At 50.3% G+C, this 54169-nt stretch overlaps 2 protein-coding genes and 1 non-coding gene across 3 annotated transcripts; 1 reads left to right on the top strand and 2 right to left on the bottom strand.

Annotated features, from left to right (window-relative positions):
- Positions 1-8139: 8139 nt before the first annotated feature.
- LOC102449434 (regulator of cell cycle RGCC-like) lies at positions 8140-19015 on the bottom strand. Its single transcript, XM_006118103.4, has 5 exons — positions 18858-19015; positions 13339-13494; positions 12489-12569; positions 11465-11527; positions 8140-9629 (listed from the first exon to the last, which is right to left on the bottom strand). Exons 1-5 carry the CDS (start codon positions 18883-18885, stop codon positions 9622-9624), a joined length of 336 nt encoding a protein of 111 aa, XP_006118165.1. The 5' UTR covers positions 18886-19015; the 3' UTR covers positions 8140-9621.
- Positions 19016-25663: 6648 nt separating this feature from the next.
- Positions 25664-25735, bottom strand: TRNAE-UUC (transfer RNA glutamic acid (anticodon UUC)). The gene has a single exon. It is a non-coding gene; the product is annotated as a tRNA-Glu (tRNA).
- Positions 25736-27402: 1667 nt separating this feature from the next.
- On the top strand, positions 27403-47733 carry LOC102449038 (ras-related GTP-binding protein A). The gene is made up of 10 exons (XM_075896672.1): positions 27403-27535; positions 28488-28521; positions 32491-32590; positions 34693-34759; positions 35510-35732; positions 37982-38077; positions 40366-40488; positions 43409-43500; positions 45016-45131; positions 47191-47733. Exons 2-10 carry the CDS (start codon positions 28495-28497, stop codon positions 47286-47288), a joined length of 942 nt encoding a protein of 313 aa, XP_075752787.1. The 5' UTR covers positions 27403-27535; positions 28488-28494; the 3' UTR covers positions 47289-47733.
- Positions 47734-54169: the final 6436 nt, after the last annotated feature.

Below are 54169 nucleotides of genomic sequence, written 5' to 3'. Positions count from 1 at the left end.
GGCTTTGTGGAGTTTTAGACAAAGTCTGAATGGTTCTGTTCTCTCTGCAGAGCTCTTGGGTTCTGGCTGAGTGCGTCCCACACGCTGTCCCATGCCCTACAGTGAAGAGCATGGTTGAGGGGGGAAACCACATGGCTTCCAAGGAGCAGCAAACACCCAGCCTGTCCAATGCAGCTGTCAGGTGTAGGCAGTCAGGGCTGGTACACTGCCCGGTGTCCATCACAGTGATGTGATGTGAGAGGGATGCTCTTCTAAGACCCATTTATCGGCCACTTTGGGCTTCCCCACGCCCCATCCTGAATATGTAAAACCACGTTTTCTCTGCCCCGTGACACGGAACGGAAGCTCCATCCTTAGGAGCACCCTGCTCCTCCCTCGCTCTTCACTCGCTGCAGGGGAAGAGTTCTCCCAGGGGCAGAACGTGTGGCACAAAAGGTGTGGCACATCCCGGAGAGCCACGCCCCTGCTCGGTAGCCGAAAGCTAAGCACGTGCTTCACGTCTGGCAGGATCAGGGCCTACGTTGTAGGCAAAGCCCCTGTCCAAACCCCACTGAAGATAAGAAATGAGAGGGCTGGGGCCAGGCCCTGGGTGCGACGGAATCGGTAGCACACAGGACGTCACATGCGCTGCTGGTCCCTTGCATTGGACTGGCAGCGCAGGTCTTCCCCCTTCTGTCGGAGAGGCTAGCGGAAGGGAGAGCTGCCTCCCCGGCTTGTTACATTACGTTAGCTGAAGGTTGAGCGGTTTCCTTTGAAATTCCAAGAATTTTTGTCCACACTTGAAAAACATCAACCCTCTGATTGGGACAAAGGTGGGGAAAGAGTTTTGCTTAAAAACGTGGCTCATTTGAGCTTCTTTTGTTGTTGGTTTTTGTGGAGATTTTACAGGAAATTGTTGCAAGGTGAGAAATTTCAACCAGTTCCGAAGGAAAGTCCGGTCGACTCGAGGGATGTGAACGGGTAACCGGTTGCTTACCAGGTAACGATTAACCAGTACCCAGGAGCAGCCCGTTGCCTGCAGCCTGCTGCGGGCAGAGGGCTGGCAGAGCCCCGCCTGCCCTCCTTGGCTAGAACCGTCTTCCCACCTGGCCCCGCTTTAATCAGTTACCCAGTTAGGCAGTTTAACCAGTTAACTAATTAAACAGGATTTTACATCCCTATTCAACACCTGCTGAGTGAGATTTGCTGCCGTGAAGGCTGCTTGCACTGAAGAGCAAACACCTGTTTGTAGCCATCATCAGCTGGACAAACGCCCCCGGGTGGATTCAGGGTTGGCTCGTCAATTTCAGGGGGAAAACGTCAATTTCCATACACCTTGCACCTGGCCCAGCCAGCACTGCTAGGGGAGCGAGATCCCCGGCTTTGGGGCTCAGAATGGGGACTGGATACTCCAGGCTTTGTCCCTGCAGAGCATGCTGAGTTTGCTGAGTTTGCTCAGTTTGTGTGTTTGCCAGGGTGGCTTTCGGCGCTGCCAGTCGCCCTGCGCAAACCCAGCTGCCCCTCCCAGAAACTGCCCCGACACACAGTCACAAACACATCTTGGCTGTGTGGGGGAGCCCCTTGGGGGCGCGCCTATATTTACAGAGGCAGTTGCTTGGCAACCCCTCGAGTCACGTTGCACAGGCTGGGGAGCAGGTGTCTTCTGGGAAGCCTGATGTCATGCATGGTTCTGATGCGAGGAAGTGGCTAACCTCACCCTTTCAGCTCAGCATGCCTTGCAAGGCCAGCCCGGCAGGGAGAAGTTGGGTTTCCAGCCACTGCTGGAGACAGGGTTTTCAATGTTTTCCTGCCTGCTGCTAGCTGCAGTCCCAGCCCTAAAGAGGGGGCCGGCCAGGGTGGTGGGTGGAAGATGCAGAGACAGTGTTGAAGGCGATGCTGCTCCATGGATCACTCACAGAAATGGCGGCACCCACTAGGTGACATTTAGTCCATCTCACCCCGCCCCCATGCAGGATGGTTCCCACTCACAGTCTCAAGTGCTCCATCCAGCCCTGCATATTATTTAGCCCAAGAGACGAGTCTTTCACCACGCCCGGGTTCCCACAATGCACTTGGCTCTGCCAGTTGCGCGGCACGCCGCTGGCAGATTTCCGAGCAGTTCTTAGCATGGTGGACAAGCATCTCCGGGCCACATGGTCTTTCAGCTGCAATGATCTTTGACGTGGATCTAGGCCAAGCTTTCAGGAGCAGACAGAGACCTGGGGTGCCAGAGCTGGGATCCGGTAAAGGGGTGTGTTCTCCAGAAACAGCCGAGCACCCGCTCGCTGAAAGGGCGTCCCCTTGAAGGAGCCACCCAGAAACTCGCCCCTTTTGGAAAGTCGTGGCCAGAATGGGCTTGTCTCTCCTGTACACCCAGGTCCTCCACACCACTTTGGTCTTCCCACGGCTCATGGGCTAGGTACAGCGCTGGGTCCACGTGAAAGGCAGGGCTGGAAATACTCTACATGCTTCTACAGCACTTTTTGTCAGTCGATCTCAAAGCACGTTACGAAAGAAGCCAGCATCATTCGACCCATGTGAGAGGGGAAACTGAGGCACGGCGCTGGAGTGGCGTGCCTAAAATCAATCCATGGCAAATCAGGGAAGAGACGCCTGAATCCTGGGCCAGAATTCTCACCACTATGCTGCACTTCCTTCAGGGAACTGTAGAACTGATCCTTCAAGATCCGTGATCTGACTTTGTGGGAGTTTGGTGCCACAGGTCAGCCAGGAAAAAGCTGTTGTTTCTCCAGAGACAGCGCATTTGCAATCAGAAGAGGAACTGGGTAGTCTCAAGAGTGTCCTTCCCTCGCCAGGAGACTATAAAGCTCCTGTTCCCATCCCAGCTAAGCACTGTCAATTCCTTTAAAGACACTTCAGATCCTTTTTTTTTCTAGATGTGTGGTTGGCTACTGGGGTTTTATAAACCTCACTCCAGCTCAAACCATTGCACTTCTTGCCTGCACAGCCTTAAATCTATCCTCTCCCTGCTCTTTGCACAATGCACGATTTTATAGCCTGTAATTACATTCAGCCTTCCCTGCTACAATGGTTTCTCTTGCATATTTCTCAGGTCAATGCAGGAAGATACAGATGAAAACTATACGCAAAAGATATGTTTTGGCCATATCCCTTAAGAGGAAAGCACAGTATTATTGCCTACATATATTACTTTCCTGTAGAGAGCATTGGTTTGCGGTAGAAATTGTACTCTACTAGTGTTCCCTGCAAGCTGGGTGTTTGTGCAGATGCTCATGCGAAATTCAAATGCTGCCCAGCTGATTAGCAGAATGTCCACAGCTCCGTTTTTGTTTCTGCTGGTGGTGCACATTGCCCCATGCCTTGGTGCACATAAACATTTTATTCCGCACATGGATGGAAAAGCTTAGAGGGAACATGGATTATAATCCCACATGCTTTTTCCCTGGGATCCCTGCACCATTCAGTAAAGACATCCCAAAGGTAAATCAAAACTGTACATGAAGGAGTCTGTTGTCCGGGAGGGCCCTGCCTCATTTTGTGCAGAGGTTGGCAGGGGCGCGGTGGATGAGGCAGGGGCCCGGTGGATGAGGCAGGGGCCTGCCAAGAGAGAGAAAATGGTCTCATAGTTAAGGCAGTTGAATACTTCCCCTGGAGAAATGGATTGTACCCCGCCTCTGCCAATCGTATAAACCGAACATCTTCTCAGGGGTGTCACTGAATGTGAATCGATCACTTTCTGGGTGTCCTGCCGGGGGCCGATTTACTGAAATACTGAGAACGACAGCTACAGCCAAAGCCCCGTGATACGATGTTAAGAACGCAGAAGAAACAGGCCTGAGGCCTCCCAAACTGAGCACCCAAAACTAGTGGACACAATTGATAATTTTGGCTGTAAAGTCTGTTGCAGCTCCCCCTGTGTAAAATGGGGCTAACCCCTCACACACCGCAGAGGCGCTGGGAAGAGAGATTCATTTATGTTCATGAGGAACTAAACCGGTACAGTCAGCGCCTCGTAGAAAAGCCCAGCGCAGGGGTTGTGTGCAGCAAATAAGCCAATTCCATGCACTGAACACCAAGGATAAAAGAAAACAATTCAAGAACTTCTCACTCAGGGAGCAGGGCCCACCCTGTGCTCAGGAAAAAAAGAGAGGTGTAGAGTGTTGCAAATCCATAGCTTATTTTTGTGGATATGATGCAGATACAAGTGTTGTAGCTGTATAACTGCTACCAGGCAAATTTGAACTTGGGACCTCTGAAGCTTAGTGGAGGAGCCTGAACAGCCGTGTTCCGCACACCGGCGTGCCATGAGGCAGTCAGAGAATAATAGAATTCAAAATAGCCACCCTTAAAGGGGCAGGAGACTTTTTTTTTTTTTTTTTTTTTTTGCTCAATAACTTTCCCCGGCTCTTTTTTTCCCCCTCAATAATTTTCCCCCTGACCCTTTTTTTTTTCCCTCAACAAAAAAATCTTTGGTGCTCCCCATAAAAAAAAAATTGTTTTGTATTCTTAAAAAGTTTAGGAAACACTGCTCTACGGCTTGAGCTATAAAACCAGCTGGTTCATATCTTCGGCTGCAGAGCTGCCTTGTTCTTTATCTCTTAGGGTATGTCTAGACTACATGGCGTAAGGCATTAGGGATCAGTCGGCAAAGGCTTCCGCAGCCGACAGATCCGCATCTCGACTGCTGCGCTGTGCCTGATCAGCTGATCGTCGGCACAGTGCGGCGGCCATGTTTATTTTAATGACACGAGGATTATTTAAATTCCCGCTTCATTGACTATGGAGCCATGTCGTCTAGACACACCTTACTGTAAGTGGTCTAAATGCCACTCCATGGGTGTGTCTAGACTACATGCCTCCTTCGACGGAGGCATGTAGATTAGCCAGATCGGAAGAGGGAAATGAAGCCGCGATTAAAATAATCGCGGCTTCATTTAAATTTAAATGGCTGCCCCGATCTGCCGATCAGCTGTTTGTCGGCAGATCGGGGGAGTCTGGACGCGATGCCCCGACAAAGAAGCCTTTCTTCATCGACACAGGTAAGCCTCGTGAAACCAGGTTTACCTGTGCCGATGAAGAAAGGCTTCTTTGTCGGGGCATCGCGTCCAGACTCCCCCGATCTGCCGACAAACAGCTGATCGGCAGATCGGGGCAGCCATTTAAATTTAAATGAAGCCGCGATTATTTTAATCGCGGCTTCATTTCCCTCTTCCGATCTGGCTAATCTACATGCCTCCGTCGAAGGAGGCATGTAGTCTAGACACACCCTATGGGACAGTGAACCACACCAGGCGTGTGGGTTACATCTGCACAGAGCTCTACAGAGGTGATCTGGAAAAATCATTGAATGCATATGCCCATGAGGGATGAAGACTGCACTAGCAACCCGCACCTAACCTGGCCTAACTTCAGAGCACTGGACTTTGCAACCTGGAGGTTCTTTCTCTGCAGTTTTTGGGGCTGGAAATGGATCAGTGGGCGCACGTGACAAACATCTTAATTAGAGGCTTTAAAGAATATCGATGCGATTGCTGAACCACTCTCGGCAAACAAACTCTGAAAACGTCCTCGCTCTTCTGCCCCAAGGGCATCTCTTCACCCAAATGGTGCAGCGTTTCCCTTTAGCAGTAAGAAAGCACAGGACACAGGCCAGGGTCTTGCGACACGCAGCCAGACGGGGAGAGAAACAGGCTGAGGGGAAAAGGACGTGGATATTTATTTTCTTAGCGAGAGGGGGCGGTTCTGCTTGGTCAAGCGACTGTGTCAGACTCGCTGCTCCCCAGATCTGCTTCCACCACACAGCCCACAACTAGCTCCTGACTCATAAGGGAGGTCCACTGTTAACAGCTTCGCTTCCGGGAAAGTCCTCAAGAAGCCGCACTTGAGCGGACAGCCACAAAGCTGGGATCCAGGTTCAACCTCCCACCCAGCTCCAGCTCCAGCTGCTGTAAACCAGTGCTGCCCCCCCGGAAGCCCTGGCAGCAAGTACTGCCAATTTACACCAGCCCAGGAGGCGGGTTGGGCTCAGCCTCCTTTTGAACAAGGACAAAGGTGGCAAGAAGCGAAGGAAGGAGACTCAACCCCCCTCCTCAAAGGCAGGAGGGTTAAACCTGGAGAGCAGGGTGGGGATGAAGAGGAGAAGAGCTAGAAAAAAAAACTAAACCGGAGAATTAAAATCAGGGATGAGCAGCCAGATGCCTGTTGTCCCCCATCCAGGGGACAGCGCCAGCACTCGGCCGCGTTGCTTCCACGCCAGATCCCTGCTCGGCTCCTTCCCAAGCCCCCAGGTGCCAAGTCATTGCTGCAAAACATCCACTCCGGTCCCTACGGCCTGGGGCCAGCGCTCTGCTTGGCTCAGCGGCCAGTTCTGAACACAGCGTCTGCTTAAACCGCCCTGAAACCGGACACACGAGCCAGACAGCTGCAGCCCAAGCCGCTCCTGCTCCCGCTGAAACTCAGCTGGTCCAAGCTGCACACCGCGCTCTCCCCCCGCCCAGCTCAGTTGTGAGATCGGAGCCACCCACGCCAAGGCATCAGCTGCAGGAGGCCTGGCGTAAGCCGGTCAGCCCCCAGGATATGGGATTCACATCTCTCCTCCCGTGCAGCAGCAGGCACGCAAGAGCGTCTCTCAGGCGCATCGGTGCAAACTAGAGAAGTGATTACAGTAATTCCTCATTTACCACTATAGATGCATTTCTGAAAATGTTCGTGCTAAGTGAAAATGTGCTATGTGGGGTCACTTTTCCCATTAAAAATAAAGGAAAAGGTGGGGGTTGCATTTCAGGTGGGGGTGGCAAAGTCAATTTTGTGTTGGCGCTGGGTTGTCAACGTCAGCATTAGAGATCTAGCAACACAAGTCGCTGCAGTTTGTTAAAACACAAAGATAAACATGTGAGTGAGCAGAGGAGCACTGTGACCACGTATATTCAGCCGCTCATGCGTATTACCGCTGTTTTCACTAACTTACACCGCTGCGAGTAGTCTGCCACTTGATTATTTTCGTGTTATTTCGGGGATGGTCCTGTTAGTCAAAAACATTCCCTAAAAATAAAATTGTGCTATTGCAAAAGCATGTTAAGTGGGCACGTGTTAAACGGGTAATTACTGTAGTCCTTTTATTCAGCACTGGGCAGGCCACATCTGGAGTACTGTGTCTAGTTCTAGGCTCCATTACAGGAAGGCCATGAATGCATTGGAGAGGGTCCAGTGGAGGGCAACAGAAGTGATGTGGTGACCGGAGCACATGACCTAGGAGGGGAGGCAGAGGGTTTTGGGTCTGTTTAGTCTGCAGAAGTGAAGAGCGAGGGGGGATTTGAGAGCAGCCTGCAACTTCCTGAAGGGGGGTTCCAAAGAGGATGGAGAGAGGCTGTTCTCAGTGGAGGCAGAACGAGGAGCAAGTCTCAAGTTGCAGTGGGGGAGATCTAGGTTGGATATTAGGGAAAACTATTTCCTTAGGCAGGTGGGGAAGCGCTGGGCTGGGTTCCCTAGAGAGGGGGTGGAGCCTCCATCCCTAGAGGTGTAAGGCCTGGTGTGACAAAGCCCTGGCTGGGCTGATTTCGTTGGGGTTGCTCCTGCTTTGAGCGGCGGGCTGGAAGAGCCCTCGAGTGCAGCCCTAGGATTCGAGGGACTCTTCAGACAAGGCTTCTGCTCACAGGCAGTGGTTTGCCAGAGCCTGGCCAGGAACAATCGCCAGCAAGTGACGTCAGGTTGGGGTGGCCCCAGGACATGGTTTGAACCTCCCTCTCCCATGTGCACACCCTGGATAGAAACCAGAACAGTGTGAGGTCATTCGATTTTCTGGGGGTGGGGGGGGGGTGGAAGTGTATGTGTGGAAGCCCTGGCTGGAACAGCCCCATTTGGGCTTCCAGCACTGCCCTGAGCCCCACCCCACTCTGATCCAGCCTACAGATCTGGGAGAACATCGAAAAACAAAAATTCAGCTGCAATTACGCCACAGCCCTCTCCACTATCGTGAGGAATCCAAGGATTGGAGGAGGCCCTCCCTGCTTATGAACCACACCCACCGAAGGCCTTTCCAGGCCTCCTTGCTGCTCGGCTACCTCAGTCTGCAGGCTGTGATATTTCACTGGGTGACCCACATAAAACAGCTCTGAGACTCCAGGAACAGGAAAGACCCAGGGGCAGCGTTCACAGAGCAAATCCACGCTGAGCAAAGACTCCGCAGAACCCTTTTATTCATAAAATCCAGGCACGTCTGTATAAAACTTTAGAATCCTCCTTATCTTACAATATTTACAACTGGATATAAGCATCCAGGGCAGACGCACGGAGAGTCTGCTCTGAAGCCATCTGCTGGGGACTGCTGAGAACGTGAGAACCCTTGTCTGTTTATGTACGCCAGTGGTTTTCCAATCCCCCCCACATTCGCAGACCCCAAAAAACCTCCAATAGTGGGGTGATGTCTGCTGGAAGCTTAGGAGTAGCCCATGGACCTACAGGTCCATGAATCCCCAGTTGAAAAAACCAACTGACAATAACGAATCTTTAGCTGGTGGTACTTTGGCATACTCCAGAGAAGTCAATGGAGATATTCAGCTGCCAGATGCTGATGTATCTGGCTTGGAGCCATTAAGGGCATTGATTTATTCCACACCCTCCCTTGGTCAATATGGATCAATACGAAAGCAGGCATCCTCAGCGGCAAAGCTGTGGCCCAAAGCAGCTCTGGAGGTTTCCCCAGTCCCATTCCACCTTCTCATGAAGTTCGAGAGTTGACATGGGCCTCTCCACTCTAAAGCTAGTCGGCAGCAATTACCCGCAAGCCTGGCCCATCTTAAAACCGTTATGGAAGGAGCCCGGAGCAGGAGCGGACACGGAGGCAGCTTTGAAGTGGAGATGCCACAGTTGCTGTGGGTGGGATTTACCAGCGGAGCTACCCAAGCAGCGCCCGGCCGTGTTGAAGTAGAGCCAAGCCACTGTCCACAGGCCCAGGAACGACTGGGAATTCCTCAGGGAAAGGCCCTGCCGGAGCTGTGAGATGAGGAGGACTCGGCCGGCTTTCCTCCTCCTCACAGGTAGGCCTCTGCTCTCCATGGTGGCCTACCTGGAATTCTGCTTGGAGCCAAGAGGTGTCCCCAGAACCAGGGATGTAAAATCCCGTTCAATCAATTAACCCGGCGGCAGGAAGGGAGCTGCGCCAGCCCCTGCCGATTACCTGTAACTGGTAAGAGTGATGCTTACGGGTTAACCATGCACATCCCTGTTCAGAAGCCTAAGCCCCGCCCGCCCCTCCCATTCCAGCCCCTCCCCTCTGAGATTGGGAGACTCAGTCTCTGGGTAAGATGAGGGGGTGCTCTGGATGACAGCTGGAGAAGTTTTGCCTTTGTGGGTCGTAGTCCCCCACATGCAGAAGGCCAGCGCCTAAGTGAACCGGAGCGCTCGGATGCATCAGTATTTGCAGATTGTTCAACTCCAGACTCCAAGCGCCTGAGAACCCTGGCTGGTCTCCTGCCTCCTTTGAGCGTCCCTCTTCAGTTACTTTGCAGACGGGAGGTGCTGGTCTAATCCTTGCCGCATGGGGGGTGGATTTGAGCCCCTGTTCTTCCGAAGAGCAGAGCGTGAAAGGGTGGGGTGGGAGAATGAGCAACATCTCAGATCTGCCAGGACCTCTTCTCAGAGCACCAGCCCAGAGACACGGTCTCACATCTCTGCAGGGCAAAGAAGAAACGTGTTGTTAGGGGACCTGCCCAGCACACGTGCGAACAGCCAGACTTGGGCATCACACACACACACACACACACACACACACACACACACACACACACACACACACACGTTTGGACTCTAATTGTGCCTCAGTTTCCACACACACACACACACACACACACACACACACATGTTTGGACTCTAATTGTGCCTCAGTTTCCCCAAGTGAGAGGGGGGGGAATAGCAGCCACCCTCGCAGGGGTGCCAAGAGTGAGCCTTTGCAAAGTGAGGGGATATGCCTGGAGGGGGGGGGCAGCCTTTTCTTCTTGCTGCTGCTCTCCCCAAAGAGAGGCTGCGTGTGGCAACTCTGGACGTGTTCCCCAGAAGCGGGTCTGAGGCTGTGGTCAGTCTACCTGCACGTGCAGGGCTGGAAAGGGCAAGAGTTTCCCCTGGATGAAACTGAAGCTCGAAATCCCCTCCCACCTGCATATGTAGCCTCCACCCACCCCCGGGTGTTCTTAGCAGGAGCAACACGGCAGGCAGGGAGGCTCAGGGAAAAAATCTTTCCTAGGCATGGCAAGAGGCCAGGGCTGGTAGCAGCCCCACCCCAGTTGCTCTCCTGAGCACCGGCTACCGCCAGCCAGGCCTGCTTGCCGGACACTCGCTGGTTTGGCGTCTATTGCGTCAGCTGCTTGAGTGAGGGGAAATGGAGCTGGGCCCGCTCTGGGGGATTTCCTGCCAGCAAAGCCGGAGCCCAATGGAATCAGGAAGTGCTGTCACTTCCCCTGCCTTCTCCTCCAAAGCTGTAGAGTTCGTCACCTGTGAGCCCCCCCAGCCTTTCGCCCACGTGTCAGGCCCCCAGCAGCGGCGGGTATCCGAGGCAGGGGGAGGTGTTGCCTTCCCAAACTGCCAGGTGCGACCCCGCCCACAAGCTGCCCCCGGGCTACAGCCACACTGAGGCTGGGGCCACATGCCGCCCACCCGCCCTGTGCTTGGGGAGGGGGCTGGAGGCCTGTCCGTGCAGTGGGAGGGGTAGCTTGCAGGGGGGGAGGGAGGGGGGAAGAGGGGGCAGGGAGAGGGAGCAGAAGCCCCGCCCCTGCGGGTGGAGGCTTGAGGCAGGGCCTTGGGTGAAAGAGGCAAGGTTGGGGGTTACCTCCCCCAGTCCTAGGTTTACCCATTGCCTATGCCCCCCCAGCCACCTCCCTCTAGGCAGGGAGGCACCATCATTCCCACACACCAGAGGGGAACACATGTGGGGTGGGGGGGACATTCACACAAAGCCCCCAGCAACGTGGTGGAAGAGACTAGACAAGAACCCGGGGATATCCTGCCTCCAATGGGGCCCGGATTTCACCCGGGATCTCCAGATTCCACTGGCGTGTCCAACAAGCCCGGGGGAGTTAGATGCCCAGGCTTGATCCATAGGAGCTAAATAGTGCCCTATGGGATTCGGGCACCTAAGCAGCCATTACAAATCCCACCCGGAGACAGTATATTATATTGCCAGCCAGGGCTGCCTTGGGCCAGACTAACCCAGGATACACGGACACCTGGACACTGCACTCGGGCCCAGGCTGGACAGCCCTGCCTGTGGGTTCCCAGGCTGTCCGGTCCAGTTCCTGACCTAGGAGGAGTGGGGCATGGCTCTCAGAGGACAGGCAGGGCTCCTGCACGGGATGGCGGTGAGGAGCAAGGGGAGAGGCAGGGTCAGACCCGGTCATGCCTAGGGACGATTGTCAGCTGCTGCAGTTCAGGGAGCCGCGCTTGTGGCCCCCGGGAGAGGCTCTGGCTTGCCGTGGTCCCAGAAACGTGGCAGAGACCACGGCTCCATACGTACCCTCCAGCACTTTATCCAGATCGGCAATGAAATCCTCCAGCTCCTGCGTGTCCCCGAGCTTAGCTACAGACACAAAGAGCCGTGGTCAGAGGCTCGGCCTGCCACACCCGGCCCAGAGCAGGCTACAAGAGGGCTTCGCCCTCGGCGTCTGCCCATGGCTGCTCCAGCCGTGCACCATCGGACTTGTCTTCGGCTGGGTCTGCACTGGGGTGGGACTCCCCTGCTGGCGGACACGTACTGGCGCTGCCTCTATGCAGCCACGACAGGGTAGGCCCGGTAGCCGGGGCCGCTGCTGCAGAGGTAGCTGAGCCGTGCCTGGTCCATACCCACCGTTTTAAGGTGGGTTAAGTGTGTCCCAGAGCCAGGACTCACACCCCTGGCTCGCAGGGCAGCCAGAGCCTTCCTGAGAAAGCTCCGACATGGAGACCAACAATGGCTCTGCCCGGCATTAGGGCCCGCGGCCTCGGGAATGTCTCCACGCCGGGGTGTTGGGCATGACAGGAAGGGGCGCGTACGGTCAGCTCATCCCCTCAGCCCTGCCGGAGCAGCCACACAAGCACTTGGGAAGCGCCAAGTCCTGCCCTGCTCTGAGGCCAGCATCTGGGCAAGGGGGCGTTTCTTGGTCCTGGCTAGGGATGGAAGAGCCAGAGGAGCAAGGGTTCCCACGGCCTTCCCCACAGGACCGCAACAAACACTTAAGCCACAGTCCCTTCCCCGTGGGGCAGACGTGCATGGGGACCCCCCCCCCCCCAATCTCAGAATCCTTGTCTCAGTTCTATAGGGGACACTGGCAGTCACCCCAGAACCACCATCAGCCTTTATCCCCATGAGTTCAGACACTGCCCCAACCACCCGGCTGCTGAGGTTTAGGGGGTACAAGGGGACTGTGGCCTGACGTTAAGCCAAGGAAAATTCAGGCTGGCGATTAGGAAAACTGACAGCTGGAAGGCCAGGGGTCTGTCAGGCGGATCCCCCACAGTACCCCTTGGGGAGGGCTTTTGGATGGCGCTCGGCCAGGTCTCACCTTTGGCGCAAGCGGCGCCGGCTGACACGTTGAGATCTTCCTCGCTGGAGTTTAAACTGCTCCGGGGAGACGTGCTGGTACCTGCGGAGAGGCCAGGATCCGTCACGGCACCGAGGCACCAACTAGCCCCAGGTGCATTATAAAGGTGCCCGGGGGGACAGGGACTGACATGGTGCATCTACCAGGGCTCTCTCATTGGGCTGCAGGGTCCCGCTAGCTGGGCATGCTGGGAGGCCCAGCTGGGAGAAGGAGCCAGGGACCCACTAGCTGAGCATGCTGGAAGGCCCAGCTGGGAGAGGGAGCCAGGGTCCCACTAGCTGGGCATGCTGGAAGGCCCAGCTGGGAGAGGGGGCCAGGGTCCCACTAGCTGGGCATGCTGGGAGGCCCAGCTGGGAGAAGGAGCCAGGGTCCCACTAGCTGAGCATGCTGGAAGGCCCGGCTGGGAGAAGGAGCCAGGGTCCCACTAGCTGGGCATGCTGGGAGGCCCAGCTGGGAGAGGGAGCCAGGGACCCACTAGCTGAGCACATTGGAAGGCCCAGCTGGGAGAAGGAGCCAGGGACCCACTAGCTGAGCACGCTGGAAGGCCCAGCTGGGAGAGGGAGTCATGTACCTGCCCAAGGGAGGCCAAATTCAGGCTAACGGGCTGCCCCACATTCTGGGAGTGGGGGTGGAATGCAGGATCCTGGAAGATCAGGGAGCTGATCACAGGCGCACGGGCCAGAGAAAGCTCAGAGACCAAGAGCCAAGCTCTCCTCATTCCTTCCAATGGGGCTCCCCTAGGGACGCAACACCACTCCCCCGGGAACAGCAGGGCTCGTTTTGTTCTGCAGACACAACCCCCTCGACTCACTTTCTATCTCCTCAATGCCGCTGTCGTAGACGCTGGGGAGCATCCTTCTCTTCAGCTCCTCCAGGTGCTGCTCATACTGACAGACCTCGCCCTTGTCGAAGTCCTCGATCACCTCGTCAAACTCCCTCAGGAGGTCGCTGAGGTCGTCCGCCAGCCCTGAAGAGGCAACAGACAGCCCAGGAGTCAATCGGAGGCGACAGACATGGTCTGACACACAGAACCCTGGAGTGCTTCTCCGTGGGGTGGGGTGTGAGAACACCCAAATCAGACGGGAAGAGGGGAAAAAGAGCAAAGAGGGTTGCTGGGAAACCACATGATGTGGGGAGAAGACAAACAACAGGGAAGTTGTCCTGGGAGACAGGGCCAGCAGTGGCCAGATTTTGGGGGAGAACCGGAAATTCAAAGCACTGAGGGGAGCAGACGGACAAGAAGCCCAAGGTCAGGGATGTTACTCCACTGTAGAGTGATCAGAGTCAGGTGCTAGGTCTGAGTCAGGGGGGTAGGACTAGAAAAGCAACTTTGAAGGCATCAGTAGAATAGAAGAGTGTTCCTGCAGGACGGCCACGCTTAGCTGCGTCCGTAATGGAACACAGGAGCCGCTGCATTTATCCACCCCTGGTATCTCCCTCCTCACCCCCTACGTACACCCCAGCAGCCAACGCATTGTGTTCTCCCCATCGTGGGCTAGTGGGTCAGATACTCATCCACTCCTTGCTCTCAGGGATCCCGGTGATTGGCTGGTCAGGACACGTTGGCCAGTCCATCACTATGCAGCCACTCGCTTGAAGGCGTGTGCCCTGAGGACACAAGGGCTCCGCCTACAGAACGATTCGTATGGTGCGGATGCCCGGGTGCAGCACAGAGGGTCTGGCCCAGAGACCGGGCCCAGCTCTGAGCTCGCATGTGGCTTTCCCCCAGCAGTTTCAGTAGTGACTCCCCGTGGACGCCAAGGCGAGATGGGAACGGGTCCATGCCAGTTCATCGGATTCCTTTGAATGGTGCAGGGGGCAGGGCTGGTGGAATCAAGGGATGTAACTCTGTGGAGGAAGCGTTGCTAGGACTTTGCAAGGGCCCTGTATTTATTCCCCAGGAGCCAAGTGAGTTTCCAGGACCAAGTCTCACACGCCCCCCCCGACCAAGGAATAGAACTACGCTTGGCAGAGTCTCCGCTAGCATTGGACGCTACGTGGCGGGACGGTAGCGCTGCCCGTTCTGGAGGGGGAAACAGCGGGGCAGAGCAGCCGCGGGGCAGAGCAGATGTGCTGCAGGGTGGTCTGAGCAGACCCCCGGCCACCAGTTTCGGCAACAGGCCAGCCCATGCTTCCCCAGCCCCTCGGATCGTCAGCCTCGCGCCACCCGCCTGCAGGGGCACCAGGTCTCTGGCGAAGGGGGGGCTGTGGGAGAGCCAGCAGTGCTGCTCCTTAGCTGGCTAGGAGGCTGCTGCAAGGTACTTCCCCCCGAGGAGCGAGCAGGTTGCTTCTGCAGCACCACCAGCAAGAAGGGGCCCAAAGAACCTGGGAGCACGTCACCGCTGCCACCATGGGCTTCAATGGAAGCAGACGCTTCGGTGCTTGGCGGTTTGCAGCCGCGCTGTGATTGAGGATGTGACTGGCTGTGCCAATGGGCCAGAGTCCTCCCGGGGGTAACTCCACCGCCTTCAGGAGAGCTCCCGCAGGGAGCCACCTAGCCCTTCCCCCACCCCACGCAGCTGCCTGGGGAAACTTCCACCCCGAGGTGGCTGGGGAATAAAAGCAGCAACTTCACAGATTCGCGGAAAGTGCAGCTCCCCCGCAGAAAGGCAAGCGAGGCCCCCTTCAGCGCACTGACAAGCCACCACTCCCCACCAAGTCAGGGCCAGGTTCTGCTCTCCTGGAGGGTGGGGTCGGTCTCGCCAGCTGTCTAGGCATGGAGACAGGCCCACCCCATAGCACCTGGCTGGCTCACAAACAGAGCTGCTGGAAACCTGGGTAGCTTATCGCCCGATGGATCTGTTCTCACAACACCGCCCAGGACAGCATGGACACACCCAAGTTACAGAAGGAGAAACAAGGCCCAGAGAGACCATGTGACATCTCAGAGGCCCCACGAGAGGCTGGTGGGACAGAGGCTGGAACACAACTGTGGTCTCCAAAATCCCAATTCAGTGCCTTGATCAAAGCCACCTTTTCTCTAGAATTAGCCTCTTCTGGAGGGAAAGGATGAGGCTAATCCTAGAGAAGAGTGTAGTGTTCTTTGGACCACACCCGCACCACTCTGAAAATCAGATCTTAAGCTTCAAAGAGTTGGCAAGATAAACATTAGCGCTGTGATCTCCAAAAGACCATTGAAAGCTCTGTCTGTTTACCTTGCGTCCTCCACAGCACACAATAGAACGTGTTTATGGGGCCCAAAGGCTATGACGCAAGCCGACTGGAGCAAGGAAAAGCTTGTCAGAGTCGGGAGAAGACAATGTCTGGAACGTGCTGTCCTGTGGGACTTGGAGACCCCCTGCAATACTCTGGGGATTCAAGCAAGGTCAAGATGGAAAGCCATCTGCTCCTTTAAAGGCAGCCGCCTTGCTGCCAGTTTCAAGTTCAATAATCGCACCAAGCGCCTATTGTTTGCACTCATTTCCTCTGAGGTTTTCATGAGAAGAGAGTAAAAAAAAAAAAATCATAAAAATGATTGTTCTGAAGAGAGACCTGACACGGGCTTTGGGATCCACCAACTAAGCACGGTTTTCATCAGTGCTGGTTTATTTCCACATTTCTTACTCTGATTTAACTTAGCTGGGGTCTGGCCCTGACTTTGTGAATTCAGGGGTGTTTGTGTAGAGTAGCACTTTCAGAGGACAGTGCTCACCCACAAATAACAGCTCTCAGAAACAATGCACAGTCCTGTGGTACCCTAGAGACTGACACATATGGGGTGATGAGCTTTCATGGGTCAAACCCACTTCATCATCCGATGAAAGCTCATGAGCGAATACATGTCTCTAAAGTACTACTTGTTATTTTTAACATTGCAGTCTTAACCTGGCTCCCCCGGTGTAGCTTTCAGAAAGATCTAAGAATTCTCGTTTCCTCCCATTGCGTTTGCTGCTCACAATTAAAGCCACATGCAAACACAAGTGCAGACAAGATAATCAACAGAATGTCACAAGGCTAGACTTCTGTGTGGGTGTGAACAGGCACGTGCGGGGGTGCGTGCATGAGTAACAGATCATGGTTACTCTCCCTGTCCCATTTTAAGAATGAGTGTAACGGCCCACAGGTTATCTGCAGATGGCAGGAAACATACATAATGCGGCTTCTCTAGACCAGCAACTGTTTTTAGTTACAGCGCATAGCTAGTGGAGGTAGAACTGTGCTGCAAAAGCATGTTCCGAGTGAGGGATCCTGGCTCCGAGAGCCCCTGGTAAATAGCTTGCCTTGCGGTTCGTACCACAGCTTGGAGGGGGAAAACATTAGAACATTTCTCTAATCTTCAGTCAAGCAGGCTCCCTTTCTCCCTTCCATAGTACAACATGGATTGACTCTTCTGGGCAGAAATGCTATGCAGATATGCTTTGTGGGCAGAAAGCTGCACAAGAGAAGTTGCTGCTTGGGATAGTTGATGGTTAGTAAACCGTACACAGGAGTGAGAGCCCAGGGCGGGGTTTTCCCCACAGCCTTGCAAGGAGACAGGGTTAAAACTGGAGGCTGCTCGTGAAAGAGGAGCTATGGGTTTGTGGTTCAATGCTGCAGCTGCTTCTTTTACACAATTTAAGTATGGAAACTGACCGGCCCCAAATGGTCAGCTCCCCACAGTATACCACTGAGTGAAAAAAAAAAAGCGAGGTGGGTTGAGGGATGGGGGGGGGGGGGGGGGTTAGCCAAACCTGGCTGTGCACGGATACGGCTCCCTGCATGCATGGGCAGAAATCACCAAGAGCAACTACCCATCCTTTAGCATTCCCCAGAAGAAGTAGAAAGTCAGTGCAATGAATTCCAGATCAGGCTACAAAATTCTAGACCAAAACAGTAAAAATAGTTTCACACAGACACTGGCTCTTAAGAAACATGAAGCGACAGGGAGCAGGATCCAGAAAACAACTCACCCTAACTTCATGGAACAGCGTAATGGGTTGGATAAAGCTCTCTGGGCTTTGGAGTTGTTGATTTTATTTATTTATTCCAATGCCACAAGGAGAAATGTTACTTGAAGTCAGTTATTTAACAGTGAATCTTTAATTATGAAGAGTTGCTGGTATTTTTAAACATCATGAAAGCAGGATGCAATTCTCAACATTTTGGAATGGGTGGTTCCAGATCAGTTTTACAAATCAGGGAGATTTTTATTATTGATTAAGCTTTTTTTTGGGGGGGGGGGGGGTAAGGAGCCGTTCACACCGGTATAGTTTCTAGAAAAGCGCTCTCTCTTCAAGACAAACCAGTAGATTAGGACTTTTGGGAACATGTCTATTTCTTTTCTTTCAAAAATTGGGCTAAGTACAGGTTCGTTTGTTTTCTGGGGCTGCAAGACACAGGAAGGACACTCCTGCCAGACCATAAAGATCAGAGGGATGTTTTTAGTTGCTGCTATGATGATTTATGTTAATTATAGAGGAGAGTCTATTTGTGTCACTTTATTTTTAAAATATGTCAAGGATTACTTGAGGCATTCCTTTTTCATTGACGGGGTACCCAAGCAAAGGAAAGACACATGCAATATGTATATCTAAGATAAGCACCTTTCCCTCTAATATTAGGAGATGAAAGAGCTGGTTTAAAAACAAAGCAGCAGCTTTCCAGCTTTTTCCTCTGATCAGGTTTTAGGCGAAGAGCAAATAAACACTACAGACTGGATTTGTATTAAGAGAGGATAGAAATAATTATGATATTAATTGTTTTCTTAAACATTTTTGGTTATTTTGCACCATTTAGGATGATAATAGAAATGTAGCCGTGTTAGTCTGGTGTAGCTGAAGCAAAATACAGGACTATGTAGCACTTTAAAGACTAACAAGATGGTTTATTAGATGATGATGAGCTTTTGTGGGCCAGACCCACTCCACGAAAGCTCATCATCTAATAAACCATCTTGTTAGTCTTTAAAGTGCTACATAGTCCTGTATTTTGCATTTAGGATGATGCACTATTGAGATTTAAAAAAAAAAAAACTCTATGGCAACAAATTATACTGAATAGAGAAAAGTTTTGCAAGCGAGGGTGAGGAAAGGTCTTTTAAAAATACAGACACACTGAATAATTATTTCTCCCCCTTAAGAAAATCAGAGGTAAGGATACAGCTAATTCGTACTATAGCATTCAAACCCATGCACAAACCTCTTCGAGTTGAGCCCTTTTAAAGAGTTGGGATCTCTAAGGGGACATGCCAGGTTACACATACAAAAGCGCTAAGAGGTTTGTCACAAAACAGCCAGAACAGGTCAGTAGAAGTTTTCAAATGTATTAATGAATAGAAACCTATTAGCATTTCTGTGATCTGTAATAACAGTAGAAAGGGAGGAAGTCAATACAGAAGGAGGAAGCACCAACCTGCATTGTTCGCGTTCTCTGAGGCCATGATGATCGGCTGAAAAAAGGCTCGTCTCTTCTGGAGGTGCAAACAGACACTCACAATATGAAACCGACCAAATTAGTTCTAAGAGCGCTCTTGACAGGCGCGCCAAGTTTTATGCGTTCGGCCACGCCCCCTCCTTCGCTCTAGGCCAATCAGAGAGGCCGCTCACGGGGGCCCGCCTAGCAGCCTGTCAAGAAGCTGCAGCCGAAAGGGGGTTTCCTGTGAATGGGATGGAACGTTCGTACCGGAAAGAATGTTGTGTGTCCGGCTGAAAATAGACACACGCCGCCTCGAGCGATTGCTCGGGGACCTGCAGACGGGGCCAGCGCAGGCCACAAGGGGGCTTCTAGGCCGGAGGCTCATGAGTATTTAACTTGGGTGTTTCTGGAGGAATTTGTGGAAGAAAGTAGAATCCTGGAGGGTGGGGTGCGTGACAGAAAGGGTGACAAACTCGATAGTACAGGCGGTGAGGGTGTTTGCGGAGAGGAAGGGTATCGCACTGGGAGAATAAACCCCTAACAGAGGGGAGCAATGACTAAATCCCTGCATGCAGGGGTGGGGAACCTTTTTACAGTCAGGGGCCCCTCACCCACAGAAAAATCGCAAATAAAAAGTAAAACCCAAACCAAACCAGTCCCCAGTTCCCAAGTGAGAAGCAAAAAAAGCCTGGGGCAAGGGGGCTTTACAGTATTACACAAGGGAAAGCACCCCAATGTGTTACAGAATCTAGGGGCAGCCCCATAACTGCACATCCTGGTAGCTGTTGAGAGCCCTTGTACACGGGGTGAAAAGTTCGGGGGCAGAAATGATTGAGCACTATTCAGAGAGAGTATGGGGGGGGGGACTCCACCAAGTAGCTAAAATCAGCCTTTTCTAGTTCCTTCCTCAGTCCCAGGACTGCCATAAACAGTATCAGACACAAACCAAAAAGCAGAACACCCTACTAAAGATCTGAGTTTAGCGCACGCGCTTTGTTAGGTGTCATGTTTCCCGTAAATCTTATTTTTACCAGTAAATCCCAAATTAGTTGGGCTGAGAACACTGGCTTCTTTCTGTGATTGTGGCTTGAGGGTGTTAATCTACAATTAAGATGCAGACGGGAGTATTTAGGATAAATTCATAATCTGATTACATGAGCTGTGACTACCCCTAGCACAGTGCTACGTATTTCCTCTAATTAAACCAAACTCAAAAATTCAGGACAAGGATGGGGGTGGTGCAAAGAAAAACAAAACACCCAGTTCCTAACTGGACACGTGTCATGAATGTTACTGAGGATGAAAGGCCTGGCTTGGTCTGGCAAAAAGGCGCCTGTGTTTTAAACCTGTGTCTCTCACATTTGGGGTGCCTCGATTTTAAGGGTCCCCAGTCTCAACACCACAAATGAGTCTGTGCCCAGCACTGTGAAAATCTGCCCTTTTAAAGGCTCTCCAATTGGGCACCCAAAACTCACTAGCTACTTTTGAAAATATGGGCCCCGGTTTGTATTTAGCAAAGACCAGAAAGTCTGAAACCTGCACACAATGGGTTCATAGAATCATAGGACTGGAAGGGACCTCGAGAGGTCATCGAGTCCAGCCCCCCGCCCTCAAGGCAGGACCAAGCTCCGTCTACACCATCCCTGACAGATGTCTATCTAACCTGTTCTTAAATATCTCCAGAGAGGGAGATTCCACCACCTCCCTTGGCAATTTATTCCAATATTTGACCACCCTGACAGTTAGGAATTTTTTCCTAATGTCCAATCTAAACCTCCCCTGCTGCACTTTAAGCCCATTACTCCTTGTCCTGTCCTCAGAAACCAAGAGGAACAAATTTTCTCCTTCCTCCTTGTGACACCCTTTTAGATATTTGAAAACCGCTATCATGTCCCCCCTTAATCTTCTACATGGGGTTGGTCTACATGCGGGGAGCTACTGGGAAATAAGAAAGGGTGTGAATACAAAGAGCAAAAACTTCCCCACCCTAGCCAGTCCAGGCTACTTCCCTGTGTAGACAAACCCTTAGCATAAATTATGGGAAGTGTCCTTAAATCAACTCCGCTCGTCAATCTTGTGCCACTCAGAGTTCTATGCATGTGCACGTGATTGCCACACAGATCTGCATTCCGGATCGAGGTCTCAACCTACGGGTGCTGAGTGTGAGACCTCCGCACCTCCGGTTCTCGGCACGGAGTCCTCCCAAGAACACACCTGCTACAAAGATGGGAGTCTGTATCCGCCACCGAACTGGGAGTGCTGTCTTTTTCGTCTTTTAAAAAGCAAAAAACCTAATTCAGCGAACCCGCCTTTGTGCAGCAGAGTTAAAACCACACACAAAGAAGGGGCCTCCATTGCTTCAGCTTGGTGCTGACATAATTCCATTGCTCCTTCACTGTGGTGCCCTGGGCAGTGTTCCTGGCTGTGATGCTTTGAGCTCAAATCTCGCTGTGTTTAGTGTTTTGCTTCAGGAGTCATGAGATGGCAGCAGGATCTCAGCTGCTTCCATTTGAAAAGCCCTGGCTGGGGAGAAAAGCTTGAAAAATGTGACCCAAAAGTAACTCCACAGACTCAGGAGGCAAAGAAAAATACAAACAAAAAAAGTGTTGGTTTTTTTTAACTTGTGATTTTTTAAGCCAGTTTCATGTTTTGGGGTTGGGGACAGGTGGACTCTTCCTTTTCGTAATGTTCGGGGTTGGCCACCGTGCTTTGGGTGGGGGGAGGCAGTAATGGAGGCCAACACGATGCCAGGCCAAGAGCAGCAGAATGCAAGCTCCCGCCATGCAGCTGTTTCACATGCTACTTTCTATTCCGGCTGGTTACTTTGCTGCTGCTGAATGCACAGAGCATGTGCATTGCGGGCGAGCACCTGGTGCTGTTACCTTGGGGCTTTTGCCATTGCTGGCTACGTGTAATTTTGCTGGGCAGCCTCACAGCTGACGTGACACATCTCTTTGGCTCCGCTCTGGAGAGACCAGTCCCTGCTGACCTCACCAGATGAGCAGGAGTGAGTCCTAAGATGAGTCAGGAGAGCTGTTGCAGCAATTCATTCCTGTCTGGGTTGTGTGGAGGTCCTAGGGGGATTGTGGGACATTAACACTACACCCTGCTGGGCAGCTGCAGCAGAGAGGCCAAGGACAGATCCGACCATGGAGACAGAGCTGCTATCTCAGACCACCCGGCCCTGCCCGCCTTCACATTGCTGCTGGGGCATACTGAGGTGGGGGAAGCGTGTCTGTCTTCTGACACTGTATGGGGTGTCAGCTGCAGCAGGGTCTACCATGCGCTGGGCCCCTGCCCGCCACCCTTACAGGGGATGAGGCAAACGAACAGACAAAGGAGGGGGGATTGAGATATGACACACCGCAGAGGTTCGGGGGATACCTGACACAGGTGCCTGCAACCAGGTGAATGGCAGGCAGACTAGCAGAGAGGCCCGCAGAGTGGTATGAGAAGTGACCGGCAGAGGGGTCTGGGGCCAGCTGAGACACACGAGCGGTGACCGCCCCCTGCCCCCCACCATGTTTAACTTTCCTGATATAGAGAAAACATTACAACATAATAAGTGGAGAGAGGGATGCCATCCGGACAAGGGGTCAGCATGAGGGTTCGGGGTGGGGGATGGCAAAGCCTGGGATAGAAGGGGCCTTGGGACAGACAAAGCATTCTGCCGTGGGGCTCTCATCTGTGTGTGCTTTCAACAGGGATCAGAGGCTCCCTTGGCGTTGGCAACCTGCTCCCTCATTCCCCAGGACAGAGCTGGGGAATCCTTTTTGAGTCAGAGGCCGCTGACCCACATAAAAATCAGTCGGGGGCTGCACATGAGTGAGAAGCAAAACAACAACAACAACCCCTCACTGATGTAACCCTCGAATGAGAAGGGGAAAGACCCTCCCCCTGTCCCCTCGCATCCCAGAGCCTAGGGGGCCCCAAGCTAGTAGATTTTGTGTGCTCCAGTCCCACGGGCGGGGGGAGGGGGACAGCAGTGGACTGGAGTGCCAGCAAAGTCTCCCCAATACTGCAGGGGGGAGTCTTAGGGGCTGGATCCAAGCAAGCCGTGGGCCACATCTGTCTCCCAGGCCTTGGGTTCCCCACCCCTACCCCAGCACATGTCCCCTCTCACTGCATATTTGGTGCATGAAATTCTGACTGCAGGGCTCCTTTTTCTGAAGACACAGGAAAGTGAATCCTTTGCAAACCTATGGGTTGTAATGCTGGATCCCAAAGTGATTTCCATGCTGGATCCGTGGGGATCACTCACTTAGTTCTTCAATACAGAGACTGCCCGGGTGAAAGCAGCAGCCTCTCGGTGCCAGCAGCACTAGGCAGCAGTTGTCAGAAGGGGAAAATGCCGAATTACGTCTCTGATTCAAGTGGCCGGGAGACGTCCGCACAGCGTGTAGTTCCCCATGGCAGAACTGGGATTCACGGTTAAAGGCGTCCGGCGCTCTGTAACGATCCCGAAGTCAGAGCCTTGGTTTTCTATCGGAAAGCCAGATGGGAGGGGTCACTCCCGTGTCAGCTTGGACCTGCCCCCTGGAACACTAGCAGCTCAGCTGTTATTTTGAAGGGAAACGGCCTTCTAGGCAAGCCAGCGCATTAGCACTCACAGAAGCAAGGCCTACGTACACAGATTGCTTCATTAAACCCTTTGGCTCCCCCCGGACTGAGTATCGCTGGATGCTCCAGATGTTCGCAGCTCTTGCCTGTGCCAGCTGCAAAGACAGCACGTGCTGGGTGTGGGAAAGCCCTACCTGCCACATGGCCTGCCAGCATCCCGCCCTGAGCCAGGAGACTTGCACACAAGGTGTCACCATCGCTTTCCTTTGAAACCAGCCCTTCCCTCCCGCCCTCCTGAACTGCCCAGCCCGCTCCCTGGGCAACTCTGATGCCCTGCGGCAGGTGGAGGGTATGATGCCACTTTGTGACAGTTTTCTCTGGGGCTGTTCTCCACCAAGCCACTCCTGTCTCATCCAGCTTTGCCTGCCGTACCCACATGTCACCCCTCTGGGTTAGGATATTAAAACACCACAGCAGAGCCCCTGGGCAAAATTCTCTGCTGCCTTCAGTGGAGACAGCTCCATCCATCCCAGCTGAACTGAGCTGTTACCCCCGCAGAGAATTTGGCTCCCTCTGTTTAGGAGAGAGCTGTTGGGTCCACGCCAAACTCACACTTGCAGATGAGTTGATGTAGTTAACTATCGCCTGGATGGGCCAAGACAAATGGAAAGGAGGGGGAGGGAGAGGGAGGTGTCTGTGCTGTTTGATTTTTCACATCGCTGGGTGTGGGCTGGAGTGTGGGTGGGAGGGTATTTTTAGTCTTGTGACAAAAGGGTTAATTCATTGCTGCTACGTGTACGTGTGACAGGGTACGTGAGAGGCACCATCTCTCAGAGCAGACCCTGCACTTTATGGTGCTTCACTAGCCAACGTCGGTTCAAGTCCCCATGCCTCTGAGAAGAAAGAGGGGTTAATCCAGAGTCCTGAGCTCACTCTGTCTCTCTAAGAAGGATACAAGGTCTAAGGCAGGACTTGCCTGGATCTGGCCCCTGAGGCTTGAGCCTCCATCCTAGCATTGGGAAGCCCCACGCCCGTCCCCCCTGCAACTCCCCTTACAGGGCTTGAAACACCAGCACTATCTCCCCACAGTGGGGAAAGGAGTCCTAAGCCTTGTGGGCGGGAGTCAGGCAAGCTAGAGCCGCATCTAACCCACAGGCTCTGCCTGGTGGGGGGAGGAAGCGGTTCTGTGCACTGCTACTCCCACTCCCCCCAACTGGCTGGTGTAGGAAAGTGCTGCCTGGAGGCTTTTCTACTAACCTGGCCCCCTAGGTCCTGGGGCATGAGGGGGACGTGGGGGAGGGTCTTTCTGCTTCTCAGTTGGGGGCCGCGTCAGTGAGGGTTTGGGTTTTGTTTTTTGCTTCTCACTTGCGGCCCCTGACTGATCTTTCTGTGGGTCAGTGGCCTCTGACCCAAAAAGGTTCCCCACCCTGATCTAAGGCCACATGGGATCTAAGGCCATATGCCTGACCCATGATCTCAGCTCTCACTCGGCATGTAGCTCCGTTCTGTATTAGGAGATTTTGGGGAACTTGGGATTGGAAACAGGGAAGCTATTGTAAATGCTGAACAAAGAACGCCCCTTAAGAAGCAGAAGCAAAATGCAGGACAATTAGCACAGGCTGGGAGGCAGACTATGGAATCAGTTCTAGGTGCTCAAAGCACATCCAGCATCTCCTTGGGTCAGCTGTCTATGGACATTGCAAAGAGTGCCCAGCAAAGCCCCCTCCAGGAGGACTGTGTACACTGGGGCAGGAAGAGTCCTACACCCCTCATCCCCCCCAGGGACTTAGGGGACCACACTGATCTCCCTTCCCTGCTCCAGATCAGGACTATCCAGCCTGAGTTTTACACCAGGGCCCAAAAGGGCAAAAGCTCCCCAAATCCACCAGCACTGGATTCCTGCAATCCAGCCCGGGGAGATAAACCCACCTGCTCTCCCAGCCCCGCGGGTGCTAAGAGGGCAGCAGCGCAGAGATCTGGCTCCCCCTGCAGCTGCCTCTCACCAGCTTGCAAAGTCCCCAAGTGGGCAGTTCCTAGTCCAGCTGTTACTCACAGCTGTGCGACGCATCAGCGCCACCTAGCGGCCGCCTGCCGCCAACGTCTCCACCGGGCGCCTTGCCCATGTGGCGCAGATTTGGGGTTCGTCCTTTAAAAAGCGGGGTGTGGGTTTGGGGCGGGGCGGGGCGGGTTAGTGTATCCGGTTAAAGATCGCTTTGGAACCTTTAAAGTGGAAAAATTGAAACTTCCCATACCGGGAGTCGAACCCGGGCCGCCTGGGTGAAAACCAGGAATCCTAACCGCTAGACCATATGGGAGGCGTTAGAATACGTCTTCTGTCTAGCCTTCTTATAGCTGTAATCGTCAGTTTCTTTTGCTTCTGTTAATTTCTTTTTTCTTTATATTTGGCTGTAGCAAACAGGCCTAGCATACGATTTTAGAACGCCCTTATGTACATGGAGACGATGAGCACTAGAACCAATCATATCACCCCAAGTAAAATTGTCCTCTGTGTCTACAGGGAGACAAAAAGTAATCAGATGGAGAAAAACAGATGCCTCTTAAATACTAATGTGCTACGTCTTTGGTGGTGATGCAGTGAGTTGTGACATGTGGAAAAGCATTTAAAAAACATTAACCCTAAATCCAGTGTGCAAACACAAATCAGGTCTAACCACATTGATGTCACCTAATGAACACCATCTAGACATGCCCATGTGGGATTATAACATGCATGGCTTTATAGAGATCTGCACTCACCCCAGCCAGTAGGTTACATTGTATTATCTGAGGAACTGCATGAAAGGATCAATGTGCTCCCAGGATGAGTGTGAACTAAACTTGGATCTCAATTTTGCAGTCTCAATCACCGGAGGAATCAACATCTTAAAGCCAACCACCCCCAAATGGTGCTGATGTTTGGAAATGTTTGATTAATGTGCTGATACAAATCCTTTATCCAGACAAAATCTTGGGAAATTTTAAATCTAAATTGTGCAGTTAAGGCCCATCTCTAATATGTATACTTGGGGCCTGATCCTGCAGTGCTCCCCCCTTCCCACAATGATCCCACACTTGAGGCCTGATGTCCCATGTATATGCAAATTCTACACGCTGAGCCTAATTCTGCACTTTGTCCATGCACCAGTCATACACGTGGGACCTGCTTCTATGCCCTATCTAGGTGTTAGTCCTAAACATGGAACTGGATGCTGCATCACACATGACGCCGCCATATGTGCACCAATCACACCCCTGGAAACTGATACAGTACCGTGTACATGGACCAATCACACCCACAGGGCCCAACGCTGCACTCCATGCGCTGCTCCATGCATGCTCCAATCATACCTGTGGAGCATGCACAGTCTTGTGCCCCATCAGCTGCACCCCATACATGCCAATCAGTACATGATGCACCACCCCATATATGCAACGATCATACACACAGGACACACTGTGCACGCCACACCCCTGATATGCCCCCCATTAGCCACATGGGGCCCCATAGGAAGATGGGGCTCGGTTCTGTCACCACAAGTCACCCAGTCCATGCGGACAGGACCCCAGTCTGCACCCTCCGCACCCCCACTCTCCGCTGTCGTACACGTGAGCCCCGTCCTGCAAGGCGCTGGACACGCCTGGCACCCCCCTGGCATCAGCGCGCGCGCGCCGGGCTCTGGCACGGCAACTTTGCCGCACTTACGGGCAATTTGCCCCCACGCAAGATGGCCGCCCTGGCGTCACCCACCCTCCGCCCGGCGGCAGTGCTCGCCCGTCTTCCGCCTTCAGTCACCTGACGGGCGGGGGAGGAGAGGGCCGGGCGGTTGTTCACGTGACCGGCGGAGCCAGCCCAGTCCCCAGTCTCGTGAGCCAGGGGCGCCGGGGGTGTCCCGGGAGCCGCGTCCGAGGCAGGGGAGACGCCGCCGGGCGCCGGGCTCAGGCAAGGCCGAGGCCTCGGGCCTAGCGGGGGGGTTGGCTCCGTCTGCGCGCCGGGACCCGCACCCCGCCCCCCGCCCGGGAGAGACCCCGCTGGGCAGGGAGCCGGCCCGGGGCGCAGAGCAGGGACCCCGCCCCGCCCGGGGTTGGCCCAGGAGGCGCCGCGCTCAGAGCCAGAGGTGAGGGGATGGGCTGGGGGGGGGGAGCAGAGTGGAGGGGCCGGGCTGGGGGGGGAGCGGGGTGTGGGGGGCCGGGGTGGGCGGGGGGAGCAGGGTGTGGGGGGGCCGGGGTGGGCGGGGGGAGCAGAGTGGAGGGGCCGGGCTGGGGGGGGGAGCAGGGTGTGGGGGGCTGGGGGGAGGAGCGCGGTGGAGGGGACAGGGACTATGAGGGGGTCTTTGTGGTGGGGGTAGTGGGATCTCACTGGGGTATCAGTCCCTGGGCTTAGGGGCATGGGGGTGCAGCAGGACCACTGCGGGGGAGTTAGCATGGCCAGGGGTGGGGGGCAGGGGCAGGGAGGGGGAGATGCTGTGTTTGGGGAGGTTTGTGTAGGGCTACAGATAAGCTTGCCCAGGGAGTAATGTCAGAGTTTGTGGGGTGGTGGGAGGCGGGAGGCTCCTGTGGGATGTTGGGGCATGTGACTAGTTTGTCATGGGGTGGTTAGTGTGTCCCTGGGAGCCTAACGGGGAGGGGTTTGGTGTAAAAGAGAAGGATCACGGGTTTGCATGTTTGGAGGGAATGGCTTACTGTGGAGGTTTAGAAAGTGGGTGGTCTGTGGAACAGTAGTGCGGGGGTTATTTTATATGTGGGAATAGAAGTGCTGCTAATTGGCAGTGCTAAGTGGCGGGAGGGAGTAAGTTAGGCATTTGACATGCCCGTGGACGGAATCTGGCAGTGTAATGGGGTTACTTTCCACCTATTTTAACTATGTAACCAAGGGACATGTCAGCTTGGGCATTTTAAGGCTCTCTTTATGAGGGTGCTTGTTCCTTCAGCTCTTTTGCCTGGGACAAAAGTTGTAAAGTGCCTTCTGTAGCTGGCCCTGTTATCCGGGTTGGGATGGAGTTGTTAACTGGAGCAGAGGAAAGTACAGCCGTGTAACAGGGGTGCTTGTGTCTTGTCTTAAATCTGTAGGTGGGTGATGCCAAGCACAGCCATGAAGAAAAAGGTAAGAATTTGATTCTGTGCCTGCTACCTCTTTGATACCTAGAATGGCAAATACTGATCAAGTTCCCCTTTGATCCTAATAAAGTAACATTTTTAAATAATTTGGTAACCTGAGCAGCTGGGTTTCTGCAAGGTGGAACCTTCCAATTACCGCTAGTTGAATAGCCTCCTGGCAAATAACACTAATTTTTTACCTAAGTAAGGGGAGAAAAATGTGTAATGAAACACATCTGAGCTCAGTTGGAAAAATGTGTTTGGTGAGGGGTTCAAGTGATACTTCAAGGGAAGTTTTGTTGTCTCAGTGATAGGAACCAAGGATGAAAATACAGCTCCTCTGCTCGGACCTAGGAGTGTAGATTTTACAGTGATAATTATTAGAAATGCGTACGATTGTTATCCAAAGAATGTGACTATTCTTGTATAATAGTGATAGAAATGTAGCCGTGTTAGTCTGGGGTAGTTGAAGCAAAATGCAGGACAATGTAGCACTTTAAAGACTAACAAGATGGTTTATTAGATGATGAGCTTTCGTGGGCCAGACCCACTTCCTCAGATCAAATAGTGGAAGAAAGTAGTCACAACCATATATACCAAAGGATACAATTTAAAAAAAATGAACAAATATGAAAAGGACAAATCACATTGCAGAACAGAAGGGGGATGCGGGGGGGTGGGAAGGGGGAGGAAGGAAGGTAAGTGTCTGTGAATTGCTGATATTAAAGGTAGGGAGAGTGGGATGTTTGTGAGTTAATGGTATTACAGGTGATAATTGGGGAAACTGTCTTGGTAATGGGTGAGAAAGTTCAAAGACTTGTTAAGTCCTTGTTGGTAAGTGTCGAATTTTAACATGAATGACAGTTCAGAGGATTCCCTTTCAAGTGCAGATGTAAAAGGTCTTTGTAGCAGAATGCAGGTGGCTAAGTCATTTAGAGAGTGTCCTTTCTGGTTAAAGTGGCAAGAAACTGTTTTCTCTTTGTGATCTTGTCTGATATCTGTTTTGTGGGCATTAATCCTTTGGCGAAGTGTCTGAGATGTTTGTCCAATGTACATAGCAGATGGACACTTTCGGCACATGATAGCGTAGATTATATTTCTGGATGCGCAGTAATATGTGTTCTTGATCTTATAACTCACTTGGTTAGGTCCAATAATGGTATCAGCAGAATGAATATGTGGACAAAGCTGGCAACGGGGTTTGTTGCAAGGGAAGGTACCAGGGTTGGTATTAGTGTGGTATGTCCTGTGGTGGTTGGTAAGAATCATCTTGAGGTTAGGTGGTTGTCTATAGGAGACTATGGGTCTGTCTCCCAGAGCCTCTTTGAGTATGGTATTCTGTTCCAATATAGGCTGTAGTTTATTGATAATGTGTTGGACAGGTTTAAGTTGGGGGTTGTATTCTTGTATGTTATGCTTGGATTAGATTTCACTTCTTCCCCTATATATTGCAGTCTAGTCCTTTTGAAAAGCCAATGAAGGGATTGGTGGTGGAATTTCACATCTGTGAATTTAGAATTGGTTTTAAGTTGGATAGTGCTATGTTTGACTGTTACAACAGGCTAACACTCAAACAGATGTTTCTTCATCACTGTTGTGAAACAAGATCAGATCTTGCTTCTTTTTGCCTCTTGTACGCAACCAGGCGGCAACATGATACTTAAGGGTTAGCTTCAAAAAGTCTGAAACACATTACAGGGCTTGTCTGCCTCTTTGAAGAAAAATAAGTTTCCATTCTTCTGCTGCAAAGTCCACCAGAGCCTGTTATCCTGAATGTTGTTATGCAGTGAGAGTATTCAACTAGTTTGTGCCTCGACCATGTGGTTGAGCTACTTTTGAAAGGGAACTAGTTAGCCTATAAATGTGATTCTTCTCAGAAAAGTGACCAGGTATGGGAGTGTGGATTCCATGTCTGTTGGTTAAGTTTGAGATTTTGTTTTCTGAGATCTGTAACTCTGGAATTGGAGAGTCAAGTGGGTGTCTTTCTAACTCATACTCTATTGCCAGTCCTAAAGATTCTGTGGGATAGCTTCAGCCTATAGTTGCATCTCTTTTTAAATCCTGTTGTCTAAAATAAGATTTCAGAGGTGTTGTCAAAGGCAGAATGAGTCTTTTCCCCACCAGAAACTAATCACCATGTCTCCTTCCATGGCCTGCTGATCTGGAAAGCAAGATTGAGATTGCTTTTATGCCTTAGTAGTGGGTAGTCAAACTAAGCTACCTTAGCTTTTAAGCTACCCTGTCTGCTTTTAAACTTCTTTCTGCCTTCCAGCATGTTCACATCTAAACGCTGGACTTGGATTTCATTTCAGTCAGGGAGGAGATTCCAGTGGTATAGCGAGGGTGTTATGTGCCCACCCGGGCATAGGCAAAACTGTGCCAAACTGCACAGCGGGGGCGACAGCGGATCCTGAGCCAAGGGCTGTGGGCTCCCAGATAGGCCTTTGAAGTGCCCGCTCCTGCCGCTTGGCCCTGCCTTGGTGGCTTGTCTGCCGGAAGCAAGTGGCCTGGCAGCTAACTTGGTGCCCCTCTAGCGTGGCGCCCGGGGGCAACTCCCCTTCCCCCCACCCCTCCTCACTATGCCACTAGGAGAATCTTATTCTTACAGTACAAAATGTAAGGATGGTGACTGGCAGGACAGGACACAATGGTCAAGAGCTCATGTGAGGACACGTATTTTTTTTAAATGTTCGGGATGAAATGTTTTGGGCTCAGTGAATCCTTGGGCTCTGATGAGTCGGGAGCAGCGTGCTTTCACCTTAAGTGTCAGTGCATTTGGAGAACATGTGTGGAGGCTGGGAAAGTGAAAAATAAACGGAGCTCTTCTCTGGATGTCTGAAATCCAGCTGTGAACTCTTCCCAAGGTGGGTAGCAGAAATGTGCCTAGTTGTCCTGTTCTGTGATGCCTTTGTGCATAGTGACTAGTTTATATTGGCACAGAGATCAAGAGGAGGATGAATAAGCTTCAAGTCAGGGATGTAAGTGACTAGTTGACTACCCGATAAGCAACTAGTTGCTTCCCCCATCCTTGCTGCCTCTATTAGAGAGAAGCAGCAAGGGGGGAAGCACAAGCTGGTGCTGGGGGGAGCCAGTTTAAAAACAGGTCCCCTCCCCACCCCGTGAGACTGTCTCCGCGGAATGAAGGGCCAGCAGGGAGACGGTGTGAGCGGTGACGCCCGTGCTGGTCCCACTCCTGCTCCTCTCTCTTTGGGATGTACAAGAGCCACCTGCGACTCTTGTACATTTCATGGGAAGATGCACAGAGGGGAACCCTGCCAGCAGTGTCTGCTCTGCGTTCTGCTGCCTCTTTCCCTTTGAAATGTACAGGGCCTGCAGCAGCTCTTGTACATTTCAAAGGCACAAACCTGCTGCCGCTCTCCCTTTGAAATATACAAGAGCCGCTGGCAGCTCTTGTACATTTCAAAGGGCGAGGCACAGTGGGACAGCGAGTGCCCCCCTTATCGACTAATTGAGTAGTCGATGGAAATTCCATCGACTACTCGATTAGCTGATTAATCAGAATTTAACATCCCTACATCAGGTAGCACAGTTATTTTTCTTCTGGATTTTAGGCAACTATACAGTCTGTGCAGAAACAGGACATGCAGCTCCGGGAAAGTGGTCTGATTGAGGGGAAAGAAGAAAGCACAAGCCAAGGAGAAGATGGTGATCTATTTGAGTGTTGAGTAAAAGTGACAAGGAGCTACAGAATTTTTAGTGGTGTAATGCTTGTTCATTGGCCATGAATATCAAGGAATTAAGGACACCTGTCTCCCAGTCGCTCAGGTTGAAGCCCTTTTGTTTGCTAGGCTTCTCTGAGGTGGCCAAATCGCAACATATGCAAGTCAAGCCCTTTCTGCATGGGGCTACCTAGGCCTTTTGTCTTTAAACCATTTGTATTTATCCATTGAAGAGTCACGCAGAAGCCGGTATTCGTAGTAGTTTAACTCTTTCCTCTCCTGCCTTTCCTTACCAGGTGCTGTTGATGGGTAAAAGTGGGTCTGGGAAGACCAGCATGAGATCCATTATCTTTGCAAACTACATCGCCAGAGACACACGGCGCCTTGGTGCAACAAGTAAGATCTTGATCTCTGGTTAACACTTAACACCGTCTGCGGAAAGATATAAGGAGATGCTCACCTTTCCTTTGCGGACAGAGCAATACGGTGTCTCTGACGTTTGCTGGACCCCTCCATGTGGGGTCTGGCTAAAAATCTGAGTCAAAATACCTTAGATGTGGGTGAGGTGGCATGGTCCTTCCCTTTTAAGCTGTGGAACAAAAGGTGACTTTAAATGTTGATGAAAATAGTTTGCACGCTGATGCTTTTCCCCTGACCTTGCCTGTTCATGAAGAGTTCAGAATGGCTGATGAACCCTCCAGAAGAGATCTGACTTCTCCATGTCCGCAGGAGAATGTGGGGTTCTGCAGACTTAGAAGAAAGACCTCTATGTGTTGCAGAATGATTCGTTAACCTGAGTTAGTGCATTTGTTTTGCACATTGCAAAGCTGTTAATTTGAAGGAAGGGTTGTAATTGCAACCTTCAATCTCAACATGGCTCACATCTATCAGTGTGACACACTCTGCTCCCTGGGAAATATGAAATCCTTATGTTACAGGGGATTACATGTATGGTGGGGTTTCCTGTTCTGTCACAAAGTGGGTTCCAAAGAAAGTTAGGTCTCCCTGGGCCTAGAAGACCTCCCTGGTTCTAAAGTCTTCAGACACCAAATATATCAGAGATTAAGGTGCTTAAAAGGGGTTTCAGATAGATAAGTATTCCAAGAAGAACAAGATGCTGGTTATTTATAAAGCAGAGTGTTGGCCATATTGGCTTGCTGTTGAACTGGGAGAATGTATCTATTGAGGTGCTACACAGATCCGTCCCGGACCTGGTACTATTTGATATTTTTATCAGTGACTTGGATAATGGCGTGGTGAGTGTTCATAAAATAGACAGATGACACCAACGTTGCAAACACCTGGAGGACAGAATTAGGATTCAAACCAACAAACCGACCCTTTACAAATCGGAGAATTGGTCTGAATTCAACAAGATGAACTTTGCTTAGGATGGAGAAATCAAATGCCCCACTACCAAATGGGGTATAACCTGTTAGGTGGTGGTATTGCTGAAAGTCCTCGGGATTATAGTGGGTCACAAATCGAATGAGTCAGCAATATGCTGCAGCTACAGAAATGGTTAATATTCTAGAGTGTATTAAAGGGAGTGTTGTAGGTAAGACACAGGAAGACATGGTCTGCTCTGGCTGACACTAGTGCAGCTTCATTTGGAGTATTGTGTCCAGTTCTGGGCACCACGCTTCAGGAAAGATGTGGACAAGTTGGAGACAGTCTGGAGAAGAGCAAGAAAGATGATAAAAGGTTTAGAAAACCTGACCTACTGGGAAAGGTTAAAAAACCTGAGCATAATTAGTCTTAAGAGGTATGAGTGGGACCTGGTAAATGTCCGTAATGTATCTGAAGACTTTATGAAGAGGATGGTGATCAATTGCTCCCTAAATCCACTGAAGGGAGAACATGGAGTCTAGATAGTAGGAAAACATTTCGGACTATCCTATAAGGATAGGATCAGAGGGCTAGCCGTGTTAGTCTGGATCTGCAAAAGCGACAAGGAGTCCTGTAGCATCTTATAGACTAACAGATGTATTGGAGCATAAGCTTTTGTGGGCAAAGACCCACTTCTGACGGATGTGACGAAGTGGGTCTTTGCCCACGAAAGCTTATGCTCCAGTACATCTGTTAGTCTATAAAGTGCTACAGGACTCCTTGTCTATAACGATAGTTAAGCTCTAGAGTAGATTTCCATGGAGGCCCCATAATTGGAAGTTTTTTAAAAAGGGGTCGGACAAACACCTGTCAGAGATGCTTTAAGTTTATTTAGTCCTATCACAACACAGGGGACAAGACGTAATGACATTGTGAGGTCCCCCGGCCAGCCCTACATTCCTGTGATTCTACAGTCATCCATGGCAGAATATAACTAGTAAAACTGAGTAGCTTGAATTCCACCCTTCCAGCTCTGGGTTTTAAAGAGTCTCCATGAATCACGTTTTCAACTGTGCTGGGTGGTAACTTTCCAGTTGTCTCCCTTTTCGCTTGGACTGTGTTTGGTGTACACGTGGTGCAGTTATGCGGCTTCCTTTGTGTCTCTCCAGTTGACGTGGAGCACTCCCATGTTCGATTTCTGGGAAACCTGGTGCTGAACCTGTGGGACTGTGGAGGGTAGGTGCTCTCCCTTCCATTGCCTGTGAAACCCGGGGAGGTGGCTGTGGCAACGAGGACAGTCGTGTGATACGTTAGGAGACTGTCCATTTAGCTGCGGTGGGGAGGAATGCTTTGTGTGTCAATGAACTGTTGACAGTGGCGCTTAGAAGTGTCAGCAGTGCCATATAATTAACAGCCCGCACATCATAAACTCAGACATGGCGATGAGTGAGGAGGGCTGACATGATAATCCTGGAGCTCAAGGTAACCTATCCATGGGACAGAGGGAGCAGACCCTCCCTCCCTTCCCTCACTGACCCTTTCTCCTGTTGAAACAGTGACTCTGAGCCTTGCAACCTGGCTGAGCTACCTGTAGGACTGGAGAAAGGATAATTAGAAATGGGTTCTAGAACCTTTTGTTTTGGGGGCCTTGCTTCAGATGGGACCGGACAGGTGGAGTTGGCCCACTGGCTTTGGTGAAATGAATTGAGGGGTGGCTGAACAGTCTTCTAATGAATGGCCTTGGTTTCTTGTAAAAACTTGATTTACTGAAGTGGGACTGAGAGAAGGCTCGTTTGGAAGGGTAAGCGTACGCCACCCCTGCTGTACTTGGTCTGTGGCTAAGCAGAGACCCTCAGTCTCCACCCTTGCTGTATTGAAAGCTCAATCCTCATACATAGCAGACTTCCTTGGCGATGCAGATGTGTGGCTAAGCCAGGCACGTCCAATTGATCTAACCAGGGTCCTTGCTGTCATGCTCCTTCTCAGACAAGACACCTTCATGGAGAACTACTTCACCAGCCAGCGGGACAACATCTTCCGCAACGTGGAGGTCCTGATCTACGTCTTCGACGTGGAGAGTCGTGAGTTGGAGAAGGACATGCACTACTACCAGTCGTGTCTGGAGGCTATTCTGCAGAACTCTCCTGATGCCAAGATCTTCTGCCTGGTGCACAAGATGGATCTAGTACAGGAGGACCAGCGTGATCTGGTAAGGGGCTGAGCATTGCCTGATCAGCAGGGGCTCTGGAACAGAGCGTGCATACTGTAAACCTAGCCTGGTGAGCACTTCCTCCAAAAAGCTTTTGTTTCAGGCTTGTGTGTGGGGAAATCTTGGAAAAGTTGAGGTTCTCTCCACCTCCAAACCTTAGTTCCCCAGCTCCTCCTGGCCCATTGTGTATAATGCCTGTCTAATGGCCACAGAGAGGATGGATTCTCCATGCCAAAGAACCTGCAGTCTTCTCCTTTGTGGTATCAGTTTTCGCATCTTTACTGACTTTTGGGATAGGGAGCAAAGAAGAACCCAAAAGGTTTAACCTCCTTGTTGCACTGCAAAGGATCAGGTCTGTACTTGCTATGCTGCTGGTCCAAATCCAGCTCAGCTATGTGCTAAGTAAAAATAGGTACCACGTGCCAGCTGCTTAGCTGTGTTGTGAATTGGGGAAGTCTCAATCTCAGTCCTAGTGCACAGAGGTCCACGCCACCATTGGTGCTAGCCAGCGCAGAGGCTGCACAGTAGTAAGCAATGGGGCCGTGGTCTATGACTTGCCGTTGAGTCTGATCTATCGTCTTGCTCAGGTGTCTGGGCCGGCTGAAGTAGAGCCAAGTACTACAGTGCTCATGCTGTGGCAATTGTTAGGGATGGCGTTCTAAAGTGCCCAGCAGCTCCTGTTGCTAGGACGGGAGTAGCGTTCCCCATTCTTCTCAATGGGTGCAACGGGGGGGCTGAGATCTCCCTTAACTCTGAGCCATCGTAATATTTCAATCAGAGTTATACCCAACTCCTGTGTTAGAAGAGAAGTTCACATTGTGGGTTAGCTGTGTGTCCGTATGACACATGCACACCCCTAGCTCTGCAGTTGGCTCAGACCTAGAGCTCCTGTCTTTGGTCCTCGCGTTCCAGTGAGAGAAGCCTGCACTCTTTCTTAGTCCTTCCAGCCTGTCCAGATGTACAAGGCTCAGAAAAGAGAAGTGGTCCCCTGTTGAAACCACAGGCTGGTTTTCCCTGGGCAGACAAACTTCTTCAATGAAACAAATTGGCTCTTAACTCAGCAGATACTAGCTAGGGTTCCAAGCTGCACTTTGTCACTCCAGCTGTCATTTAAAGCATTTTGCTTCTGGAGCTTGTTGGACTATTACCTTCCATCCTCCCTAGGAAGGGGCCAGGAAGGACCTGGACTCAGCCTAAGTTAAATGAAAACTGGATCTGTCAGGCTGGTATTTCAGCTTGCTATCTGGCATTTAACACCAGTATTCATGTACAGCTGGTTGGTGTGAATTCTAGCCAGTCCCTGAAAATAAGGAAGGGCATGGGGCAAAAATCATACAGTGACGTGACTCAAAAGCATTGTTTTCCTTGTAGTAGGAACTCATTTGAGGTATCTGCTAGACTCCTTTGAGTCATGGATTCTGTCTGCTTGCTTGTGCCTAATTGGTGCTCTGACATTTGAAAGTAGTGCCAAATTATGTTGTGGATCTTGGTGTCTGTCTTAGTGGGTTTCGCAGTCAACTGGGAGATTTATGGATGTTCTCCGCTTTCATGCTCCTGAAAACCAATTAAAAATAACTTGTTGAAATCAAGACGATTAGCCCTGTGACATGGGTCAGCTTTCCTGTTTGGGCTCTTTTTTTTTTTTTTTTTTTTTTTTTTTTTACGCATATGAATCTTGAATATCTTAAGGACTGTGGATTTGTATCTTGTGGATTTGAATATCAGAGAAAGAGGAGAAATGTCAAAAATCTAAATGTTTTTGATCTTCGGCATATTGTTAACACATCGGTCTGGAACAGAAATGATTTTTCCATATCACAGTTCGCTCCTAACGCTCACTTCTGAGACTACCTGTCTCATAGGTGTGGGTGGAGCCGGCAATCTGCATTTTGTTAGTGAATTTACTATGAATAATTTACTCTTCCCACACCAGGGGGCTCACTGCTAGCTGTTCGCCATTTGTAATGATTTCTCAAGTCATGCAAAGTCTTATTTTGACCCATCTCTGATATTTTTAAATCATAACTGACAAAAACAGAGTAAGTAGGACGGGGCTATGCAGTGACTACTTAACCCAGACCAGCTTTGTTAATGCAGCTCACTTTACTGGAGAGGTTTTCTTCCATCTTTTGACCTGAATGCCCATGAAGTCCTTGTTCAGATTTGTTCGTCTATGACCGCAGCAGAACTATTCTCCAAACCTGGGAATGTGCGTGTGCATCTAAAAATACCAAACTTCCCTCTTGCAGATTTTTAAAGAGAGGGAGGAAGACCTGCGGCGTCTGTCCCGCCCACTGGAGTGTGCGTGCTTTAGAACGTCCATCTGGGATGAAACGCTTTATAAGGTTTGAATTTGAATGCGCCTCTTCTGTGTGGCATTTCCTTTCGTCTGCCTCCTGCTCTCTGGGTGCGTAAGCTGCATTGTCAGCTGCTGCCGAATTCCATAGCTATAGGGGTCTCTTCTAGCCCTTTAACTTTGAAATGCTGTCTTGAAACGGGAGGTTCCATTCTGGGTTTTCAAGGGGCGAGGCTGATGGCTGTTCAGCTGCTGGCTTCATAAAATAAATCTGCCTTTCCCTTCTCCCATCGGTATTGTGGTACATAGTCCTATAGCGTCCGGTTAACGCTGCCTGTGTCCTCCCTGCCCAGTTGATTTAGAAGGAACCTCCACTTCCCTTAACACAGGACTATATGCAGCCAATGCAGAATTATTTCCATATTCCGTTTTCTAAGACCTTGTCCGATAATCAGCGACTAAAGTTATTGGGCTTCCATCGCTGCTTGGGAGATGACTCCCCCTTCTGGAAGCTTGTCTTGATATCCAGCCTAGACTTTCCTTACCTTCATCCTTCCCCATTACCTGTTAAGATCTCCCTGCAGAGACTGGGTTGATGGGTATTAAATGGATCAGACTGAGAGCAAATGACAATTCTCCACATTTTGGAGTATTGTGTCCTGTTCCGGTCACCATGTTTCAAGAAAGATGTGGAGAAATTGGAGAAGGTCCAGAGAAGAGCAACAAGAATGATGAAAGGTCTAGAGAACATGAGCTATGAGGGAAGACTGAAAGAATTAGGCTTGTTTAGTTTGGAAAGGAGAAGACTGAGAGGGGACATAATAGCAGTTTTCAAGTATCTAAAAGAGTGTTACAAGGAGGAGGGAGAAAAATTGTTCTCCTTGGCCTCTGAGGGGAGGGCAAGAAGCAAGGGGCTTAAACTGCAGCAAGGGAGGTTTAGGTTGGACATTAGGAAAAACTTCCTACCCGTCAGGGTGGTTAAACACTGGAATAAGTAGCCCAGGGAGGTTGTGTAATCTCCATCCCTGGAGATATTGAAGAGTAGGTTAATTAGACATCTATCAGGGATGATCTAGACAGTGCTTGGTCCTGCCGTGAGGGCAGGGAACTGGATTTGACCTCTCACGGTCCCTTCCAGTTCTAGTGGTATGTCACAAATGTGGCACAACCATCTCAGAGGGCAAAGGCAGCAAGAGCATCTTGCTAGACTGAAGTTCTTCTGGCAATTCCCTTGATTTCATAGAACCATAGAGCTGGAAGAGACCTCAGCAGGTCATCAAGTCCAGCCCCCTGCCTAAGGCAGGACCAATTTCACTGGGAGGCAAAACTGGACGCCTCTTAAAATCCATCCACGAGGACAGGGAATGTCCCAGCCTACAGGGCATGGCATGCCCGAATGAGGCTGGTCCGGGCTACACCCTCCTGAATTGATTTTGTCAGTGTCTTTAGTGTGTACATTGGTCTCCTGCAGTAGGCAGCGATCTCGTTTCCCTTTTGAGAGCCATCTAGTTACCGATTGGCTACCCTTTCTCCTTCAAGGATCCCTGCAGTCAATCATTGAGGGAGCTCTTGTTTATGCTCCATACTGGAGGTGCCCAGAGACAGAGCTACATCATTGTAGGAGCTCCATAAGAGCTCTGTACTGAAAAGTAATGTTTTGCACCTTCTGCCTTTAGACAGGGTGAAACTTCAGCTGTTCTCGTATGCACCATAGAAATGCCTATGAAAACCAGTGGTTTGGTTTAGTTTGCTGTATGTTGGAACTCTGGCACACAAGCAAATCCCTCTCTACTAGCCTTGGCATAGGCATAGACTGAGGGCCTGATCTTGAGATGGGCTGAACACCTGTAACTTCACTGCAACCAGCTGTAGTTCAGTGCTCAGCACCTCTGGGATGCATCTCTGTGGAATGCTGCTAATTCTATGGCCACCCGGCAGAGATCTGCTTGTAAATTAGCAGAAAAGTAAAACCGGAGGCTTTAGCTGGGAACAATAAACATTTCTCCTCTGGAAATGTGGATTCACATTCAGCCCAGACATCACCAACAATCTGATGGCATCAGATTAATCTCGGCCATGTTTTTACCTGCTTCACAATGTGCCATTGCTGGTAGATAGGTCAGGAAGTAGTGTGGGGAAGGTAACACCCGTGGGGGGGTCCGCAGCTGTAACTGAAGCGTGTGGGCAGATGATGGGAGAAGCTTGCATAACTCACGTTTCAGTTATTGATCGTAGCCTGAATTTGCCATGTCTGTCACTTTTCATAATGAAAGAGGGAGGCTGTGGGCGCACTTACGAAATCCTCCTCGCGCTTACTGTGTTTCTATCTTCTGACAGGCTTGGTCCAGTATAGTCTATCAGCTGATTCCTAATGTCCAGCAACTAGAAATGAACCTGAGGAACTTTGCTCAGATTATCGAGGCAGACGAAGTCCTTCTGTTTGAGAGAGCCACTTTCCTGGTGAGAACTGCCGTCCCCGCTGTGTGCTGTGTCCGCTGGCTCCAAGGAACGATCCCGTTAGGGGGCATTTTAGAATCATTGGGAGGGTTCCCTGCATGAAAAGCACTGCAGAGTGCAGAGGGTTCTTGTGGGGTTGGTGCTTCTAATACAATCTAGGTAGAAGTCCCAGGTTGAATGAAAAGTTCTGCAGTGTCTTGTGCCCGGGGAAGTCCCGCCTTGCCTACTTGGGGAGGCTATTGCGAAATGCAGTGGGATGTGAATGTGAAGCGCAGGAGCTTTGTGCGTTAAGCTAAACTGAACAAAGGCAGTCGGTGCAGAATCCATGCCCCCATGGAGAGTTGTGGCAGAATAGCTATTCAGGGCTATTACCCCCCTGTAGACAAGGCCCAATTCTCTTGTTTTTGGCATGAACCGGGTGCTCCTATGAAATTCTTGAAACTCCCACTCAGCAATTCAGCTCTGAGCAATGCCTGATTCACCTTTGCCTGCTCCAGTCTGTAAGGGTATGTCTACACTACAAGGGTAGTTCGAAATAAGTTATTTCGGAATAACAACTCCCCAAATAACTACTTCGAAATAGCACGTCCACACTACAGGGAAGCCTCACAATTAGTCCGAGGCAGGCTCCCCTAACGTGGATGCACTACCTCGACTGAGAGCCCCAGGAAACGCTGGGGAGTCATTAGTTTAAATGGCCCTGGGGAGGCGCTGTTTCGAAATAGCAGCAGTGGAGCATCTACACTACTGCTATTTTGAAATAGGTGTTATTCCTCGTGAAATGCGGGTTTATTAGTCTGGAATAAAAAACCTGTCATCTCGAAATAACAGACTTGCTGTGTGGATGTTCACCATGTTATTTCGAAATAGCGCTGTAATGTAGATGTGCCCTAAGGGAGTTTCGTATCCCCGCTCGCTGGTCCACTCCTGGAGTTTTAGGGAATTCCCTTCCATACTACACCAGGGTAAAGCCTTATTCAGACTCGAAAAAGCTGCAGGTTTGCACTTTCCCTTACGTGATGCTTCAGCTGTTCATGTGTCTCTGTGGCTGAGTACCTGATCCTCAGAGATGGTTGGAAACTTTCTTCAAAGTTGTTTTCTGGACACAGCATCCTACTTCCTAAATGAAAACTGTTGTGGAAATTTTATTTTGTTGGAAATAGTCTACTTTTCAACAAACCACATTTTTGTTTTTCTAATGGAAAATGTAGGGAACCGCATCTTTTTCTTTCTCTTGAAGTAACTCTTTGTAAATACTTGCCATCTTCCAACATGCTCTGCTAGTTTCTGGAATTTTTTTTGTAAATAAGGATAGCACCAGTGATCAATGATGCATTTTAATAAACCGCTGTTTTCACGACTCTAGAAAACAGGTACTTTTGGTGCAAAAACTTCTCGCGCTCACTCAGCTTGAAAGTGACTTTTTTACAAAACTAAAAATACCTGGTTTTTAGAGTCTGTTCTGCTCTCACATCTGTACAACTTCCCCGCAGAAGGAGAAATCCTTCAGACACTCTTAAAGAAATTCAAACCCATCATTATGCATGTTTGGTCATCGTATTGCATGGGCATACAGCATGAGGATTTGCTGGGTCCAGATACAAGCATGTTCATTTGCATGTGTTGTGACAGATTCTCACTTGGGTGCCACTTGGAACTGGGGTACCACTGAGGGCCTCCTCCCCCCCCCCAAACCTACCATCCTGGGCTCCTTTTTACACTGTGGTGCTGTGATAAGCTGCCGAAGCCTCCAGACTTCAGCCTGCACTTTCACCAGCATACACAGAGATCCAGACATACCCAACTGAGTATATGCAGGGGCTTTAACAAGCCCCTGCAAAGGAAGGCAACAGCAAAGGCATCTTCCAGCTCTCAGGTCACCCCCTGTCTGGAGTATAAACTCAAAATTATACTGCCTTGCTGTGTAGGGAACTAGAATTCCATCAAATTCAGTGGGGAGGAATATGCAGCAGCTTCTCCCTCCAAGTTATGATTCCTGGACGCTGGCTTTAGGTAAAGCAGGCGCAAGTGTATTAACTACAAAAGATAGCTAGACTAACAGATTCTGCTAGTCGCAGCCGCGCCCCAAGAGGAAATAAAAGCAGGCTGCAGATTCTTAAGGGGCAAGCTGCCGTTCGGTACAGCTTGGAATCCCCAAGTGTTCCACTCCCAGGCTAAAAATCCCTTTAGCCTGAGCCCAGCTCTTCCCCTAGTTCGGTCCATTTCCATGAGTCGTCTTGGGTAGGAAGTGATGTCCCTCCCCCCCCCTTACATAGCTTTTGCATGGGGCGGGAATCCTTTCTTTCAAAGCTTGGTTCCCATGCCAGTCAGTGGAAAAATACTGACGTGCCCAGATGGAGTTTAGCACCAGATGAGCTGGTCACATGTCTCTAGTGTCACAGCAGTTGTTCCTGCAAGGCTGTCGGTAGCCTTCTCGAGAAAATACGCTTCTCGTAAGTCTTGTTGTTTCCTCCTAATGACTCATTATCTTTCCTGGCCCACCACCTAGATTGAGAGCATGTTGCTTAGTGGGCGTTGCCCAGGATGTGAAATAGATACATAGTCAATATTCCTAACTTGATACAAAAATGATGCGTACAAATTTGATTATCGTAACACATCCAGCTTTTCCCACATGACTTATTTTGCACAAAATGCGTCACAATCCTATAGTATTGCTGAAGAATAAGAGGTTTGGTGTCACCGATGCAATTAAATAGTTTAAATTATTATTTTTTTAAAATGGAAATACAATCTAAATTGCCATAGTGACAGTTTTCCGAATGGCATTCTGCCTCTCCTTGTCTCGGGGGGCACGATGAATCCTACTGCGGGGGACGAGATCCTCGGGGCTTATTAGAAAATATGGTGGAGGGGAAGAGCTTGTGCTTTGATTGCTAAGTTGTGGCGCTTTTCCTTGCAGGTTATTTCCCATTATCAATGCAAAGAACAGCGCGATATCCACAGATTTGAGAAAATCAGCAACATTATTAAACAGTTCAAGCTGAGCTGCAGGTGAGATGGATTATCTGTGTAGTTATGTTCTTAAGACTTGGAAATCTTCAGATGGGGTCAGTGCCATCTTCTCTACTCTGCTGCATTGATCATCTGCCTTGGCGAGACAGACAGGATGACTCTGTCCAGCCAGATATGCCTGGTAACGTCTCTGTAGCACAAATAGGCCTTGAAGTGAGTAATGGTTCTATGAATAACAGACCACCCAAAAAGTTCTTATTCAAAGAGGTGTTGGAATGTATCCTACTTAACCCTCGTTCTGTTTTTCATGCCTTTCTTGTTTTCTTTTGGTGCTCGTTGAAAGAGGTTTGTTGTGAATGGTTTTGCTCCCGTTCCCCCTCTTCTGGGCTCTGCGGAGAAGCTACAGCACTGAACTCATGACCTAGTGGCAGTTAATGACAACCCTTGCTGGCACTGTAAATCTAAGATAAGCACTTAGTTACGGGCGCGAGAACCAAAAAGCTGATTTGAGAGAGGAAGCACTTGTCCAAACAAATTTAGCAACAGTCAGAAAAGGAAGACAGAGGGCGTAAGGCAAAGTTAAGCTTTAAAATAGTGTTTTTCCCCCAAATTGCTCCATTTTGCCCTTCTACTCCTAATATTTGAAAAGGTTTAGCGTAACATAAGAACTAGGGGGTCACCAAATGGAATTAATAGGTAGCAGGTTTAAAACAAATAAAAGAAAGTTTTTCTTCATGAAGCACGCATTCAATCTGTGGAACTCCTTGCCAGAGGATGTTATGAAGATCAGGACTAGCAGGGTTCAAGAAAGAACTAGATCAATTCATGGAGGTTAGGTCCATCAATAGCTGCTGGCCAGAATGGGTAGGAATGGTGTCCCTAGCCTCACTCTGAGGCTAGGAATGGGTGACAGGAGAGGGATCACTTGATGATACCCTATTCTGTTTACTCCCTCTGGGGCATATGGCAGTGGCCACTGTTGGAAGACAGGACGCTGGGCTATATGGACCTTTGTCTGCCCCAGTCTGGCTGTTCTTATGCCCTTATGTACTAATAGGGCAGGTGCAGCTGAATTGCTACCTGCGTGATTTAGTAGGCTGCTTCCAAAGTCTTCAGTTCATTACTCTCTTCTCTTGTGGGTCCCAGGTCATTCTGCTATTGTCAACTTTGTGCTGAACGGTTCCCGCGTGCACTGGTAAACTCAAGCAAACGGGTCAGCCAATCATTGTGCAGTGTAAAAACTTTTTTTTTTAATTGACTCGAGTGTAAAAAGAGAGAACTCTAACACACTCGCCAGTCAGCACTGACTAGAGAGCCTTGCTTACATTGTATTCAAGCTTTGTAACCAGGAAGTAAATACAACATCTGTGGCTATTTTGTGTTGGACAGATTAAAAAAAAACCTAGTGGCACCTGCTGGCTCAATTCTTATTTGACAGACAAAGCTGTGCTGTTATGATGTGATTAACCTGGTCTTTAGACATGAGGTGCTATGTACATGCTTCTGAAAGGGTCCCGTAACAGGAGTTAATTCACTTTTCTTTCCTCCTCACAGTAAGCTGGCGGCTTCTTTCCAGAGCATGGAAGTCAGGAACTCTAACTTTGCTGCTTTTATTGACATCTTCACATCAAACACATATGTCATGGTGGTCATGTCTGACCCTTCCATACGTAAGTTTAATAATGCTTAGGCATCGATTGTGTCATTTTTACAGGGGCCAAGAGCGAGTTACACTGGCATTTGGCTCTTGATACCGTAAATGAGCACCTGTGTACGCTATACAATCAACCCGTCCCCCAGGACAGTGAAAGCAGTTGAGTTCTGGAACTGTGGGTAGGCCTGACATGTGTTAACTGGTCAGCACCACGGTTTGGGAACATGGCTTGAAAGGAGGCTTGATCATGCACTGCAAACAGTATGATCTTTGCGTGTCGTCCTCTCTTCTGTTTCTCAGCATGGTGATCGATACGAATGGCAGGTAACCCGTCTCTTTCAGTGAAACTGCAAACAGTCAATATTGTTTGACGGACCTCATCTGGCAGCTGGGTTGGGAGTTTGGGGCCTAACCTAGAATTTGGGCATTTCCTAGGTGAATGTCTTTGCTTTGTTAGTGTTTCAGTTATGGCTGCGTTTCCCTTTTTAGCTAAAGAAGAAATGGATGGGTACAGTTACCGTTGTTTACAGCCAGAGTGTGCGGGCCCTTGTATATACAATATTTTCCTATTGCTCACTGGGAAACTATTTGTGTTACACGATCGGAGACTTCGCTATGGCTCATGGGCCTGGTGCCACGATTTCCCGAGAGCAGAAAATGCCTTTTTTTTTTTTTTTTTTAATTACCATTATCAAGTTAGCCCCATACACTTAATTCAACCAGACCGGGGGCTTGCTACCAGCTGTGACATTATCCTTTGGAAGCAGATGTGTGGGAAGCTAAGAAAAAGTTAACGCAACTTCTTCCCATAATTCCAATTCCTGTTAACAGACCTTGCATCAGTATAGTACACCATCACTAGGGTGACGGCCTTTCGGGTCTCAAACGGTGCCACTCTGGCATCATCCGGCAGAACAACCTGAACCGGCTTGCTGTACCCCCTACAGTCTATCCTCCAGGACCTTGGAGTAGCAGAACAGACCAGCTAGAGCTCATTAGACATCTTCTTAAGCACTAGGCCCTTTAGGAGGGACAGTCCTGTTTCCATCACTCAGTTTTCCTCTCCAGAGTTGGATCAGTGAAATCCGACACTGGTCACTGTAAAATATTCCTTCTTTAGTGCTAAACAAGGTGGTAACTCATCTTGTTTATTTCACTCGGTGAAACCTATAGTTATGGAGTTTGGGGGTAACCTGAACCAAAACCACGGAGCTTTGTGGCTTCAGTCCTGCTGCGGTGAACCAATCCCCCTGCATTGTACGCTATGGAGAATCTTCCTAACCAACCTTCCCAGGAAGCTTGTGTCTCATAGAACACTAGAGCTGGAAGGAACGGTGAGAAGTCGAGTCCAGTTCCCTGTCCTCACAGCAGGACCAAGCACTGTCTAGAATGGATCATCCCTGATAGATGTCTAATTAACTTAATGCTAAATATCTCCAGTGATGGAGATTCTACAAGCTCCCTAAGCAACTTATTCCAGTGTTTAACCATCCTGACAGTTAGGAAGTTTTTCCTAATGTCTGACTTAAACCTCCCTTGCTGCAGTTTAAGCCCATTGCTGCTTGTCCTAAAATCAGAGACCAAGGAGCACAAATTTTCTCCCTCCTCCTAGTAACACCCTTTTAGGGTACTTGAAAACTGCTATCATGTCCCCCCTCAGTCTTCTCCTTTCCAAACTAAACAAGCCCAGTTATTTCAGCCTTCCCTCATAGGACATGTTTTCTAGACCTTTAATAATTCTTGTTGCTCTTCTCTGGACCCTTTCCAATTTCTCCACATCTTTCTTGAAATGTGGTGCCCAGAGCTGGACACAATACACCAATTGAGGTCTAATCAGCGCAAAGTAGATTGTGACTTCTCACAACTCTCCTGTTGTTGCATCCTGGAATCATGTTTGCTTTTTTTTTGCAACAGTGTCATGCTGCTGACTCGTATTTCGCTTGTGGTCCACTCTGACCCCTAGATCCCTTTCTGCCATACTCCTTCCTAGACAGTCGCTTCCCATTCTGCGTGTGTGAACTCCTGATGATCTAATTACTCACAACCTTTCCTCTCTCGCCTCTTCTTCCCACTAGCTTCTGCAGCTACACTGATCAACATCCGCAACGCTAGGAAACACTTTGAGAAGCTGGAGAGAGTGGATGGACCAAAGCACAGTCTGCTCATGCGCTGAACACTGGCCAGGCCACATGGTCTTTGGGGGTGAAAAGTTGGAACTGCAGGGTTTTTTAGGAGAATCTAACAATGTGGGTGTCTGTGTGGGCTTTGAAATGAGTGTGCTGCTTACCACCGCAATCTTCTTTATTTTTTTTCTCCTTTTAACATTGGACACTAGTCACTCGGATAATGTCTGGATACACAGTGGACCTTCAAGAGAGACTTCCTGGCACACGAGGGGTTGGGGAAGATGCAAGGGCAGGTGATTTGCACTTGGCCTGATAAGCCTGGTTGCTGTAGTCACGCACATTGACGCCTTTGTGGGTGTTTTGCTGTATTTCAGATTGTATAAATCACAAGGATGGAATATTACTATTTTATCAACAAGTTGCTGGGATACATTTATAAATTTCTCCTTGTCTTCAGTCATGGAAATAAATTTTTGCTACCAGGAACTTTGATTTCCAGAGTTCTGGAAGTGATTTTTTTTTAAATGTTGTGGTTTTGCATTATACACAGCTGCATTTCTCTCTTTGTATTACTGGGCCTTTTAATCCAGATCCTCATTTGAGAGAGATTTTCTTCTGTGTCAATGTTCATTTAATGCAGAAGAGTCATAGACCATGTGTAATCCTTTTTGTGGCTATGATTTTAGGCTTACCAGAATGAAAATCATCCGTGTTGTACAGCAGGAGCTGAAAGTAATAGTCCTGTAAGATATAGTTCTTGCATTCAGGTCTTGCTCCTCCTGAGCAAGGAGATGCTGAGAAGGGCAAATAAGTCTAAGGAGGTCAGATGAGCTAACAGGTCTCGTTGCCCCCTGAAAATGTTGCACTCAGTCATAGAACACAAGAACTGGAAGGGACCTTGAGAGGTCATTGAGTCCAGTCCCCTGCCCTCTCGGCAGGACCAAGCACCGTCTAGACCATGGGTTCCCAAACTGGGAAGTGTGTCCCCCTGGGGCGGGCGTGAAGAAATTCCAAGGGGGGCACAAGGCGACCCAGCCACACACAGCCCCGTCAATCCCACTCCAAGTTTTGCTGCTATTTTTTGGGAGGGGAGGCGTGAGGGTTTCTCAAAAATCAGAAGAGGGGCGTGACGCCAAAAAGTTTGGGAACCATTGTGTGTCTCTAACCTGCTCTTGAATAACTCCAATGATGGAGATTCCACAACCTCTCTGGGCAATTTAGTCCAGTGAATACTCCCCATAGCAGGAGTCAAACCCAGGGCATCTGGGTGAAAACCAGGAATCCTAACCATTAGACCATAGGGGAGGCATTGAAATAAGAACTCTATCTGCCTTTTTTATAGCTGTCTTCTGCTGCTTCATTTGACTCTGTCAGGTCCCTTTGTACTCGCCTTTGGCTGTAGTAAATCAGAAAGGCAGTATGACAATATTAGACGCCGGTGCACCTCTACATGATGGTCTGATTTGTGTTTTTTTTTCAACTGGACTTGTGCTTGATTCACCAGTAAACATTGGAAAACAAAAGCACAGCCAATTAGGAAAAACTGTAACCTCTAAGGTATTGAATGGGCCGATATTCCATTGAGCGGTTATTTCTGCATACACAGTGATATTCTAGGAAAAACAGGTTGTATTGAGTTTAAAACGGGTTATAATCCCTCACTCTATTATTGTCTCAAAGTCAACCTAGTAAATGCTAAGCTTTTCAAGTTGTGAGCCCTGAAATGTGACATGTATCTGATCTTACGACAAGCTAATATGATGGCCCCACATTTTTATCCTCTCTAAATCTTTGCATGATATACTAGTGCCCCAAACAGCTACTAAACAGGCATGTTTCTATAAAGATATTGTATGATCAGAGCTATCATCAACCAGCGCTGTCAAGACAGAGAGAAGTATTACCTCGGGCTGTGTCCAGACTCGGGGTTTTTCGAAAAAACATCACCTGCGTCTAGACTGCAGCTGCGTTCTTTCGAAATTAAATCGAAAGAACGCGGCTTTTCTTTCGACGGCGGTAAACCTCATTTCACAAGGAAGAACGCCTTTTTTCGAAAGTGCTCTTTCGAAAAAAGGCGTTCTTGAATGCCAACAGGGCTTTTTAGAAAGAGAGCATCCAGACTCACTCGCTGCTTTCTTTCGAAAGTACTGCTTGCAGTCTAGACGCTCTTTTTCGAAAGAGGCTTTTTCGAAAGATACTTTCGAAAAAGCCTCTTTCGAAAGAGGCTTGCAGTCTAGACATAGCCTAGATGTATGTGGAAAATTCAGACATTTGAATACCTGTGAGGCTTCCGACTGGACTATAAAAGTACAACAGAGTTCCTAGTTGTCTAGAAGTGGCTTGGGAGGTGTTGGCATGGCTTGCCAGCCACTACCAGCTTTACCTCGTCCCTGCTTCTAGCAGCAAGTGGTGAAATTGTTACGTCCCCCACCATCTTACTGCGCACTGTCCCTCTTCGGAGTTCAGCCAGGGGAATTCTTCCTGCTTATTTTCCCCACCCAAGAATTCCCCTCAGTGTTCTTCTGACAAAGCAGACCGACTCGGTGCTGAGCTACTATGCGGGCAAAGTTCACGGAACTTCACTGAGTGAAACCTCCAGTTAACGAGGATCCCGACACTGCAGGAGGAGGCTCTCGAGTCTCATAGACTCTAAGGTCAGAAGGGACCATTATAATCATCCAGTCCGACCCCCCGCACAACGCAGGCCACAGAATCTCACCCACCCACTCCTGGAATAATCCTCTCATCTCCAGAGGAAGTCAACTCCCAACGTTCCTAAGGATGCGGAAGATGGCCTCTGGCTACAGATTCTGAACATTAGCCTCTGAAGGCGGAGACGTCTGTCGTTACGACTTGGATGTAATCTCTCTCTCCCTGCGCCCCACCCGACACAGCTGAACCATACTTCCCCCTCTCCCTCCCAGATCAGCGCAGGTTGGAGTAGTGTGTTGGGAAGATGTTTGAATGCTGGACCTCTAAGGGTGAGGTAGAAAGTCCCACCGTTACTTTTCCGTGAGTACTAAAACGAATGCTAAAAATGGAAAAGTAGCTCTGAGTGTGAAAACTGCCTCTCTGCTTCCCTTGCGGGAGAACTGAATCAGGCTGTGGCTAGTGAGTAAAAGCAGAACCATATTGACAATGTATCACAGGACCATTTCCAGGCAGATACAAGTTCTCTTCCTCATTCCACATACCTGTGTTTGCTGCACAGACTAGTCTGAGGGGTGGCCACGGTACTCTGTATCTGCAAAACCAAGGAGTGGGCCAGTGGCACCTAAGGCCATGTCTTCACTCTGTGGGAAGGTCAAATTGAAGATGTGCAACTCCAGCTGTTACTTATGTAGCCGGAGCTGATGGACCTTAATTTGAGTTTCTGCATAGTCTTCACAGCGGAGGCTGCTGGGAACAAACACTCGCATCCGTTTCCCTTACTCCTCGCAGAGAGCAGGAGTACCAGCGCCAACAAAGGTACGCTCTGAGTTGAATTTATCGGGTCTTTACTAGACTCACTACATTGAACTCTGGAAGATCGATCGCTGAAGAGTCCATCTTCCGCATAGTGAAAGACGTAGCCTTAGAGGCTAACCAGGCATAAGCTTTTGTGGGTATAACCCACTTCATCAGATGGATTGGAGTGGAAGTTACAGAAGTATATATACAGAAGAAGTTGGTTGTGTAAACGATGCTAATCTTCCTCCCTGACTTGATTAGCTTCATTAACACGAGCAGCATCTTCCTTTATATTCACTCCTGCTTCTGTAACTTCCACTCCAATCCATCTGATGAAGTGGGTTTTACCCACGAAAGCTTATGCCCTGATAATTTTGTTAGTCTCTAAGGGTGAGGTAGAAAGTCCCACCCAGGACACCTAGTTGTTTGTACAGATGGGTGTGAGCCTGCAGCGAAGCCCAGTGCTCAGCTTTTCACACTAAACTCTTGCTGTCAGGTGTGTTTTGAGAGAAGCCCACAGTGCTGTTAGCTGGGGGCACTGTAAGTCTTTTGAAGTGCACGTATGCTTAGGAAGGGCCCTTCACAGGCTGCTGGCTGCACTTTTCATTGTGGCATGCCAAAGCAGCAGCGTCCAGTCTGGATCCGTCAGCTGGAAGGGCTCTTGCATCACTCACACAGGTGCACACTGCACGGGGAGTTTGTGATGAAGGCAGATCAAACTGGATTGGCTATTCCTTTTCCGATTGGTGCCACGCCCTACCTGCTGTGAAGGCTGAATCGTTACGGGCTTACTCTAGCTTGCTGCCTCTACGGTGCAGCGTAGGGATAGTCCAATCGCAACCATCAGTTGAAAAGCAGTCGGTGCCCTTGCGTGAATCGGAGCTACAAGTGCTGCTGGCTGGCAGGGGGCAGTGTTGAGCTTTGGGAGCTGTGAGGCCCTCCCCTCCGCCCCCGTCCCGTGGTGGCTGCGGCTGTTACAGAAATCGTGTTTCCCAGACCAGGGTCATCGTCCCACACAACTGGTCCAGTGGCATTTAAATCACGATTTTGGTACCGTTGTGGCCAGCCTGGCTCCACCTTGTGGATGGAACGAAAGTCTTGGTGAAAGATGCAAATGTAACTCATGTGTTGCAGGAACTAAGGTTTCATAGGGCTCCGTGTGACGGGTATATGCCGGATGTAGTGTTACGCTGCACGCTCAGTGAACATGTTTGAGAGGAAGAGAATACTGTATTGGGTTCACGACTCAGCTGCTCGGTATACAAAAACTCAGCTGCTCGCTAAGTCTCACTGTAAATCCTCAGCGTACCTGGGGCGCTAACTTTTTCCTGCCATGCTGCTTGTCTTTCTGACCCTTCCTTCCCACATCATCTCAACTCTTTGCCACCTGTCTTTAGTCTAGACAGTTTTACCAGGACTGAGGCTGGGGCAGGTGTTGTAGGCTCAGCGGTTTCCTTCGAAATGGAAAAGGCCGGGTTGCACCAGTGCCAGTCCTTTGGTACAAGTCTTAGCGCTGTCACGCTGTGTGTGTGCTCCATAACCACTTCCTTCCCCTTGCTGTCGGAGCTAGGCTACAGCAGAGAGGAAGCGACTCACTCTCCAAGTTAGAATCCTTCCCTTTCTTGGCACGTAGCCTATAAAAATGAATCTTCGCTTCCCATAAGCGTTTTGTGAGATCAACTGATCTTAGGGTCACAAAGGTATCTACGGTGGTTCTCAGAGCCCCTTTCATATTATAAAGCTGCTTCCACACACACACACACACACCCACCTTCTCCCTGTACGGCGCGTGCATGCACACACATGCAGACCCCGTCTCCCTCTACAGCGCGTGTGCGCATGCACACATATCCCTTCTCCCTGTATGGCGTGCACGTACATACACACACACACACCCCTTCTCCCTGTATGGCACGTGCGCGCGCACCCACACACACCCCCCTTCTCCCTGTATGGCACGTGCGCGCGCACCCACACACACACACCCCTTCTCCCTGTATGGAACGTGCGCGCGCGCACACACACCCCTTCTCCCTGTACGGCGTGTGGCTCTGAGCAGTTAACGGATGCAAAACCTGGGTGGTGTCCTTGAAATATAGCAAGCACCTTTTGAAACCTTTCCTTCCCCGCGCACAGGCAGGGGGCTTGTCCGCCTTTGGGCCCGCTCCCTGCCTGCTGTGATGATCGCAAGCACAAATGTGCATCTCTGGCTGGGCGATGGTGCCTTACTTCCTGGTATAAGCCTCCCTTGCCAGGGTCTTACTGGAGGGCAGGCGTCTCGTCTCCACTCGACTGGGAGATGATTCGCAAGCCTTGTGCGGGTTGGCGCCCGCTCCGCTGTGTTGGCTAGCGATGGTTTTGAGGCAACAGCAGGCCCTCCAAAGCCTTCCTGGCCCAGCGCGCACACAGCGCTGAACTATCAAATGGCCACTCGTGTAGCAATAAACCACAATCAGGCTTGAGCAGCATCAGCAGCTGTTGGGTCTAAACTAGTAGCTGGCCAGATACCTTACTTGAGGGCATCACAGCCAGAGTCCACTGCAGGTATAGAACGTAGGGATGTGAATGGGTAATCAATTACCGGGCGGTGCTTACCAGGTTAAGCGGTGCCCGGGAGCAGCTCCCTGCCCGCAGCCCACCCCAGAAGGACCGGGAGCTGGCAGCAACCCTAGATCTAGGGCTGGGAGTTTCTTGTGGCTGGCGGCAGCAGCCACCCCAGGACTAGGGTGAGATCCCACTTAATTGGTTAAATGGTAGGTTAACCTAATGGTTAACTGATTGATGGGGATTTTACATCCCTCATAGAAAGAGCAATCCACTCTTCAGTGGTGCTGCAGACGGGCACAGGAGCTATTAGATGTTTGATGTAAAACGTGATAGGACTCAAAGAACCTGCATGTCCTGAGGTAAAGAACAACCGTACCAGCCCTTCGTCCTTCCTGGAGTTCTAGGCCATACATTTGAGCTTATATAATTAATGTAAGGAGGAAATGTACACCCTCCTCGACAGTCACTTGGGTAGGGAGTAGCCCCCTAGCAAAGCAAGAGGCTTTCAGTACAATGGGGTGCAAGGAGGGGAACCTAGCGAAGGTACGGCCGTGGCTTTGTACCGTGGGTGATATGCAAATAGCGACGGGTGCTGTCTCCAACAGCCCTGGGCGGAGGGGGTTGGGAGTTGTGCTGTCAGGAAGCCTGGGGTTGTGCTGATTTTTCGACTTACATGCTCAGTGTACCACGAGTTGTTAGCGATATGCTGCGTTTGGCTGGGCTAGCAGGGGCTCTGGCCTGCAGGGGGGGCTGAGTGACTGTACCACAAACGGAGATTCAAATGGCCAAAAGTGATGGGTTTGAAAAAAAACAAAGATTTATGGCTAATGTCCTTCTCTCCACCCTCCCCACCAATTGCGCCTGGTTATGAGTAAGACAGGTCTCCCTTACATACGGGGAGGAAGGCAGACCGGGCTACTGCTGTGGTCTT

Source organism: Pelodiscus sinensis, chromosome 13 (genome assembly GCF_049634645.1).
Source record: "Pelodiscus sinensis isolate JC-2024 chromosome 13, ASM4963464v1, whole genome shotgun sequence".
Classification (NCBI taxonomy): domain Eukaryota; kingdom Metazoa; phylum Chordata; order Testudines; family Trionychidae; genus Pelodiscus; species Pelodiscus sinensis.
The sequence above is the reverse complement of the archived record's forward strand: the minus strand, read 5'-3'. Positions and strand labels throughout refer to the sequence as shown.

What these genes read in the sequence shown, in the direction of transcription:
- LOC102449434 (XM_006118103.4), bottom strand. Translation starts at nt 18,885, where the DNA reads ATGGCCTCAGAGAACGCGAACAATGCAG. An exon ending in AGAGAACGCGAACAATGCAG is followed by an intron (nt 13,495 to 18,857) that starts GTTGGTGCTTCC and finishes TTGCCTCTTCAG; the next exon opens with GGCTGGCGGACGACCTCAGC. An exon ending in CGGCATTGAGGAGATAGAAA is followed by an intron (nt 12,570 to 13,338) that starts GTGAGTCGAGGG and finishes GCCTCTCCGCAG; the next exon opens with GTACCAGCACGTCTCCCCGG.
- LOC102449038 (XM_075896672.1), top strand. Translation starts at nt 28,495, where the DNA reads ATGCCAAGCACAGCCATGAAGAAAAAG. An exon ending in GGGATGAAACGCTTTATAAG is followed by an intron (nt 38,078 to 40,365) that starts GTTTGAATTTGA and finishes ATCTTCTGACAG; the next exon opens with GCTTGGTCCAGTATAGTCTA. An exon ending in CATGTCTGACCCTTCCATAC is followed by an intron (nt 45,132 to 47,190) that starts GTAAGTTTAATA and finishes TCTTCCCACTAG; the next exon opens with CTTCTGCAGCTACACTGATC.